The sequence below is a fragment of the Anolis sagrei genome, chromosome 5 (assembly GCF_037176765.1).
Source record: "Anolis sagrei isolate rAnoSag1 chromosome 5, rAnoSag1.mat, whole genome shotgun sequence".
Taxonomy (NCBI): domain Eukaryota; kingdom Metazoa; phylum Chordata; class Lepidosauria; order Squamata; family Dactyloidae; genus Anolis; species Anolis sagrei.
In genome coordinates, this window is record NC_090025.1 from 164,120,490 (window position 1) to 164,191,115 (window position 70,626).

Below are 70,626 nucleotides of genomic sequence, written 5' to 3' on the forward strand. Positions count from 1 at the left end.
GCAAATATTTCAGTACCTTAAAACATTAACCTACTAGCTTGGGGACCTGGTGGTGTCAGAGTTATTTGAGAAAGTCATTGTTTGGGGATGTTAGGTAATATCAGTTTGGTAATTTTTAGCTCTGTTTCTTAGAAAAATGCCACTCTTTCCTATTGGTTTTTTTTTTAAATTAGAAAATGCATAAGGATGTGGGTGAACTGCAATTCCCAAAATCGTGGGCCAATCACCCCAAAGCCCACCAGTATTCAAAGTTGGCCATGTCAGATCTGTGTGCCAAGTGTGGTCCAGATCTGCCATCGGCTGCGTTCAGTGCTCTCTTGATGCAGGTGAACTTCAACTTCCATATGCCAAGGACAATCACCCCTAAACCCTGCCTGTATGCACAGTTGGCCATGTTGGGTCTGTGTGCCAAGTTTGGGAGAGGCAGTAGTTGGGGGGGGGGGGTCATGCAAATTCTGCACCAATGGAGAGAGAAAGGAACATTATAACGTGCAATGTCATACGAGAGAATAATTCTGGTGTCTCCTCAGCACTGTGGGTTATAGCTGTTTGTGGAGGAGGGAGCATATCTGTGCAAGTGGACACCTCTGCCACACACACACATACACATTTTCACTTTTATTATGTGAATCGACAAGCTAGTTATCATGCGTCGAAAACACATATAGTGGACCCTTGGTATCAACTGGGACTTAGCTCCAGGACCTCCCGATGCATACCAAAATCCACAGATGCTCAAGTCCCATGAGTGCAATGTTGTCCCTTATATAAAATGACAAAATCAAGCCTTACTTTTTGGACGCACACATACACAGTAGAGAAGTGGTTCTCAACCTGAGGTCCCCAGATGTTTTTGGACTTAAACTCCCAGAAATCCTAACAAGCTGGTAAACTGGCTGGGATTCCTGGGAGTTGTAGGCCAAAACACCTGGGGACCTACAGGTTGAGGACTACTGCAGTAGAGTCTCACATATCCGACCTTTGCTTATCTGACATTTCATCTTATTCAATGCTCTTTTCCTCCAGCATTTTCCCTTCAATTAAAGGAGCACTACCCAACTCTCTCTCCATTCGCAATAAGTGAAAAAGGCAAGATTGGGGGGGGGGGGGGGGGGAGGAAAGAGGAAAAGAGGCAGGACCAGAAGTGGAAGCGTACTTTTTCCTTCCCTCTGTGATTTCCACGCTCCTCTTCCACATCTGGGCACTTCCTGCTGGGCTGCTCTAGCCCCGAGGTGTTGCCTTGCCTCAATACTTTGAGTCCCTGCTGTTAGTATTCTAGGTATCTAGTGCTGTGTCAGATGGGTAACAGTAGGCAACTCCATATTATCCAACATTTTCATTTATCTGACGTTCTGCCGGCCTGTTTATGTCAGATAAGCAAGACTCTACTGTGTACAGGCATGTAGCCAGGGGGGGGGCTCGGGGGGCTTCAGCCCCCCCCGAAATTCTCATGGTGGTTCGCGAAAAGGCCTTACTGGTGCATTATTTAAACTGTTATGTTTATTAATATCATGATTTGATCACCATTCTCAATATATCCCATATGTATGGGGGTATTGGGGTAATGATACAAAAGGTTTGCTAGGCTAGACCCTCTTTCACTCAGACTCAGCCCCCCCCGAAACTCAGCCCCCCCCCCGAAACCCCCCCTGAAATTTTTTTAGCCCCCCCCCGAAATGAAATCCTGGCTACAGGCCTGACTGTGTATATACACATACTCAAGTTAAATCTGTGAATGCAGAATGTTTGAATATGGAGGGCCAACAGTATTAGCATTATAGTACATACAGTACACGTATAATGCAGTAACAACTCACTCCCTAAGCATAGCACAAATGATGGTTGGAATGCTTGCTTCAGGGTTTTAGGGTGTATATGAACTTGTCTTTTCACCACAATTTATTTTGAGATGTGTTTGTTACTCATTTTGTTCCTCTTCACTTCATAACAAATATAGACTTCCTTCTCCCAGGCCGTGGGGCTTGCATTTCTGTCAATCTTTAATTTTAATGAGAAAAGCTGAGTGTGCACAAATACAGTTCATATACATCCTTTAGTGCATTTGTTTACAGGAAGAAAAGGCATGGATGACAACATATTGAGAGGCTATGGTGAAATACCCAGCCCTTACTACTCCTGAAAGGAATCAGAGACAAAAAAAAAGGTTGTAAACCACTTGTTCTCAATCTACCTACTGTCGCAACCCCTTAATACAGTTCCTCATGTTGTGGTGACCCCCAACCATAACAATATTTTTGTTGCTACTTCACAACTGCAATTTTGCTACTGTTATGAATCGTAATGTAAATATCTGATATGCAGTATTCACTGGACCAAATTTGGCACAAACACCCGATATGCCCAAATTTGAATACTGGTGGGGTTGGGGGGCGGGGTTGATTTTGTCATTTGGGAGTTGTAGTTGCTGGAATTTATAGTTAACCTACAATTAAAGAGCAATCTGAACTCCACCAATAATGGAATTGAACGAAACTTGGCACACAGAACTCCCATGACCAAGAGAAAATACTGGAAGGGTTTGGTGGGCATTGACCTTGAGTTTTGGGTTGTAGTTTACTTACATCCAGAGAGCACTGTGGACTCAAACAATGTATGATCTGGACTAAACTTGGCATGAATACTTTAATATTTGAACACTGGTGGAGTGTGAGGAAAATAGAGTTTGACACTTGGGAGGTGTAATTGCTGGGATTTATAGTTCACTTACAATCAAAGAGCATTCTGAACCCCACCAATGATAGAATTGGGCCAAACTTCCCATAAGAATCACCATGCTTCACTGGTGCAAGCCTCCCTCCAGCCTCACACGCTCTCCCTCACCTACACATGCACCACGCTGCCATGTGCCGAGCATGCCTGCTCCCCCCTCTTCGCTTGGAGTCTCAGAAACAGCCCTTCCTTGGCTGAGAAGCCTGCCAATCACAGTTTTTGGTGGGAGGATTCGCTGTCTGTTTCCAAAAAGGAAGAAAAAGACAGATTGAGAGATCTTCAGCCTTCTCTGGCAGAGGGGTTCTTAAAACCATCAGAAAAATGTTTTCTGGTGGTCTTTGTTGACCCCTCCCAGGAGTCCCGACCCCCTGATTGAGAAATGCTGCTTTAGTGCATTTGTTTACAGGAAGAAAAGGCATGAATGACAACATATTGAGAGACTATGGTGAAATACTCAGCTCTCACTTCTCCTTAAAGGAACCAGAGACAAAATAAAAAGATAGTAAACATTCACCAAGTAAAATAAAATAAAAAATAAAATGGAAGGAAAAAGAAACCTTGCAAAACTTTTCGAAACAACCATAAGCTTTATTTTTATTTTTTTGCACTATAGCCCCCTTTTCTGGACGATATCCGAAGGATTTTTCTACTGAAACTGACTATCATGGCTAGCTCTTTGAAAATATAAAAAACAATAAAAGAGTTAAAAAAGCTGATTACGGAGGACCGGCAGGACAATGCTCAATATAAAAGGAACAATACAAGGCTTCTTACTATTTTGGCTCTCAAATGAGATGCAAGAGATCTGCAAGGCAAAAGTGGAGCACAATGATAAAATCCAGGAGAACTGCACGAGTTACCAAATCTAGATGCACCCTGAAACCATTTCTAAAAGGGATACAATTTTAAAAAGACAAAGAGAGTGAAAAATATCCCCTATTGTCATTTCCTCCCCTTTTGTCAGATTCTGTGAGTGCATAAACTTGCTACATGAGTTATGTAATGTCAACTGGTTTTCATCAGGCAAAAGGCTGCGGTTTAATTAACGTACCCTAAATTTCATCTGGAACAATCCTGACATCTGAGGCACTGCTAAGTAATTTTACAGTCTGTGGGTAATGGTCTTTTACACAGACACACAAACACACACAGTTATTCTATGCATCCTACCAGACCCCATTTCCCAAGGGTTTCAATTTTTAATTAAAAGCATTATTAAAGTCTGAAATTATGGGCAGAGACTGATGATTGTACATAACTGTCAGTGTGTACAAAAAAAGCCAATGGGATTTTGGCCTGCATAAATTAGAGTCTAGTGTCTAGATCCAGGAAAGTCATGCTACCCCTCTATTCCGCCTTGGTCAGACCACACCTGGAATACTGTGTCCATTTCTGGGCAGCACAATTGAAGGGAGATGTTGACAAGCTGGAATGTGTCCAGAGGATGACTAAAATGATCAAGGGTCTGGAGAACAACCCCAATGAGGAGCGGCTTAAAGAGCTGGGCATATTTAGCCTGCAGAAGAAAAGGCTGAGACGAGACATGGTTGCCATGTATAAATATGTGAGGGGAAGTCATAGGGAAGAGGGAGCAAGCTTGTTTTCTGCTGTCCTGGAGACTAGGATGCGGAAAAAGGACTTCAAACTATGGGAAAGGAGATTCCACCTGAACATTAGGAAGAACTTCCTGACTGTGAGAGCTGTTCAGCAGTGGAACTCTCTGCCCTGGAGTGTAGTGGAGGCTCCTTCTTTCGAGGTTTTTAAACAGAGGCTGGATGGCCATCTGTTGGGGGTGCTTTGAATGCAGTTTTCCTGCTTCTTGGTAGGGAGTTGGACTAGATGGCCCATGAGGTCTCTTCCAACTCTATGATTCTATGAAAGATCTGGTGGTGGCAGTCAGATGGAGAGCGATTTAGTTTGAAACTGACTCTTCTTTCAAAGCAAAAATCTTGATGTTTTGAAAAAGACCACTCCTGGGTTTAAAACACAACAGAGGGTGTTACTACACTGTAGAGTTAAGCAGTTTTACACCACCTTAAACTGCCATGGCTCAATGCCATTGAATCATAGGGGCTGCAGTTTGGGACCCTTCCAGACAGACCCTATAGCCCAAGAATCTGATCCCAGGTTTTCTGTTTATCCCAGATTATCTGGCAGTGTGGACTCATAACATCCAGTTTAAAGCAAAACAAAAAACAAAAAAAACCTGGGATCAGGTCCTGGTATATAGGGCCTGTCTGGAAGGGCCCTCGGTGGGGCACCAGCACTCTTTAGCAGAGAACTGTGAAAGATCTTGTAAAACAACAACTCCCATGATTCCATATCACCAATCCATGGCAGTTAAAGTAGTCTCAAAGTGCATTAATTCTATAGTGAGGGTGTACCCTGAGGCTCTAAAGGTGCATCTACATTGTAGAATAAATGCAGTTTGACACCATTTAACTGCCATGGCTCAATGCTGTGGAATCATCAGATTTCTAGTTTAGTGAGACACCATCGCCCTTTGGCAAAATAGGCTAAAATCACCACTATTTTGGAGCATGCGAGGAATCAATTAATGTGTGTGTGTCAACTGTAAAATAAGATGCATGGAGCCGATTGGTCGGGCAATGCCCGGGGAGATGGCTGAGCCTGGGACTTTTGGATACTGTTACATTTTTGTTCAGGCTTGAGCTATGCAAGTGCAGAGACAGTTTGAGGAGAGACAGAGACAGACTGATTTGATTCTGAGCTGCTGAAAGAAAGTCTCTCACATGAACAAAAGAAAGACCACTTTAAATCTCTCATAAAAGGACCTAGTGTGGATTGATGCAACTGATCATCTTTTACATAACTAAGAAGAGTAAATTACTTGTTCTTTATTTTTCACCTGTGTGGCATATTTTCTTTCTCTGGCAAGGCAGTGTATGGGCTGATCATACGTGAACTACATGTGGTTTATTTACATTATGCCACACGCTATTATTCCATAGCACTGAACTAAAGTGGTGTCAAACTGCATTAAGTCTACAGTGTAGATGCACCCTGAAATACAGTGCAACTTCTTCCCACATCATTGACAATGAGGAGCATTTCCAGCAAGAATCCATCTGTCTGTCTGTCTGTCTGTCTGTCTATCTATCTATATATCCATCTATCTATCCATCCATCCATCCATCCATCCATCCATCCAGCTATCTATAATAATAATAATAATAATCTTTATTTGTACCCCACTACCATCTCCCCAAGGGACTTGGTGTGGCTTACATGAGACCAAGCCCAGAATACATCAATAAACAAAACATCAATAAACAAAACATCAGTAAAACAATCAATGAAATACAAATCATATAAATCACATGAACAAAACTATCCATCTATTTATCTATTTCACCAAGGTCTGGTCAGGTCATAGGTAGTACTTTTCTTCAGTGTGAGATAGCTAAGATGTACTTGTATTCGAAGATCTTCTTGCTCATTTCTCTGTGTAAAGATCCGAACTTCTCTCCCAAAGTCCTGTCTCCATGACACTTTTGCATTGCAAATCCATGCAGCTCCATAGCCACAGCTAGTTAGACAAATCTGTGGAATGAATTAATAGCAATTGAGATGCTGGCATTCGTGCCACCTGTCAGGCTCCCCTGGGCAAAAGGTGCTTTGGGACTGTTCAGAAGTGACAAAGTATATTGTTTCAACGCGTCTTGCCTGTAGTTGTGGTGGTAATTAATTTTGTCTCCGCTTCCACCTGAGCCAAACAGGGAGGGTTTTTTGGATACTGATAACCGTGCCTGCTCTTTAATGTCTTCCAATTCCTCGAGAGCCTTTCTGTAACAGCTTAATAACGGTAAAAGCTGCATAAAGGAAATCCAAGTGGATTCTTAGAACTTTGTCAATACACAGAGCGCGTGTCGTCTCGCTTTTTGAACATGGTTGCTTAGGAAGCTAGGGCAACCCGCTGCATGGAAGTCTGAAATTAGTTCCGATTATCTTAAGGCCAGCCGAAACATCTCAATTTGACTGCCATCACCAAATCTTTTTTGCATGCTTCCTTTGCTGATAGGAGTTGGACTAGTTGTCCCTTCCAGTTTTTGCAGTCCATGTTGCCACATCTTTTGTCAGTTACACAACTAAAGGTGCATCTACACTGTAGAACTAATGCAGTTTGACACCACTATGGAATCTTGGGTATTGTAATTTGGTGAGACACCAGCACACTTTGGAAAATAAGGCTATAACTCTTGTAAAATCACAACTCCCTCAATTCCATAGCATTGAGCAATGGAAGTTCAAGTGGTGCTAAATTGTATTAATGTTACAGTGTATGGTAAAGGTAAAGATTTCCCCGGACATTAAGCTAGTTGTGTCCGACTGGGGGATGGTAATCTCCATTTCTAAGCTGAAGAGCCTGCATTGTCCATAGACACCTCCAAGGTCATGTGGCCAGCATGACTGCATGGAGCGCTGTTACTTTCTCACAGAAGCAGTACCTAGTGATATACTCACATTTGCGTGTTTTCGAACTGCTAGGTTTGCAGAAGCTGGGGGTAACAGCGAGAGCTCACCCCGCTCCCCAGATTCAAATGGCCAACCTTTCAGTCAGCAAGTTCAGCAGCTCAGCGGTTTCACCTGCTGCACCACCAGGGAGCCCTTGTAGTTACATTATAGATACACCTTAAAAGAAGTCCAAATGGATTGTGTCAAAAGGCAAATTGCTATCGCATGCCTTTTCCAAACTTGCAAGAAGAATATGAAGGCAATTTGCTTGTTATGTTGTTGTTGCCAGCCTGAAACCTTAGGTTTTAATTCATGTATGCAAACCTTTTGGGCATCCCAATCAAGCCAGGACCATCCTGATTAGTCTCAGCTGCATGTAAAGTATTTCAGTTTCTTCAACTTTCTCCTTTTGTCCTCTGTTTACTTTATTTGCCGCAAATTAATTTCAAAGTGTAGATGTTTGCATTCAGTTAACTCAGCAAAGAAAAAAGGAGTGTTGCATCTACACTGTAGAATAAATGTACAAATGTAGTTTGATACTTTAGCTGCTGTGCTCTCAATGCTATGAGATTGTGGCAAGTGTAGTTTTTCAAGGGTTTCCATGCTCAAGTGGAGAATCAATCCCTGGTCTCCAGAGTTATCTGGGGATGCTAGGAATTGGAGTTTTAAGAAGAGGGAAATTTCCAAGATCTATCTACAGTGCATTTGCAATAATCTCAACTCACCTTTGGCTCTCCAGAGGTTTCTGTCCTTGATGGTAGCATAAACAAAACTGAGAAAAGAAATACCAAAGTTTGTCCAAGCTTAGGAAGAGAATATGCAAAGAAAGGTTGCCTTGAGTTTCAGAACTGTAAACAGATCCCACTTGATAGGAAGGACTGAAAGATGTGATTTTATACCAATCTTGAAAATTGTGCTGGATTGAGAAAGACACTTGCAGCGGATTTAAAGCATTGTGTTTACTGATAACTTCACAGTGGAGTTTACTACTACACTATTACTGTATGTAGGTAACATGGGACTGGTGATAAGGAATATCTGTATGTGAAATATAACTTTCTTACCTGCAGGTATCTGCCCATTAATTATTGTTTAATTAATATGTGTTGAGCTGTACAAAACAGGAAGCCCCATCATATGTATGTTTATTCAAAGGGAAAATGCTTTGATTTCAATGACGCAACCCCAATTTATGGAGCTGTGGTGGCGCAGCAGGTTAAACCGCTAAGCTGCAGAACTTACCGATTGGAAGGTCAGCGGTTCAAATCGGTGGAGTGGAGTGAGCTCCTGCTGCTAGGCTGAGCTTCTGCCAACCTAGCAGTTCAAAAACATGAAAATGTGAGATCAATAGGTACTGCTTCTGTGGGAAGGTAACAGCGTTCCATGCAGTCTACTGGCCACATGACCTCGGAGATGTCTATGAACAATGCCGGCTCTTTGGCTTAGAAATGGAGATGAGCACCACCCCTGAGAGCCAAACCCGACTAGACTTAATGTCAAGGGGAAACCTTTACCTTTAACCCCCGGGAGCCCCCAGTGGCGTAGTGGGTTAAACCCCTGTGCCAGCAGGACTGAAGCCCGACAGGTCGCAGGTTCGAATCCGGGGAGAGGCGGATGAGCTCCCTCTACCAACTCCAGCTCCTCATGCAGGGACATGAAAGAAGCCTCCCATAAAGATGATAAAAACATCTAATCATCCGGGCGTCCCCTGGGCAATGTCCTTGCAGACGGCTAATTCTCTCACACCAGAAACGACTTGCAGTTTCTCAAGTTGCTCCTGACACGACAAAACAACAACAAAAACCTTTAACCCCAACTTGGGGTGCATCTACATTGTAGAATGAATGTAGTTTGACACTTCTTTAACTAGCATGGCTCAATGCTGCTATGGAAAAATGGCAGTTGTAGTTTTACAAGGTTTTTAGTCTTCTCTGTCCAAGTGTGCTGGTGCCTCACCAAATGACAACTCCCATGATCCCATCCCACGCAACTCCCCATGTTACGCCAGCTCCACTGGCTGCCAGTTTGCTACTGGGCACAATTCAAAGTGCTGGCTTTGGCCTATAAAGCCCTAAATGGCCCTTATGAACCACCATGGAGATTAAGATCTTCTGGGGAGGCCCTGCTCTTGGTCTCGCCACCATCACAGGTGCATTTGGTGGGGATGAGAGACAGGGCCTTCTCAGTAATTGCCCCTCAGCTATGGAACTCCCTTCTTAATAAGATCAGGTCAGCCCCCTCCCTTTTCTCCTTTGGAAGGATGATAAAAACGTGGCTGTGGGACTGAGCCTTTGGAAGTGTGCAATGAGGCAGTGATAGTATGCCAACAAAATTTGATATGGTTGTTGAGACAGTTTTAACGAGAGGATTTTAATGTCAAGATAAGTGATTTTAATGCTTTTGTATGTGCATGGTCTAGTACTGGGGTCCTCAAACTTTTTAAACAGAGGGCCAGGTCACAGTCCCTCAAACTGTTGGAGGGCCGGATTGTAATTTGAAAAAAAACACGAATGAATTCCTATGCACACTGCACATATATTATTTGTAGTGCAAAAAAACTTAAAAACAATACAATAATTAAATGAAGAACAATTTAAACAAATATAAACTTATTAGTATTTCAATGGGAAGTGTGGACCTGCTTTTTTGGCTGATAAGATATGATTGTTGTTGTTGTTGTGTGCTTTCAAGTCGTTTCAGACTTAGGTTGACCCTGAACGAGGGCCGGGTAAATGACCTTGGAGGGCCGTATCCGGCCCCCGGGCCTTAGTTTGAGGACCCCTGCTCTAGTATGTTTCGGCATTGAATGTTTGCCATTTAATATGTTGTGTTCCGCCCTGAGTCCCCTTCGGGGTGAGAAGTGTGGAATACAAACGCTTTAAATAAATAAATAAATATTTAACTAAGACAAGGTAGTTAAAATAGTATCAAACTGCATTAATTCTACAGTAGATGCACCCTAGGTTGTGGTTATATGAGGCTGGGAATAAACACCATTGGGCTCTGAGCATTTGAGTAAACACACACGGGCCTCCCTCTGTTGTACAGCTCAATACGTATCAGTGAAACCATCATCATCCATAGATACCTCCAGGTAAGAAGAGTTAATGTTTTACATACAGATGTTCCTTATCGACAGTGTAGATGAAGCCTTAGGCATCTCTATGTTTACACATTTGTTTGGGAGTTAAAGGGGGGGGGGGGGATGGATATGGCTTTTCCAGCATGTTAAAAGAAAAGTCAGAAAAATCCCTAAACTGATCCTCTATGAGGGGCCACTAGAATGAAGAAGAAATCAAAGCCACAACAAAATAAAATAATATATGTATACACATATACCTCCAGGTAAGGAGAGCTATGTTTTACATACAGATGTACCTTATTGACAGCTAGATTCTCCCTTAGGCATATGTGTATTGCTGGCACATTTGTTTGTTTGTTTGTTTGGGGCTGGGGTTGCTTTTCCAGAGATAGAGAGACAGAGAGAGACAGAGAGAGAAAAGAAAAACAAAGAAGGGCTACTAGAATTGAGAAAAATTGAAGCCGTAAGAAAAATAAAATAAAAGAGATAATGAAGGAAACAAGAGAATAAAAGAATAAAATAAAACATAAAATAAAATAATTGGGGAAGAGTGTGTGTGTTGCTTTTCCAGCATGTTAAAAAAGAGAAAGTAAACAAAACAAAACTAATCAATGACAATGGGCCATTTTTTGTTGAGGAGATAGGGCGGTATATAAATAAAAGTTGTTGTTATTATTATTATTATTATTATTATTATTATTATTGATGAGGGCCACTAAGAATGAAGAAGCAAGTGAAGCCACAAGAAAAGTAAGATAAGTAAAAAAAATTACGTAAAATAAAATAAGAAATTGGGGAAAAGTGTGAATAGAATAGAATAACTTTATTTTCACTGTACATTGTATAACAAAATTGAATATTGAATGCTTTCCCCAGCACACATTACGAAAACAACACATCACATCTGTCCCTCTTTGCTTTTCTATCATGTTAAAGAGAAAGAATAAACTGATCATTAACAAAAAACTAATAACTGAAGAAGAAATCAATGCCACCAAAAGAATAAAAATAAAAAGCAAATAAAATTAAATAAACAACAAAATTTAAAATAATATAATGTATAATATAATAAAAATGACCTAAAATAAAAATAATATAATGTATAATATAATAAAATGACCTAAAATAAAAGAAAATAACTGGGGAAGAGTGTAGATGTTAGTTTTACGCGGGGATGTAATATTTAAATTAGATACTAATCCCTTCTCGTATCACCTTTTTTCTTTCTTTTTTCCTTTTTTCTCTCTTTTTTCTCTCTCTTTTCTCCTCCCCTTTTTCACTTTTCCTCACTTTTCAATTGCACTTATAATTTTATAATACGGAAATTGAACCCTCAACCCAACTCTTCAATAAAAATCATATAAAGAAATAATAAAATGAAATAAATAAATATAAAACAAAGCAATACAATACATTAAAATACAATAAAACAGATATATAATAAATATAAATCATAAAATAAAACAATGCAACTTAATGCAATAAAAATTCAACAAAATAACAAGATATATAATAAATATAAATAATAAAATAATGCAATGCAATAAAATACTAGAAAAATTCAACAAAATAACAAGATTTATAATGAATATAAATAATAAAATAAAATAATAAAGATAAAATAAAATACACAACAATAATAAAACCACAAGAAAAAATAATAATAAAATGAAATAAATAAAAAATAAAACAAAGCAATAAAATACATTAAAATACAATAAAACAAGATATTTAATAAATACAAATAATAAAATAAAACAATGCAACACAATACAATAAAAATACAATAAAATAACAAGATATATAATAAATATAAATAACAAAATAAAATAATGCAATGCAATACAATAAAAATTCAATAAAATAACAAGATATATAATAGATATAAATAATAAAATAAAATAATAAAGATAAAATAAAATACACAACAATAATAAAGCCACAAGAAAAATAATAATAAAATGAAATAAATAAAAAGGCAATAAAATACATTAAAATACAATAAAACAAGATATATAATAAATATAAATAATAAAATAATGCAATGCAATACAATAGAAATTCAGTAAAATAGCAAGATATATAATAAATATAAATAATAAAATAAAATAATGCAAAGCAATACAATAAAATAACAAGATATATAATAAATAAAATAAAGTAATGCAATGCAATACAATAAAAATACAATAACAAGATATATAATATATATAAATAATAAAATAAAGTAATGCAATACAATAAAAATTCAATAAAATAAGATATATAATAAATAACAAAATAAAATAATACAATGCAATACAATAAAATAACAAGATATATAATAAATATAAATAATAAAATACAATAATGCAATGCAGTACAGTAAAAATACAATAAAATAACAAGATATATAATAAATATAAATAATAAAATAAAATAAATATAAATAATATAATATAATAAATAATAACATAAAATGATAAAATAAAACACACCACCCTAATAAAAACTCAATTAGTACAATGGACTACAATCCAATCTGCACACACAGGCTCCCACGCCACAAAAACAAGACGCGGCCCCTTTAAGCCTGCCCGGGGAGGGAGGAGGACCTTGGCCTTTGTGGGATGACATCACTGGGTTTGGCTTCCCGAGGCTCAATGGAAACTCAATGAGGGAGAGAGTCTCGTCAGTCCACACACCGGAGGGAGGCTGAAGGGGAAGGAGGCAGAGCCAGAGAGAGAGAGAGAGAGAGGGAAAGAGCAGGCGCGAGCGCGCGAGAGCGAGCGAAGGAAGGAAGGAAGGAGGAAGCGGCGGCGGCGCTGGCTTGACGGCGACCGGGGCCGCCTTTCCCAATCCTCCGTCATCCTCCCCTCCGGGGCGCGCTGCCCCCTTGACAGCCCCAGGAGCAGAAGCGGCAGGCGGGCTGCTTCCAGGCGGGGTGAATATTGGGGGGATCCGGGCTTGTTTGGGGGTGCAAACCCGGGGGGAAAGGAGGCCCCTCCGTCCCTTTGTGCTGCTCCTTTTTTTTCCCCTCAGAGAGGAGGAGGGGGGAGAGGGAGGAGGGAAGGCTCTCTCTGCCTTCCACACAACAAGGCTGGGGTCGTGACGGGAGGGGGGGGGGGAAGCATAATTGTGTGACACAGGAAGAAGGGAGGGGGAAGCTTTTTGGATAATTTCTGAGGACAACAAAAGGCTTAGCAAGGGCTGCCCCTTTTCACCATTTTATACCCTTCAGAGCTTCCTCCCCCCATTGTCTGTATATAGCAAAAGCAATTAGTACAATTATCTCTAATATTATTATTGTTTTGTATCAATTTGAGTCAGGGAGGGTGTTGAGAACGCCATCATATCCAATTATATTGCCTATTTATCCTGTTAGAGGGGGGAAAGGAAGCAGATCACCATTGTGTTTGCCTTCTTTTGGCTTCAATTTCCAATAGTAAGTAACAGTTATTTCTGTCTCTTTTATTCCCCCCAGCTTTAATTATCATTAGTAATCCCCCTATTATTTATTTTCATTTATTTTATTATTAATATGAATTATTACCCCCTTTTTGTTGTTGGTTGTGACCAAGCTTTGATCTATTCCTCCAAAGTGACCAAAATAGGGAGGAAATTGGATGTTTACCCCCTATTATTTATATTTATTTATTTTATTATTAATTATTATTAGTTATCTTTCCCCTTTTTGTTATTGGTTGTAACTAAGCTTTGATCTATTCCTCCAAAGTGACCAAAATAGGAGCAAAATTGGATGTTTACCCCCTATTATTTTTATTTATTTATTTTCTTATTAATTATTATTAGTTGTCAACCCCTTTTTGTTGTTGGTTGTGACCAAGCTTTGATCTATTCCTCCAAAGTGACCAAAATAGGAGGAAAATTGTATATTTAACCCCTATTATTTCTATTTATTTATTTTACTATTAATTATCATTAGTTATCACCCCCTTTTTGTTGTTGGTTGTGACTAAGCTTTGATCTATTCCTCCAAAGTGACAAAAATAGGGGGGAAATTAGATGTTTACCCCCCTATTATTTATATTTATTTATTTAATTATTAATTATTATTAGTTATTTTACCCCCCCTCCTTTTTTGTTGTTGTCTCTCTATTCCCCCAAAGTGACAAAAATAGGGATGTTTATTGTCAGATCACACTCGCCTTTTCGTGCCTTTTGAGAAAAGCTTGGATATTTATTTATTTATTTATACAGCCTTTAATTATTATCAGTTTAATTATCACTGCCTCCCCCACCTTTTATTTTAGTTGTTGGTTGTGATATATTCCCCCAAAATGACAAAAATAGGGGGAAATTGGGATGTTTATTGTCAAATCCCATTCTCCTTTTTGTGCCTTTTGAGCTTGGATATTTATTTATTTATACAGCCTTTAATTATCATCTGTTTAATTATTATTGCCCCCCCCCCTTTTTAGTTGCTTTAATCAATTCCTCCAAAGTGACAAAAATAGGGGGAAATTATTGTCAAATCACATTCTCCTTTTTGTGCCTTTTGAGAAAAGCTTGGATATTTGTTTTTTTATTTATACAGCCTTTAATTATTATCAGTTTAATTATCACTGCCCCCCCCCCCACCTTTTTTTGTTGTTGGTTGTGGTAAAGCTTTGATATATTCCTCCAAAGTGACAAAAATAGGGGGAAATTGGGATGTTTATTGTTAAACCCACTCTCCTTTTTGTGCATTTTGAGAAAAGGTGTCTGTTTGTTTATTTTTCAGCCTTTTAAATAAATATCCAACCTTTCAAAGGCACAAAAAAGGAGAATGGGATTGACAATAAACATCTCATTTCCCCTATTTTTGTCACTTTTGGAGGAATAGATTGAAGCTTGGATATTGGGGAAAGGGGATAATGTCTCTTCCAACCCCCCTTCTTCTTTTGTATCAGCTGAGAGACCTTTAATAAGGGCCTTTAAGGTTTTCTAATTCTATTTCTAATTAACCATACATAATTATTTTTTTTAATTTTAATTGTTTTTTTTTCCTCTCCCCTCCTCTCCTATGTTTCAACCATTGCTCGAAGGTGATATAATTTGAAGTTATGCTTGTGGTTGAGTGATGAGGAGAGATAGTATCAGTGTCTTTTTATCTCTCTCTTTTTTCATTGGTTATGTAGTAATGTTTGATCTGCTTTCATCTCCTTTTCTTTCTTTTTTCTACCTTCCCCTAAAATAGGGGGAAAGTAAGTGTTGAAGAGGAAAAAGAAAAAAAAGCAAGCAAACAATTAAATGTGTTTCTTGGCCCATTGTTTTTTTAAAAGGGAGAACATGTGTTGTTGAAGGCTTTCATGGCTAGAATCACTGGCTTGTTGTGTGTTTTCCGGGCTATATGGCCATGTTCCAGAAGCATTCTCTCCTGACGTTTCACCTGCATCTATGGCAGGCATTCTCAGAGGTTGTGAGGTCTGTTGGAAACTAGGAAAAAGGGGTTTATATATCTGGAATGACCATGCTGGGAGAAAAAAATCGTGCCTGTTTGAGGTAGGTGTTAATATTTCAATTGGCCACCTTAATTAGCATTTAATGGCCTAGCAGTTTCACGGTCTGGCTTCTTACTGCCTGGGGAATCCTTTGTTGGAAGGTGATTAGCTGGCCCTGATTGTTTCTTGTCTGGAATTCCCCTGTTTTTGAGTGTTGTTCTTTATTTACTGTTATGATTTTCGGGTGTTTTTAATACTGGTAGCCAGATTTTGTTCATTTTCATGGTTTCTTCCTTTCTGTTGAAATTGTCCACATGCTTGTGGATTTCAGTGGCTTCTATGTGTAGTCTGACATGGTAGTTGTTATTTAATAATGTTATTACTTCTCCTGTCTGTTAAAATTTCAAGAAATATGAAATATCCCCTCCCTTCTTGCACGTCCTTCCTTTTAGTTCTTTAAACCGAAAAAGCATTTTTTCCTGACCCATTTTTAAAAAGGGGGAAATATTCTTTATTTCTTATGTCTTCCTCCAGCGTTTAAAGCTAGTCTGAAATATCCCTCTTCCTTCTCATATCTCTCCCTCCCTTTAAAAAGCATCCATTATGTATCTGGGCAACCTTTACACAATCTGGCTCAAGGTGTGTTTCCCTTTCCTTGTAAATCAAGTAAGGTTAGTAGGAAAGAACTCATCTTCTCATTTGGCGTAATTGTTTGGGAGGGAGTAAGGTGAAGGCGGCGGGGGGGGGGGGTTGTTTACATGCTGAAGAAGCCCTGTTTGTTGTTTGGGGGATTTGCATTGTGTGTTCGTACATACATATGTATACACATTTATAGCCTCTTAAGTGTATGTATTTCCTATAATGTATAATGGAGTGTGTGCGTTTGTGCGTACAGCATCGTGTAACCTAGGTTGTAGCTTTCTAGAGTTGTGTGTGTGAGACAGAGAGCACTAGAGAGAAAGGGATATTAATACATAATAAGCATCCACTCACGCAGAGTATATGCATTAGGGCAATGTGTGGGAATCCTTCCTGATAGTAGAAGAGGGAATTCTTGGTCGGTTTCTTGCCTCCCTAGGGCTTTTGCTCTAGTTTGGAAGAAGGTACACATTCATTTATATAGTTGGGTTGTGGAGAAGAAAGCCTGAGGCTGGAAACCAACTATTTGTTGTTATTTATGGTGGTAGGTGAACAGGGGGAAATCTAATCTTCCACTCCTTCTCATCTCAAGTTATTTGGAAGTCAAAGTAGCTGGATGTTTGTAGTCCTTGGCTTGAACAACCATAGTGTGGTTGCATTTTGTGAACCCTTTACCCACAGCTTTGTCTTATGCCTTACTAGATAGGAAGTCCCTTGAATGTTGATGTATTTAGGATTCTGCGTCTCTCTAGTGTGTATGGGAGGCAACAGACTATTCGTTCTTTGTTCCTAACCCTTTCCACTCTTGCCTATTGTTGTTCTCTGAGTTGTTTTGATGATCTGGATAATATCTCCCAGGCTTCTGTGAGGAAAGATGGGATATAAACCAGCACATTAATGCTAGTAATCTGCTTTTTGCAAAGTATTTGATGAGCAGTCAGCTGGAAGCATTCTTATAAAACTGTGTGGGATAATCAAGAAATAGTCTCTCACAGGAAGCTGTTACAGGAAGTTGAAAGGTCACAGCGCACTGGGGGGAAAAACCCACAGTGAGCAGCTGGGTCCCTGGGGACCTAAAGGAGGATCTCTTCCATGAAATGGGTTACTAGCTGAATCAAACATTGAGCCCTGCATTTTACTGCACTAATAGCTCATGCTTTTCAGCAATGCTGACAGAGCAAACTAAAACTCCTAACTCCCAATGAATGGGGCACTGCCATAGTAACTTTGGAAGGATATTGACTTTTTCCAGTTTTATGACAGTTATTCAGTGAATAGTAGGTGAGGAGAATACATGGTCCTCCAAATGTTGATGGACTACAGCTCCCATCAGTACTACTGATGGAGCCAATAGTGGGGGATGATGGGGGTTGCAGTCCATCAATACCTAGCAGGCCAGATATGTCATGCTCCTTGTTTATAGGGATACAAGACTTTAACCTTCCAGCAGGATAGAGCATGAGCCACAATATGGAAGGTTCTGAACTTAGATTTATAAAGGTTAGTTGGGAAGAGAATCTTGTCCTCTCGCTTGCCGGCCATGTTTCTTCCTGTTTGTTTTTTAGGGCTGCTCTTCTGTTGTAAATTCTGCTTGATTGAATTTAAAAAGGAGGGGAGGCTGCATATTTTTTACCAATAAATAAATTTGCTAGTACTGAGTACATGTTACACCAGGAGGCTCCACCTCCTGGTGTGTTTTGGGAAGCTGGAACTGTGTTTTTTTAGGGTTTATGGTAATCTATTATAAAGCACACGCGGAATACTTAAATGTGTGTCTGTAGCTCATCCATTCCTCTCACTGTAATCTCATGATTAGTGGAAAACATGGATTTGAATGTGACTAGAACTCCACTTATGGGGCTTATTCTAACATCTTATGTCCAACAGCTTCCCTTCTGCTGTTCCCTGTTGAGGCAAAGGATGCCTTCATCTACTTAATCCTTGCCCGTTCTTCCCAGCAGCCCACCCCATGAGAGCAAAGCCTGCATGGAGTGCATTCATAAACATGCATTACATAAATTAACCATAGAGCAGCATCCTCTAAAAGAAACCACAGTCTCCTCCCCTTCTTTAGTCAGATCTATGTCATTTGATCATGGAAATAGCACAAGATGGTGGCTGTCCAAGGGGATCTTGTTGGTGAAACTCTAGAATTCCTATTTGTTCTCTGCAAATACGCTATTTCTCCTGCACACACCAAAAATAGTAAAATTCAAGCTTAGTTGAATCTCATGTTGATGAATGGATTATGCAAAAAAAGACAGCGGGCCTACTGACAAATTATAGAGGCATGCAGACATGTGACTTCAGCCCAAGAAGCATGAATGCTTTGAATATGGGAGAAATTTACCGTTCTTTATAGTAATTTTCTCTTGCAACTACACTTCCAATATAGTAATAAGTTAAAGTACTTTGGCCATATCATGAAGAGACAGGAAAGCTTAGAGAAGACAATTATGCTGGGGAAAATAAAAGGAAAAGGGCAAGACCAAGGGCAAGATGGATGGATGGCATCCTTGAAGTGACTGGCTTGACTCTGAAGGAGCTGGGGGAGGTGACGGCCGGCAGGGAGCTCTGGTGTGGGCTGATCCATGAGGTCACGAAGAGTCGGAAATGACTGAACGAATGAACAACAACAACAATCTGTTCAGTGGAATAGCAATACTGAGGCTTAGAGGTCTACAGTGGGTCTTTGGCATCCACTGGGATTTAGTTCCTTCCTGTGGACACCAAAATTCGTGGATGATGAAGTCCTCTATTATATACTGTGTCATAATAAAATGGCGTCCCTTATACCAAATGGCAAAAGCAAGATGGGATTTTTGAAAACGATTTTTAATCTTTGGGTGGTGGAATCTGTGGATATGGCTGGCTGACTGTATTCCCATTTCTCTCCATCTCTCTTTGTCCTGTATGAACTTTAGAAATTGTATTGTGGAATATCCACAAGTTGATAGTAAAGTATATCATATATAAATAAGTTTTAGAGTTGGTTAGTTTCCACCTTTAGCTTTTCTTACAGTTTCTGTAGTGTTGCAATCTTAAGCATGCTAAATTGTAATTCTGCATCTTTGCTTTCCTATAAAATGTGAAGGCCTCAATGTTGCTCATAAGAATAATTCCAATTTGTGTTATATTTTAATTAGATTAAAATATTTAATTAATATATAATATATTAATATATAATATAATATATTTAAAATATTTAATTAGATTAAATATTTGTGTTATATTTAAATTAGACCTAGTAAAAGCGTATAAGAAACATAACTTTTTCAAATCAAATCTCTTCCTCTGGTAAGATGCTTGAAAAAGCAGGGGGAGGAGGAAGAAGAGACCAGAAAACTGATTTGATGTTGCCTGCGTGACATCCTGAGATAGAATCAGCAATTTTAGCAAGACTTGCTTTCTGGATAAGTTTGTTTAGAATAGCAGCCCAAGATGGCTTTGGATTTAAGGTCAACTTAGGTGACTGGTTTGACTCTTCTGTTTTCCTGATTCTCCCAACCCCCACCCATGAGATGCATATTTTTCTAACCACATCATTGAAGGAAAGTTGCACTTACTAAACTGAAATTTAGAGATCTTTTTGGGAGAAAAACTAAGTCAGATTTTTCTGTGTCAAGATGTAAGCCCTAGGGGTAAGGCAGCAAATTCAGGGAGTACCTAGGAACCGTATATGGTATCTGCTGCCAAAAGCCATGTTTTCTAACCTAATCCTGTATGTCCTCTGTTTTGTTTCCAGAGCAACTGAAACATGGAGCTTCGAGTGGGGAACAAATACCGGCTGGGACGAAAAATTGGTAGTGGATCCTTTGGAGATATTTATTTGGGTGAGTTACTGTTCTGTGTAGACATACATTTTTTAATCTTTACATTGGCTCAGACTAATTGATAGAATGATATATTTGATGGGTCCGTTTTTAAAAGTAGTCTGCTGCTTTTTCAACCTGAGAGAACTGGGGTCATTCTAGTCTTTAAAAAATATCTTTCAGACTCTGAGAAGTTTCTAAAACAGGGATATATAATGTTAGTCCTGTCCTCTGAAATATTTTTTTTTCCTGCTGGTACAATTTTTAATTTTATAAAAATAAGAATGGCAAGGGTTTGTAGTATTCACATATAACATCAAGCCCTCCTCTTCGTAATGCTGTGTCTTGTCCTTGCACCAAGTGTATGAAGGATGGCAATATTAATACCTTTCCCCCAGAGTTTACACCTCAAGGTTGTCAAAGCTATCTAAAATGAAATAATCTAGCACTCAGTGCCATACGTAGACAAAATTTGCAAAGCTGTTATGTCTGAGACAGCTCCTTCAAAATTTGAGGCGATACAGAGAAAAGGACAGGCCCTGATAGTATTCGATCTATATTGTTAAATGGAGACACCAAGAATAGGGCCTCAAGTATGTGCACTCCCTAATTTGAAGACTTTCTCTTACCTTGTGGCAATTTATGAAACATGCTTCTCTTAGGGAAATCTTACATTTATTTTTCAATCAGGTTGCTAGTTTAGTAGGTGGTAAAAATACTTTGGATGTCATCTAGATTTCAGCAAAGCATTTTGTAAGGTCCTCCGTGATATTTTGATTAGCAATGATGACATGTGGTATAGATGGGATCACTATCAGATGGATCCATAATTGGTTGAAAACCAATTATTTGTCGTCACTGATTGCACTTCGGACTGGAAGGAGGTCTTAAGTGGAGTGCCTCTGCATACCATCTCAGAGCCATTACTCTTCAACATTTTTATCAGTGACTTAGGTGACAGTACGGAGGGAATCCTTATCAAGTTTGCAGGTGACACAAAACTAGGAGATGAAGCCAACACATTGGAATGCAGAAACAGAATTAAAAAGAACCTAGATAAACTAGATCAATGTAGTATTTACATTTACTTCATAAAACCCCAAAATATACAGGCATAGGATGGCCCTCAGCAGTATTACATGCAAAAAGAACTTTGGAATTATTGGTGATCATAAGTTGAACACTTTGTAGTGTGGTGTTACAGTGAAAAAGGGAAATGTTATTTTAGGTTGCATTCATAGAAGCATAGTTTTCAAGTCTAGGGAAGCAATAGTTCCCATGTATTCTGTGCTGCAGTATTTTGCTCAGTTCTAGGTACTTCATTTTAAGAAGGAGATAAGACAACTAGGAGCAGGTTCAGGGAAGGGCAACAAGGGAGATAAGAGGTATGAAGAATAAAATGTATGAGGAAATGTTGAAAGTGCTGGGCATGTTGGGTTTGGTGAAGAGAAGTTGAAGGGTGACATGATTGCACACCCCAAATACTTCAAGGGCAGTTACAGAGAAGGGGGCAGACATGTTCTATTCTGCCCAAATTGATAGAACCAGAAATAATGGTTTGAAATTGCAGGAGGGTAGATTTCGATTGAACATTAGAAGGAACTTCTTTACAGTAAAAGTTCATCAATGGAATCCACTGGAGAGGTGATGGGGTCTCCTTCTCTGGATGTCTTCAGGAAAAAAGCTGTGGAAAGGCTTTACCCAGAGACCCTGTGTTGAGCAAGCTGTTGGACTCAGAAATCCATGAGGACCCTTTCTAACTCTATGAATCTATCAGTCTGATTCTGCAACAAAAACACACATACATTTCTGAGAACAAAGTGAAGTCTTATATTTGAAACTTCTTGGTTTTCTTAGGTTGTGAATGAACAGGAATGGATCCCAGGATATTAGAGGGTAGCATCATGGGCATTTCTGGCTTTAGGTGATTGGGAGGAGTTATTGCTTGTAGCCCTTTGCATCTAGCTATGCTAGTGGAATAGGAAGAGGAGGCAAGCTCTTCAGTAGTAGCTTGGCTGCGTGCAGGTTATGTATTATCCTATGTAGGCCTGAAAATATGAAAAGAACATAGGAAAGGAATTGGAAATAGAAGACCTGCTCACATCCTTGACCCCTTTGATTCAGAAAAAGAAAACTGATCTATAAGGCAGAACACTCCTTGAGATTTTTTTTTTTCATGTCATGAGCGACTTGAGAAGCTGCAAATTGGTTCTGGTATGAGAAAATTGGCTATCTGCAAGGATGTTGTCCAGGGGATGCCCAGATATTTGATGTTTTACCATGCTTGTAGGAAGCTTCTCTCATGTCCCCGCATAGGGAGCTGGGGCTTACAGAGGGAGCTCAACCCAGTCTCCCCAGATTCGAACCGCTGACCTGTTGGTCAGCAATCCTGCTGGCGCAAAGGTTTAACCCATTGCGCCACCAGGGGCTCCACTCCTAGAGATGAAAATTGCGGACAGTTGGGCCTTGTCTTGGAATAATTGCTTTGATACCATGGGAACAGTTGGCTACAATTTGATGTTTACCAGATGCATTAGACTGCATTCACCAGAATTGCCAAGCCATGGATAGAGCATGCTGAGAGTTGAAGTCTGACACATTTGGGAGGTGCCAAGTTGGGGGAAACTAGCTTGAATCCTGCTTGTCAATGATTAAAATTCTTGGTTTTTAAAATCATGTCACATGTGTTTTGATTTTCATAATACACAAAGCTCTTCTCATAATTGGTCCAAATATTCTCTGTTCACCATGTCTTTTGTTTTGTCCATTTCATATATGTTCCTAGAAGCAATTATGTATTCTAGGTGTGGCTTCCCTACCCAGTGTTTCATTGAAAGGTTATCCTCTGAGTGATCTGAAATATGATTCCTCTGCATACAGAGTGTCTCTTGCATGTAGTTCCCATTCCTAACATCCAGCAGTGTATCAGATTATCTGGTTTGCTTTTCTGGCACTGTTAACAAGATTTGCCAGCTTCAATATTTCCCAGATTCTTTCTTTTAAGCAGGGTGTTTTCAGTTTTCCACTTGAACATCTAATTATCTACATACTTTATTCATATAAAATTTATATGTCACTTAACCACCCAAAATGTATGACATTCCTAAATGTTTGTAAATGCACAAAATACAGTTTTTAAAAAGTTCAGGTGGCAAAAACCTAACATGCATTGTCAGCTCCTATAAACCCCAATCACCCCATTGACACAGAATTTCACTTTAGTGATTCAAAATAAAAGTGTATCCTCCCTTAAAACTATTAAAAACCTACATAGCTATCAGAAACAGTTAAAACAACAATGTGATAAACCTCAGAATATTGCAGTTGGGTGTTGATGTAGCATTTTTGTAAGACTGTATCTTTTTATGTTAAGACCTGTAAATTCATAGATATGTACATCTGCTAAATTGTTCTTGTTATTTATGTATAGCCCATCTTTCTCCTGACATGGGAAGATTATGTCTCATCTTTCTTTGGTTCTTTCTTTCAAAAAGGCTGGTTTCTATTTGACAAAAGCATAGTGCAAATTGATTGCTTCTTCTCATAAGATTACTTTCTGATTTTCTAATGTATCCCTTTCTTTTCCATTGCCTTTTATTACACTTACTTAGCTAATAAATTCGTTTACCTCCTTCCTTTCAAAGTCTCTGTTGTTTTCAAGAGTTATGCCAGTCGTCCCTTGCTTTGCACCAGGCTTCTAGAGAGACTAACTTTCTTTTTATTGAGTTTCAAAAAATGACAATGACATAGATTTAAAAGTAGGCTTTTCCAGAATAAGGTACTTAATTATTATTTAGTTTTAATAACAGCAATCCATTTTAAAAATAGCTTCTTTTACTTACATTTTGTGTGTCTAATGATGGATGTATATAACTTTTAAGAACATTTTTGGATTGTGAAAAGGGGTATTAGATTTTAAATAAATTAAAGGAATTGAGATTTCCCTGCTCCAAATCACATATTTGGCAACTACTACAATTACTAATAGAACTTCCCTTATGTGTCAAAAGCCACTATTTCAGCAAATCTGTTCTGCCCTATAGTATCTGCACTTCGCTGTCTGTTGACTTCCTCTACCTTGCTTGCATTTTCGTAATCTGATTTTTAACCCAACCCTGCCTTGCTTTGTTAAGCCCTGAGGGCAAGATCTTCTATTCCTAACATGTTCAATTGTATGTTCATAGTTATTTAAGATTTTTTAAAATATTCAATCAGCTATTGTTATGTAATAGAACTTAACTGCCAACTTTTCAAAGACTTCAGCTTGGCTATAGATTTATGTTTATTTGTATGTATTGTTACAGGAAATTGAGCTAACCAAGGGGGTGGTGGATAGAACACCTGTAATAAATATTAATTTGAGTCTTTTATTTGGGGCTTACATAATTCATACAGGATATAAGGACAGTTGGTGGCCATTGACACCAGTGGCCTGTGCCCACTAACATACTGAATGAAGAATAAAAGGGTCAGTGCAGCATGTCATGGAGAAAGTAAGGTGCCAGCACACCCTATGCCATTAATTTCAGTTAAGAAGAGATAAGTCTGAGCAAAGGTTGTTTCCTTTGGCCTGTATCTTTGCAATTTTGCATGACGAGTAAAACCTGTGACGTATTGATCTGGAGTATCAAGTTTTATTTTCATTTTGTTTAAGCACTGAGCACTTTAAAAGTGGTCTTTGTTTCAATTTCAAACATTTTATTGAGAGTCTGGGGAGAGCTCAGATTAGAAGGAGACTAGACGCTCAATCTCTCAGTCAATTTGGTAAGCTTCAAAAACCAATATCAGAGCTGGTATGTTTGATCCATTGTCATTCCAGGTTCATTTAGATCTCATTCTGGGTTGACTGAAGAATTACTCATGTGAGTCAGTTCCCATTGTTCTTGCTATCTTTGCATCCAAGTTTTTTTTTGTTTTCCCCCTTTTTTGCTTCTTTTAGCCAATAGTGCATTTTATTAAATTAAAGGACACTTGCTACTGAGCAACTAACTTAGAAGTTGAAGAAATCACTTGTTCCTGCACATACCAATTCAGAATTTTGATAGTCTAGATTTATTCAATCTGGCATTTTTAGATCTCTAGCTGGTTTGTGTGAACTGGAGTGTCATAATCTGAGAGAGGCAGTGCCATTGCTTTGGAAGTCAGATATTAGCAAAAGTGCTGGAGATCAAGCTAATGAGAGACAGGGGAACTGGACTAGACATCCTATAAGCCTCTCTTGCGTTCTATGATTCTGAAATTCAATGGCTTTTGTAAACACATGTCTGGAATGTGGAGACTTTGCTTTCTGTGGTGAAGATTGTTTGGTTTGGGAGACTCAGCTAGGCTACATTGGAGAACTGATAGAGTTGATTGAGGGAAGTATGTTTTGGACATAGAAATTACTGCAATTTGGGAGGTGTAATATTAAAATTAGAGAGGTCATATACAGATGGAGCTCCTTCAGGTCAGAATTGGGGTCTTGACAGAGGGGGGCTATACTGTTCCTTTGTCAAATTGCATTAGAGAAGCTAGGAAGCCAGCTTGGCACAGCAAGGCATGCTGGGAAAATGGTGGCCTGTGCTTGGACAGTTCTTGATGGCATGCCCCTCCCTCACAGGAGGTCAGGGGATGTGTTCCCTTTGTTTCCTGGCCTGTTAACTGCCTGCCTGCTTGCCTTCCCCCATCTGTTCTATTCTCAGACTTTTCCTTAGCTACCCAGTGACAAAAAGTGACTGGCAAGAACAGGGAAAGAGAGATGTAGTTGATCCGTGCTGTTGGAGGCTAGCAGATATTTGTGTGTATGTGTTAACAGGTCTACCCATCTAAATGTCTCAGAGGGCCCCTTGCAGAGTGCCATCTTCATTTAGGCTGGTGACATCCATGTCTCCCTCCCCCAATTACTCCTGTATAATTTGAAGCAAATGGGTTTTGAAGCCTACAGCCCACACATCTGAATGAGACAGGGGGTGGATGCTGCATAGAATTTTTGATCACTTCCAGATCTCTTGGATCAGTGAAGCATAAGGTCTCCTCTGTAGCATTTGTGCCTTTATGAATTGTTGCAAATAATGCGACATCTTCTTTACAGGATGTTGCTTAATCTTATACATGGTAACCAAAAACCATTTGCCTTTGAATCTACATGATATGACCCAATATAAATTCCTGGACCAGTCTGAGAGATGCTTCTTGCCTTATTTGAGGCAATTCACACTGGGATCATGGGGTGGACCAGGGAGTCAAAAAGAGTGGCAAGGAAAGGAACAATCATGTGGGCACAATTTACAATCTGAAAGCTAGCAGTAAGTCTTCAGGAGCAGTTTTCTTGAGGAAGAACCTAAAGGGTAGTTTAATAACCTTACAAATGGGTGGCTACTGGAATTAGTGGCAGCATCTGGCTAAAAACTCAGAGGTGCATTGAAGACAACAAAGAATTTAGAATCTAGTCATGACGATCTTAGTGGCATTTGTTAGATGGAGTTTCTGTTCTATATTATTCCTTACCCTTTGGTAACTTCCTTTGTTTTGTTTTCGTGCATCCATGAATAACCAACGTTTGTGTGGCGCAGATCCCCTACTACATCACAAGCATAAGCTTGTGATGTAGTAGGACAGGAACAAAAACTATCATGAGCCAAGTTGTGGTAGAACCACAATTTTATACTAGTCAGGCTTGCTTGTACCAAGTACACTGTTCCTAAGTAGACGAGAAACTTTTATAACATGAGCCCCCGGTGGCACAGTGGGTTAAAGCACTGAGCTGCTGAACTTGCTGACTGAAAGGTCGCAGGTTTGAATCTGGGGAGCGGGGTGAGCTCCCGCTGTTAGCCCCAGCTTCTGCCAACCTAGCAGTTTGAAAGCTTGCAAATGTGAGTAGATAAATAGATAGCGCTCCTGTGGGAAGGTAACGATGCTCCATGCAGTCATGCTGGTCACATGATCTTGGAGGTGTCTATGGACAACGCCGGCTCTTCGGCTTAGAAATTGAGAGAAGCACCACCCCCCAGAGTCGGACATGATTGGACATAATGTCAGGAGAAGACCTTTACCTTCTGTATAGATATTCTAATAGGTTCCCTGGTGGCTCTTATCTCTGACCATACGTACTTGATTTGTGATACTTACCTAAAAGGTCAATAGCAATTGGCCTACCCATGTATTCAAACAATCTATTTCTTATTATTTGGTTCCCTGTTAACCAAACTGTTTTTCATCTTGTCGATTATACAAATGAAAGACATGTATTTAAAGCATTCAGAGTAAACAGTGGTATGTAAAATAAGCAATTTCCTGTAACTTATATTGAATGGATCATAACCCTTACAACATACCTCCAAGGGATCATAAGCATTATACTCCATGAACAGGAGATTCCTATTTTCATTTACAGGACTGGGCTGGAGATGTTGGAAGAGAGCTTGTAAAGAGTAGACAAGCCGCTTACTCTAATGAAGCCAAGGTCGTCTTGGAGCAAGACTAGATTTTTGTAAAATGACTGATTGGCAGTTGGCCCTCTTCATAAGAATGTTAAGCCTTTAACCAAAAGAATACATTTAGCCATCTTGATATATTTCCCTGCAGAGTTCTTTTAGATTTCATACAATCTTATCGCTTGTGGTATTCAGCGCACAAAAATACCTTACTTGTGGCCACTGATGTTATTAATGGCTGCCATTTTTCCTGAGTCTGCAGACGACAAACCTGAACCAGTGACTCAGATGTCAGCTTCTGTATCCCCACAGCCTCTCCTCTCGCAGCTAATCTCATTGGGGTTGTAGCTCTAAAGCCTACTGACAACACTCCTTAAATGTCAGCATTAACTTTGGTTTGCTGATCATTTTAGCAGATGGAGTGAGAATAAAGCCCATGGGAGGGGTGGGGGTAGGGAGAGCACCAGGAGCAGCTATTGCGAGTGAAATACAGTGAGGAGAGAGAGGGGAGACTGAAGAGAAAGAGAAGTGGCAGGTTGTATAACACTGATCCTAAGGGGGAAGTAACTTCCTAATGAGCAGTGCTGAGTTGATGGGTGAATCTAATAAGAGAAATATATTTTACATAAGTGCTATTCTCTGCCTTATTCCAGAAAAAAAAGTGAGGATTATATTCTGAAATTTACACTTGACCCTCAAGTCCATGACTAAAAAATGTGCAACAGCTATGTTATAACAAAGTTCAGTTTCAAGTCAGTGACGTTTGTGTGTGTATGTTACATATTTGTTTGGTTTCTTCTAAAGCAGTGGTTTTGAACCTGTGGGTCATCAGGTGGTTTGGCCTACAACTCCCAGAAATCCCAGCCAGGATTCTGGGAGACCAAATGTCAAATCCCCTGGAAACCCACTGGGTGACCTTGGCTAAGTCATATTCTCTCAGCCTGAGATGAAGACATAGACAACCTCTATTCTCGACAAATGTTGCCAAGAGAACCCCTTGGTAGGTTTGCCATATTTTGGAAATTATTTGTCGGCACAAAAAGATGTGCTGTTCCTGGAAGGAAAAAGTTTCTTGCACAGCTAGAGCAAGAGTCAAGATGTTGGGTGTTACATGTTCATACATTTGCAATTTATTTTATATAGAATACTACTCTTTGAAAACATACATCAAGGCCATCTTGGTAAGCCAGCTCAGGATTTCATCACTACCATAGGATTGTCTCAAAACCTTTCTGGCTTCAAACATATGACAGAGCAGCCCCTGGATCTGGTCCTTTATACAGAACATCTGATTTATCCTTGGTGGTCACAGTTGTGGTTAGCTCACATTTCGGGGGGGGGGGGTGCTTTCTTCTGCAGGGACAGGAGACCAGAATGGTTTATTCCTGGTGCTTTATGCAGTCGCAAGGGATCATTAATGCTCTGTTTCTTCAGCAGGTAGGGTCAGGTCTAATGGTTTGAAGTTATAGGAAGGTGGATTTTGATTGAATATTAGAAGGAGCTTCTTGACAGTATAATCAGCTTGGCAATTGAACCAATTGCCAAGAAAGTCTGAAAGTCTTCAAATAAGAAGCTAGACCACTGGTTCTTAAACTGTGAGTTCCAACCCCAATTGGGAGCCCCTTATCTCAATATTGGAGTCACAAAATTTTCATCACAGTAAAAGGTTTCTGAATGCCAGCCATTTACACAAATCTGTTAGCAACAACATGCAGTTTTTACAACAGACACTGCAGAAAATGCTTCAGCTGTATTTTACAAAAAAGAAAATCAGCCTGTTTAGCAAGCCTTGCAAAGACTGGTTTATTATTAATACACATTTGGTTTTATATACCTACACACCTGGGGTCATGTAAAAATTTATTGGTAGAAAGGAGTTGCAAGTGCAAAAAGTTTAAGAAGCCCTGGCTAGACTAGTAATTTCTGGGAATACTTTTAACTCAGTGGTTCTCAACCTGTGGGTCCCCAGATCTTTTGGCCCGCAACTCCCAGAAATCCTAACAGCTGGTAAACTGGCTGGAATTTCTGGGAGTTGTAGGCCAAAACACCTGGGGACTCATAGGTTGAGTACCACTGCTTTAGCTCGAAATCCTGCATTGAGCAAGAAGTTGGACTCAGTGGTCCATCATGCCCCTTCTAATTGGATGATTTCAACTAATACGGTCTAGGGTACTGTTAAAACTAGAGAGGGTGGTGATTTTGCTTATTTTGACCCACTCAAGCTATCCATAATTATGTTTTTAGAACGGGAATGGATTTGGTTACCATCAGGTCTAATGGAGTGGAATGGGGGTTGCCAAGTAATGGGGGTTGCCAATTCAGATTCCTTTCGTTGATATTTTACTGTACTATTTTAATCTGTAATGTTGATGTACTTTGTTTTTGTATATTATTGTAATTTGCATATATGCTGTAAACCGGCCTAAGTCCCTTGTAGAGGTGAGGCCAGTTTAGAAAACTTCCAAATACAAAATATATAAATAATTGTGTAGAGGTATTCTGCATGGGTATTAAAAGTACAAGAGTCTTGTCCTATATTTCATCTGGCAATCCTAGTGGGACATGAGTGTAAGATAAGTCTGCTAAGTTTGCTTGATCCCTCAACACCTTTTGAAAACAGCATCCACTCTGTCTTCCTGGACACACTTGGTAAATTAGTGGCATGGCACTTTCTTTTATAAGGCTGGTCAAAGAATGGTATTAGAGCAGTGGTTCTCAACCTGTGAGCTTAGGTGTTTTGACCTACAACTTCCAGAAATCCCAGCTAGTTTACCAGCTGTTAGGATTTCTGGGAGTTGAAGGCCTAAACATCTGGGGACCCACAGGTTGAGAACCACTGCATTAGAGGATGTTGATGACATCCAGCTGTATCTCTCCTTGCCATCTGGATCATGTCAAGACAAGTGGGTGATGGGTTAGTGTCTCAGGTGGAGCTCAATCCTGACAAGATGTGTCATATGGATATGTAATTTCTGGATCTAGGAAATAAGAACTTTGCATGTTCTGGGTGAGATTGCAATCACGAACACAGGAATCTCCCTGGCCACATGTTTTCTTTTGGATTTAGGTGGTTTGTTAGTATTTGAGGATCTTGAACAGAAGTAATTTAATCATAGGTATCAGTGTCCAGACAACCTGCTAATTACAGTGGTTGTCTGTTTTTGGATGCAGTTGACAACTACATGGAGACAGCAGATCATAGCACAACATACAGTAGATACAACAATGGGCATGCCTAAAAGTAACTACACTACATCAGTTTTCAGCTATTTGCAATAGTTGCTTTTAATCACTGGGTCCAACTCATGGTCATAGTGCTACCATAAATTCAAAAAGATTCTGAACCCAGATATTTGAAGGTGTTCCTTAAGTGCTTTATTGTTTTTCATATTCTCAGAAAGTAAGTACAAATGTAAATTTTGGCCCTGGCCCAAACTGAGACACGCTGCATTGCCTAAGTAAAGCTTTGTCATTAGATGAATTAAGGGTAGTTCCTGTTTAACTCCGAGAAGGGGGTGGGGCTGAGGCAGCGGCTTCATGAAGGAGGGGAACACAGGCCGTGGGACAAACCAGATTTTTTCATGAATGTGGACTGGCTTGGCTTTGGTTTCACTTAAAGTCATGAGCAATTAGTTGAAGGAATATTGGGCAGGTTGATTGTTTTATATTCATATTGTGCACCTGAGCCATCCCTTTTGGTGGAGTTAGATTTAACAGGAAATATTTATCTATATGAATGGCATACTGGATCAGTCACTTGAGGACATGGATTTGCCTTCTTTTACAGGAACACACAGCCAGTTTACCAACTGTTAGGATTTCTGGGAGTTGAAGGCCAAAACATCTGGGAGCCCACAGGTTGAGACCTACTGCACTAGAGTAACCTGGGTGAAGATAACTTCCACTAGATAAGCAGCATACATCTTTACTTGGATCCAGCCAACTGATTAATATAAATACTTATCATACCTAAATATAAAATGCAAACTGGAAGTGAAGAGATCTGTAAATATGCATTGTCATTTATATTGCACACATTCGTGCGCACACATATCTACGTACATACACACACACACTCAGGTATTTAGAAAACTGGGGACAAAAGACTAGGAAATGGATCACAGTTTTGAGGTGCCTTCATGCCAAAATCTGAAAGGTGACCCTGGACTGACTTCTAAATCTAAAGCAAGAGATAAGACAGTAACTGGTAACTGGTATCCCATGGATGGTGTATATACTGACTTTTTAGGATTCACTCATCTCACAGTACAGCTGCCCCATTTAGCAGCATTTTTTATTTGCTCCACTGTGGTATTTTTAGGGGCTTGTAATCGGTAGAAGGGAAATGATGAATTCATGTCCTCCAGTCTGTTTTTGGATGCTTAAATCTGAATTAAAACTCTTTATAATCACTGAGAATAACATGCCATGCAGCTGAAGTAGAAATTAATTTATAAAACCTGGCCATGAAGATACTTTTATTACTTGCCTTTCTGTTGCCTAAGAATATTTAAAGACAAGTCTCCATATCTGTTATAGAGGATTGGTCATACTGTGCATTTTCTGTGATGACTCCAAACAAACATGACATCAGTACTGGGCACAAATTATGCATTATAAGCTTTTAAAGATAATGATACAATGATAAGAGAGTTGGTTGGCAGTGTCCATCAACAGCTGGTGGACCTCCAATTTCCTGTGACTATTGTAGGGCAGTGGAGGAGAACCAGTGCCTATTCAAATATAGAAACTTTGGAAGTACAGAATTTCCTGTGGCCTTGGGATGGTGGGAAGCTTTATCCTCAGTTTATCCCTTCCTTCTGTTTATTAAATGCTGAATAAATTAAGGAAAATATACATAATGAATATGATTTCTACATTCTACTTTATTTGTGTAGAAGTTCCTTAGTCACACGTTTTTTGGTAAGAGTAAACTTTAACATTCTACACCGGGGCAATTAAATTCTGTATGCTTTTAACAAACAGAACAAATTGGAGTGGATCAAGATTTAGCTTTAGAGCTAGTTGAAGTTGTAATCCTTAATCCTCCAGCTACCTGAAAATGTTATACAGACGGTTGGGAGCTCTAATGAAAGGTATTAAATTGTGCGCCAGTTGCACCCATACCTTGGGAAGTCAGACTTGGCCATGGTGGTCCACGCTCTTGTTACATCAAGGATAGAATACTTCAAAGCTCTACGTGGGGTTGCCTTTGAAGACTGTTCGGAAGCTTCAAGTGGTCCAACGGGCGGCAGCCAGATTTCTAACTGGGTCAGCATACAGGGAGCACACTACTCCCATATCACACCAGCTCCACTGGCTGCCAGTCTGCTACCGAACACAATTCAAAGTGCTGGCTTTAGCCTATAAAGCCCTAAATGGTTCTGGCCCAGCTTACCTGTCCAACTGTATCTCCCTCTATGATCCACCTCGAAGATTACCATCTTTTAGGGAGGCCCTACTCTCGATTCCACTTCCCTCGCAAATGCGACTGGTGGGGACGAGAGACAGGGCCTTCTCAGTGGTGGCCCCTCGGCTATGGAACTCTCTCTCTAGTGAAATTTGAGCAACCCCCTCCCTCCTGACCTTCAGGAAGAAAATAAAAGTGTGGTTATGTGACCAAACTTTCAGGCAGCAAAGTTCTTAGTGCAATAAGAGAATAAGGAATAGTGAACGAACCAATGGATTTGATTTTGGATGGTGTGATTTTAATAATTGTTTTTAAATCGTGTGGTTTACGGGTGAGTTTTAATATAATGTTCTTGTATTATTGATGTTTTAATTTTTATATTTTATGTCTAAATGTTATTTTATGTTTCATGTTTTAATGTGGTTAGGTTTTTAATTTATAGTTATATGTTATTGTCTAGCTGTTATGTTTTGCTTTTCACATGTATGTACGGCATTGAATTTATTATGTTGGAAATTGCTTTGAGTTCCCTCAGGGGGAGAAAAGCAGAATACAACTGTAGTAAATAAATAAATAAATGAGTCCCGCCTCTCCATCAAGTAGAGAGGCATTTGTATTCTTATCCAACACATTGCATGCCTGTTTCTTATTAATTAGTTCTGACTTTAATTTTTAGAAATGTATTCTCTTCAGCATTCACAGAAATTTCATAACTTGTGTAACCACATCTGTCTCCAGAGAAACTGTATTGAACCATTTCACAGTGAATAAAGGATAGAAGGGGAAAAGTAGATGGGACTCAATTGGGTATTTCTACTTGGCAGGTAGGGCAAGTGAGAATAAAGAAAACGACAAAGATCAAAACTAATTTCTTGCCCCTTTCACTATCCTCCACTCTGATTCTGTGCTACAGCAAGGGGTAGATATTGAGGTTCATGGAAATGCTAGGAACACATTGCCATGGACTGCAGCTGTAGCATAGTAATTAAGGCACACTCTAAGGAAATAGGAAATGGAACAAAATTGCTCAGGTAGGTGGCTTTTTAAGAAAATCAGCTTCTTTAAGAGTAGTTTTGAGAAAGTATAGGTACATATCAGGTACTAAACCAGCAAATCTAGGTTTTCAAATACTAATCAGTATATAGGCCTCTTCTTTGCATTCCCCTGAAAAATAACCAGCTTTCTGGGGAAGACTCCCTTCTCATTCATATATTCCTTTTCCCCAGCCACCATGATCTTGTTTCCAGAATCAGTGGCCTAATATTTTGTGATGCTGCAGAGAGCCCACCACATCACAGTGTGGCAAGAGGGGAAGCATCCCGGTTGCCAAAGCAACTGGACCAATACTGGCGTAGTTGCCATGGTAATAGGCTTATCAGCCTTACACAAATTTAGAGTGAGATCAGGACTCTGATGTCACAGAAGCGAATCTGGTGCATGTTGTCTTGTTTATGTGATCCCTGACTGGCTGGGGTCGCTCAAAAAAAGGCCACCCCACCCATCTAAAGTGATACGGTAGCAGAATAAATACACTAGTAAATTATTGCTAGCAGCAGTGAAGAAACGTCCTAGACTAGTGGTGACTACATTGAAGAGTCTGCTTTCTCCAGTTTTCAAGAATGAACATTCACTCTGATCTTAACAATCACCTAATAGTGGCATATAGACAATATGGTACCAAGAAAACTGATTTCGGCAATCAGTTTTAATTAGGCATTCAGACGACTGGAAGAGGCAAGAAGAGATACTGGAAGAGGTACATGGGATACTGAAACTTTTAATGGCACTTCAAAGGTGTGAAGTCCCCTGTACCTTATTTGCCCTTATATGTTTTAGAGTTTGAGCCTATGGTGCAATGAAGGTTTTTAGCATGGATTTAAACTCTCATTGGTTTCTGCTCTGTGGAGTGATGGTGACTTCAGAAATAAATTATCCCTCAGTGGCCCAACTGGCAGTCATGAGATGAGGAAAGAGATTCTTTTGCAACTTATTGGCACATCTTCCTGTTGTTAGTTTTGCTTGATAGATTTCTACAGGAATATACTTTTTAACATGGATGTGGCAAATAGCACACTATTTGTCTTCACCAAAAAGGTTTTTGTTTGAAAAAAGATTATGTATTGCATTAAAGTAAAATGTTTTTTATGTTGCAATTCTATAACCTGCTTCATTGGAAAACTGAAGAGTGGAACCTGAACAGGTGGAGCAGACAGCATTGCATGGCTTGCAAAAAGAAAAAAATAAAGAGGAGGAGGTGGTGGTTAGGGCTTGCTAGCTTTGGAGTGATTTCACTGCAGAGTTAACAATATGCACACGGTTTTGTTTGAAGCAGTGTTGTTCTCAAAAAGACGTGAGGTGCGTGGACAGGAGTTACTCCACCAGAACACAATTGGTAGAATTCTGGATCATAGTATTTTCAAACCTAATGTGCTCTTGCTGTGAGGTCATGAAAATGGCAGTGAAATAAATACAACATTCCATACATTTTCAGGAGGACTCGGGTCAACAGTGATTTTGGGGGTTTTTTTATAGAAAATGCCCCAATGTTATCCTCCTACAGGCCTGTGCCTATTCTGATCTGTGACTCTCATGTGGAAATTAATTTGAACCCTTCATTTATATTTACAGTTGTCATAATTGAAGGCTATTTTACACATTATAACATGGCTTCCTATGAAGCATACACTCAGCGGGGCATTATGTCTTCCTGACAGGTGTCTCTGCATGAGAGCTGTGTTTCTTTCAGACTTAAAAATATAATGTAAACATCTTTATCTTGTGAAGTTGTTCCCTTTTGGTACTTATAGTAATTTGAAGCTGAAGAGCACTGGACAGTCCAGTGTCAACTACGATTCTTTGTGCTAATTTGGGACTCTCACTTGGTTATTCTTGGTTCAAGTCTGTACCTTATCTGCAAGATCCAACTCAGCAAATTGTCTCAACTTTTCCTGGTGAATATTGCAAGCAGATTGGTGAGCCACCCACACATACTTGTGACCTCTGATGCATCCTTTTGGAATGGCTTCTTGCCATGGGTAGTATTCCACTTTTAAAATCCCCTGCTGCAGTGATTTATTTATTACAGATGACACACAAATGGTGGTGAACACATACTGAAATGTTCCCTGTACCGTCTTATGTTCTTGAGTCTCAGTATATGGGCTTTAAGTGTCAAGCTTGTTCTTGGCCTCTACAAGGAAAGTGTATTGGTTGCATGTATGCATCTTTCCTCAGATCTGAGAGATTGGTTACCATCAATAAATAGGCAACATGTGGTTTTGAGCTTAAAAGTTAGGATGACAATTTCCAAACCTTTTACTGAATGCATGGCCTGATATTTCCCTCAACGGAAGTATTCTACTCCCTCTTGGCTTTATTTATATCAAAAATATTTGCCTTGAATTCACAAGGTGGGGTTTTGAAACGCTAATACCTTTAACTGTCTATGAAAGAAAGAGAGTTCCAGTTTCATGAATATCTAGAAAGAGCAGGTATTCAGTATTAATTCTAGATGATTGTTAGAAGAGTAGAATGTGTTTCTTTGTACATGTCTGTCTTCACTTATATTTTTCTGAATGGCTTAGGACCAGTCATCTACTTACTGCTCCACCTAGCTTATTTCACAGGGCAGGAGGATAAAAATGGGACATGAGGAGAACTGCCCTGAATGCTGTAAAGGAAAGGTGTCATTTTAAAAATGTACTAAATACATATTTTATTTTTTCTTACTCTGTGTTCTGTACAGGTGCCAATATTGCTACAGGGGAAGAGGTAGCCATTAAGTTGGAATGTGTGAAAACCAAGCACCCGCAGCTCCACATCGAAAGCAAATTTTACAAGATGATGCAGGGAGGAGGTGAGTTCATAGGATAAGAAGAATTGCTACCAATTTAAATAAAAGTTAGAGCTTAGTTCTCAGTACCCGGTTGTTAGTGCCTCCCAAGATAGTTACAATGTCTGTGGTTCTACTTGTTTATGACAAACAGAGTGAGCGGTATAAGTTAAGAGATGCATGGAATTGCCTGGTGTGGAGAAAGTGGGCAGGGTGATAGTAAATCACTGAAGTTGAATGATAAGATTCAGGAAATACCTTTTTAAAAACTTCATGGTTAAGTGTGAAATTCAGTATCACAACATTTGGAAGATCCAACAGGTAGCTTTTTAATGGAGTACATTGGTAGAAGATAAGATGTTAGATAACTTTTAAATGGGATACATCGGTAGAAGATAAAATCAGTGGTGTGTTGTTATATGCCTTTAAGACATCTCCAAATTATGGTGAACTTATCTCAGGCCTTTCTTGGCAAGATTTCTGCACAGGAAGTTTGTCATTGCTGGAAGAATGGCTTGTGCAGAGTCACATGGTGGGTTTCCATGTCTAAGAGGGGATTTGAAAGCTGATCTGCAGTCCTAGTCTAGCACCTAAATCACTACACCACACTGACTCATCAGAGGCTCATAGACTCCATATTACATTTAGTATCAGAAGCAGTATGCTTTTCTATACAAGTTACTAAGGACATGAGGGGAAAGATGTTAACTGTAGTCATTATCTGCTTCTGGGTTTTCCATAAACATTAGGTTGACCACTGAAGCGGGACTTTGGACTAGATGAGCCTTATCTTTGATCCAGCAGGATTCTTTTTTCTGTTCTTATGATATATATCTTTCTTTGTCAACTTACCTTCTTTCTTTTTAGTGGGTATCCCTTCTATTAAATGGTGTGGAGCTGAAGGTGACTATAATGTCATGGTGATGGAACTTCTAGGACCCAGCCTGGAAGATCTCTTCAACTTCTGCTCTCGCAAATTCAGCCTCAAAACAGTTCTGCTTTTGGCAGATCAGATGGTGAGTTCTTGTTTGGTTCTTAATCTCTGCTCCTTAGATCAGGCCTGTACAACCTGTGGCCCTCCAGGTGTTTGGGACTCTTACTTCCAGAAGGCCTAGCCAGATTGTCCAATGATCAGGAATTCTGGGAATTTAGTCCAAAACATCTGGAGGGCCGCAGGTTATGCAGGCCTGCCTTAGATTCATGTGAGCATTTGTTTGTGGTTCACCATTTCCGCAGGGACAGTATGAGAGGTAATGTCCAAAGTAAGCCCTTAAGTAAGAATGCAGAACATTTGCAGAAATAGTACACCATCTTCTACATGTCCAGTTATTGCTGAATAAAAGATAGGTGTGCTGACCTCTGTCCATTTCAATTGGTGCATGTCCAGCTTGGGGAAAAGGGCATTTTATTTGCTGTATAACTAGTAGTTCTATGACTGCATCCTCATTTTTTGTTTTCTTGTGGAATGAATACATGAGGTTCCCCAATCTCCTTTTGAGTCTAAATCTCAGTACACAGTGAAGCTTTATCATGTGTGTGCTTCTTATTGTTGAGGTAGTTTCTGTGCTTTCACAACATCTTCCTGTTCTTCTGTTTTGTCCTGGTTTCTCCCAACCAATTTCAGATCAGCCGTATTGAGTATATTCATTCCAAGAACTTTATCCACCGAGATGTAAAGCCAGACAACTTTCTTATGGGTCTTGGCAAGAAGGGAAACCTAGTATACATCATAGACTTCGGCCTGGCAAAGAAGTACCGTGATGCCCGCACCCATCAACATATCCCTTACCGGGAAAACAAAAACCTGACAGGCACAGCCCGCTATGCCTCTATAAACACCCATCTTGGGATCGGTAAGTTTGGTTTTTATTCCTATGTGTCAGAGAATGGAACATTATAGAAAAAGATCTATTTACTGCCATGCCTCCACATTGGTGATTTTGACTTTTGCAGATTTTATTATTCATGGATTTGATTTAAAATGTTCTTTCTAGGTCTACTAGTGTAACTCTGGTCAATGTTCCCCAATCATGCTGGAGGACCTCCAAATTTCTAGAGCGAACACTTCTCTGGAATCTCTAGATCCTCTAATTCAATCCTGTGTTCAGTTCCCAGCCATGATAACCATATTGTTGAGTCGAAAGACCTAAACATTTCTCTCAAGTAAATGAGAAATGTCTTTATTTGCAGTTTTTCATTTCCATGGTGGTCTTGTGCTCTTCACCCCAGTCAATGTTGATGGCTGACTGTACTATATATCATTCCACAGAAAGGGGGGAATGGCAGCATCACCTCAGATAGCCAGCCACTCCTAGCCATCTCCTTTCCCACCCAAGCATTCAAAAAGGCTAGAAGTGACTCTCAGAGACTTTTAGCTGCATAAATAATCCAGGCACTCATTTGTCTATGTGTTTTGATTGCTTTAAACTAGTTGGAACTAGTTCAGAGGTTTTACAAACCATCTGACCAGAGTAGTCGCAATATTTAATATCCAGGCAGATTACTTTTGTGCTATGCTTGTTACTTTTAAAAAAATGAAAATAAGGAAACTAGGAAGTTATTCCAGAAAGAGGCAACTGAAATGACCAGGGTGTTGGGCATCTTTCCCCAACAGGAAGAAATAAGAGTTTTTTGTCTTTTAGTTCTGCAGGGTGGCTTGTAAGGTCACAGATTGCCTGGAAAGAGCCAGACATAAAATGTCTTTTAGTGTACTGAATGTCAGATCCTTCGGTGACTTAAGTTGGTGAAAAACCACCTAAGCTGTGGACCTAGCACAATTAATTATGCAGAGCATGAACAAGGGCTTCTTGAAACACTTGTGCACACAATATACAATTCACTGTGTTGGATGCAGTGCTTAGATGATTGCCTTTTTCAAAAGATTGGATAAATGTGTAGGATCTTTCAGTGGTAGCAATCTTAAAACTGAACCAGCATTTTAAGAGGTAGTAATTGCAGTTGTTGCGACTTTATGTACACAAGTTACTCAACAGTGAAGATGCAAAAGTTTTCATTTCAGTTCTAGTTTTTTATTTATTTATCGTGTCATCAGCAACCATTGTATTACAATTCTAACAGAGCAAAACAAACACAGAGATTAAAAAGAAAAGGGGGGAAAAAAGGAAAAAAAACACACAGATTTTGCAAATTTGGTATTTGGTTAAATGTCCTTTGACCAGTATCTGGCCACTTGGAGTGCCTCTGGGGTTGCCGCAAGAAGGTCCTCCATTGTGCATGTGGCAGGGCTCAGTGTGCATTGCAGCAGGTGGTCAGTGGTTTGTTCTTCTCCGCACTCGCATGCAGAGGATTCCACTCTGTAGCCCCATTTCTTAAGATTGGCTCTGCATCTCGTGGTGCCAGAGCGCAGTCTGTTCAGCACCTTGCAAGTCGCCCAGTCTTCTGGGCCTGTTCAGCGCCTTCCAAGTCGCCCAGTTCTAGGATATAGCACCACAAAATCAAAAATTGTAAACATGTGTCATATGTTTAATCTTGGTTCTGTGTACTTTCATATGTATTTTGTAGAAATATGTTTCAATATGTGTATTTTATGGAATGTTTTTAGATAATTGTGTGTTTTTAATCTTGTAACCCGCCACAAGGAGAGGGGGGTAAGATTTATTATTGTTGTTGTTAGTATATGGAAAAGTCAAAGGGTATATGTGAATACTTTTACTGGGCACTGTTGAACGCTGGACAAGATGCTGATTGGAGCCACCAAGGCAGCTTCTGTGTTGTTCTGGAAGTTGTGAACAGTTTGTGCCACTGAAAGGGATAGGAATCCACTACAAAGTCTGAAACTTCTGAACAGTGTACTGATGCCCTATTCATGGTTACATGTCAACATTTTAATCAACTTGACACTTAGTACTAGGTTATTGGTACTGACCACAAGTATAACTCAATAAATTGCCATTAGGACATCCAGTTGTTGGCTTGCAGAACCATAGAAACTGAGCTAATCCTTTATTCCTCTAGGTACAGATACAATCTGTTTCCCTCCTGGGAATTTGAACATGCAAATAATTTTTACAGCCACAGGGAAATGCTTGGTCTGTAGAATATCAGCACTATTTTGCAACTGATTAAAGCAGTGATGCTTCTGTCTGGAGGGTTGGAGGTTCTTTTCAGCCTATGTTTGTGACTATTATCTGGTTGCATCATATTGTATTTATTTACATTGACTTTAGACAGCAGAGTGGGGGATGTTTCTTCCTTCAAATAACTATGTTCTTGCTATTGTCTTTGCTGAGTGACCATGTTACCAGCAATGTAAAACTGATTGTAGGTAGATTCTCATTTATGAGGGGAGTTTTGCATAAGAGTACAAGGGATTTAAATCTTTCCCTTTGGTACTCCTTGTCACCAAACTGTAGGAGGATTTGAAAAGGGTTTGTATAAAATAGTAATAGTGCTCTAAGAGTAAGTATTTTGGGTTATTTTATAGAATTACTTCAGCTGACCCAGGCCTGTACAACCTGGGGCCCTCCAGCTGTTTTGGCCTCTTAACTCCCAGAATTCCTTGCCATTTGGTAAGTTGGGCTTCTGGAAGTTGGAAGCTAAAACAGCTGGAGGGCCACAGGTTGTTCAGGCCTGAACTGAGCCATTCCCAGTCCACAGGCTAATGACTAGCTGTGTTGGGTGCACTTGATCCATACAAGCTTTCAGCCAGGATTCTTGGATGTGGTTAATGCCTCTGGAAATTGAATGTGTGCCCAATGTTCTCCTAAGGCTTTGATTAGTAGGAAGATGGGTAATGTGCGATAATCCCTTTTAAGAGAGAAACAATGGCAAATAAATGTAATAGCAATCATCCTCATCCAGGGACTCTGAAACAGTGTTGAAGTTGTTGGTTTGAGGTGCCGATAGGGCTAGTGTTATTATCCTTATCCCTGCACTCCATTTTGTGACCGCAGCTCCCCCACCAGTTTCTTAAAACCCCTAATCCCATTTTTTTAAAAGGTGAGCACAATTTGCAGAAACATTTAACCTCCAAAATCTTGTAGAAGGCCCTCCAAATGCAAAATTCCCCTACCTCCACAAGGTGCCCACAACAGTGTATCCCCAAATATGTTTTATTCTGCAGTGTCTCTCAAAATGGTCACTGGAAATGATGCAATTTAACTTCCTGTTGCCATTTTCAAAGGTATTACAGAAAGCAAATTGAAATATTTGGTTTGCTGTTGGGAGAGGGGATAGCCCATGGAGATTTAGGAGGAAATTTAACCCCTGGCCCCCATGCAGTTACCCATACTAGCTCATAATCTCAAAATAAGGATCTTCATAGTTAGTAAATGAAATTTGTCAATTTGTCTTGAAGAAATTATTTCAAACTGTCTTCCATACCCTGTAGATCAGGCATGGGTAAACTTCGGCTCTCAGGTGTTTTGGACTTCAATTCCCACAATTCCTAACAGCCTACCAGCTGTCCAAAACACCTAAAGGGCCAAAGTTTGCCCATGCCTGCTGTAGATCCATCCTCCAGTATTATCTGGTAGAAGTTTACCATATTTTACTTTTAAAAACTGTGGTTACAACTAAAGTTCTTAGTTTAAAAAGAAAATAGAACAGCCATTGGACTTCCGAACCGTGTTCTGGAATAATATGCCGTGCTGGAGATTTACTTAACTGGCGTGCCATGATCTATTTTAGGTAGGCTTACCAATTCCATTTACCCTAGGCTAAATGCAGCATGCCAGTCATATATTGCTGCCTGTCTTTGGACAGACAGGCAGACTGCATTAACATCAATCTTGAATTACTGAAACCTTTTAAGAATAATGGTTTGAGGAACTTGTTATGGGGCAGGCCCAAATGGATTGTCCAAAGTCTTGTAAAGAGTCGAGACAGGAACTATAATTGGAACCTGCAAAGCTTTTATTTGGACGGTTGACAAAACATTACAATTATTCAGAGCCTGGTTCTAAAAAAGAAAAACACAGGTCCTGCAGTTAGCAAGGTTGGAATAAAATGTAAGTGTTTGTGTCTGGGTTTGGCTGCCTAGTACATTTTTTATTCAGTCATCTTTTCATGTGATTTTAGGGAGGAGGAAAAGAACTGCGTTCTGTTCTGTTGAATTTGCTTGGCTTTGAATGTAAGGAATGTTCATTTGAATGCACAGTGAAAGAATGATCCCATCCAGAAAACAGGCAGGGTGGATATTTAATGACATCTGAAGAAAATAAACTAGAAAAGAAAATGATACGTAGATGGCAAGATTTGGGTGGACCCTTAAGCCTGATCCTGCAAAATTGTTGTTGTTGTGTTTTTTTAAACACAAACAAACTGGGAGGAGCCATTTGAAAATTCAGCCTCTTGATTCACACATTCCTGTCAATTTCTGCATGCTCAGAAGATGACTTCCAGCCTGTCCTGCACCCTTTGGAGCTCATGATAACTGAAATAGACACCCAAAGGTGCCCAGCAAAGTGTCTGTAACAGACCCTGTCTGGAGGAGTGGTGTATAAATATACTAGTGATTTTTTTTCACATGCTTGTAATTTATTTTCTGTGTTATATCCCCGCCACACACACATCTGCCGGGGAATACCAAGCAGAGTCCTAGACCTTTCCTATTGAGCAGGCTGTCTAGCAGTTACAGATGATGTCATGTCAAAATAATGACACATTATTAACATGAATAATTCCATGTTGGCTGGGGGATTCTGGGAGATGAAAAAGATGTTTTTCAAACTGATTCCTAGAAGAATTTCTCTTGATTTTCATTGCTCAGAACGGGGTGTAGGACAAGTTGTGTATGTTCAAGTCATTTCTGACATATAGTGGTCCTAATATGAACATGTCAAAGGGTTTTCTTGGCAAGATTTGTTCAGAAGAGATTTGCTGTTGCTTTCCTTAGAGGCTGAGAGAGTATGACTTGCGCAAGATCACCCAGTAGGTTTCTTGGTCAAGTGATTTGAACTTTGGCCACCAGAGTCATAGTTGAACATAGTACCACTTTTCTACTTCTTGGACATTGCTGGATCTTACATAAAACTAGCCTGCATTACAAGTAGCTTAACTCTTGTCAAGTCCAAAGAGTTCGGTGGTGGGATTGATCTTGAATCGCCAGTTCTTTTGTCTGTGGCCTCATCCAGAAGCAATTAAGAAAAATATGTTCTCCCTGGTGCTTCAGACACCTTGTTGCTTACTGCTCCTGCTAAAGCATTTATTTTATATTCTTCCTTTCAGCCCAAAGAAACGTTCAGCCATGTTAGTGTTCTTATTCTATAGAAGGCTATCTAGAAGCAGTGACTGGTCCATATGTGTCTTCATTGAAGGGCACCACTTAATGCATGGATGTGTGCATGCAGGGCTAGTGTTGAGTAACTCAGGGGAAAGGGTTAAAAGTTATGATATGTATCGTCAGCCCTTCACATTTGTGGATTTGATTATTCATGGTTTTGATTAACATGTTAGGAAGCTCTAGGTCCTCCAGTATGACTCTTATGATCAACTTCCTCCAGGTCATAGAGTCATGCTGAAGGACTTAGGGATTCCTAAGGAGAATGCAGTTCTAGGAATCTGTATGTCCTCCAGTATCATCTGGCAGAAGTTATGCTGGAGAAATTAGATATTTCTAGAGACGTCTTTTCTCAGTTAAAAACAATAGTTTATTTGTACGTTCTCATTTTTTTGGGAATCCTATGCTTCCAACCTTGTTGAATGTGGAGGACTGATTGTAATCCTTTGACTGGCAGACAAATGCTTGGACATGGTAAAGGTTATTGCCAAACCACTGGTGGGATGTCTTTCATTTGCTACAATAAAAGAGAGTAGAGGGAAGGCAAGAGTGTGCCAGGTGAAACAACATCTTCTCTCTGTGGTAGGCCCAAGTCTTTTCATTAATCTCATTGGCAAACTTTACTAAGGGGTGAGGTAGAATTTGTGAGCCTTTTCCCATCTGCTGCTCTCCTCTCAATTTCTGTCACAGTCTGGAATCAATACCAGCTAAGGACAGGCAAGCCCAGAGTGAGGATATGTGCAGAGCAACTGTTTCCACACCACAACCTGACTACAGCTGCTTAGCTATCAATCCCAGAGCTTGGAAAAAATACGTCGGTCAACATGCTGACTGAAGGATGCTGACACTTGCCCAAAATTAACATCTCGAGCTCTGGTAAAGTCATCCATCCCATCCAACCATTTGGGATTGATCTGTGCAGTAGAACATCTATGCGGTTGTGTGGCTTCACCTTAATTTTCCCATAGTTTGTTGATCAAATATAACTCAAGAAAACATGCTGAGCAGACTAGAGGACAGCATCCTCCCCCTCCCTTGAGACTTTGAAGGGCCACACATACCTGTAAAATAATTCACCCCCCAGATACCTCCCTGGAGTGTGTGGCCATTTGGATATGATGTCATATTGAGAAGGGGGGAGGTTTGTTAGGCTTGTTTTCTGCTGCTCTGGAGACTAGAACACAGAGCAATGGATTCAAATTGCAGGAAGATATTTCACCTAAACATTAGGAGGAACTTCCTGATGGTAAGAGCTGTTCGGCAGTGGAATATGCTGTTTGGGAGCATGATGGAGTCAGGAGTGCTTTGACTGTGTATTACTGCATGGCAGGAGGGATTGGACTGGATGACCCTTGGAGTTTTCCACTTACGATTCTATGATCTGGAAGTGGCTTGTAGTTTTTTAAAAGTCATCTTATGTTGCCCAAGGAGGAAAAAGTGATGGATATGTGTGTGTGAGACCCTTGGGACCAGCCTTGTCTTAAAGACTGCGGTATGAGGAGTTGGCAAATGTAAGGAAGACACTGGAATAAGCATGAGGCTTGAACTGGGGCACTGCAGAGGTTCATTCCTGTGTATGATACAAAATGGCTTCTATTGTTGAGAGAAGCAATGAAAAGTGGATGCTTCCTCTAGAAACCCCTAGAATATTGTTGTCCCAGAAAGGAAGCAATAGGTGGTTAAAATCTGCTGGTTGAACTGTTGAGTGATCAGTACTCAAATCAATGTATGTATTTTAATGTGTTCCAGGACTTTGCGTTTGCTACAGTCAGTGGCTTAATGGGTCGTGGATCTGTGCTTACAATGCAGATCTGCCTGACTTGGACATAACCTAAGAGAATGTAAGAACTAAAAGGGTACAGAGTTGAGGATGCACACTGCTTTTTCTCTGCCCCTGTCCAGTTGGGAAGGCGTTTTTATCCCATTTTAACTTTGACCTACTTAATTCACATTTACCAAATCAATATGCAAACATGCAGTTTTCCTTTAGTATCAGACTTCTCTGGATTTTTGGAGGGCAGTTCTCTTGAGGAAAAGGAGAGGGAAGCACACAGGAAAAACTCGTATCTATAACCCCCCCCCCTTTTTTTTTTTTTTACAAAACTTCAATGTGTTTAAGGAAAAAAATATATAAAAATGTGTATGTATTGCAAAAAAATGTGACTAAAAGTGACTATAAAATAGCTGCATTGATGCATTTCTCCTAGCTGTTTTTGTTTGTGAAAATGAAAAGCTGTATGGGAGGAGGTCATTGTTTATGGCTCTTTAGGTGGCAATATCTAAAATGCTTACTGTGAAGATTAGGTTTTGTATCAATTCTTCAAAAAGGTATGTGTCTGGGGGACTAAAATGTCCTATCTACCTGAATGCAGGTCAGTTCATCTATGCTTTTTAAAAAGCCGTTATGTGATTTCTTCCCCTCTCTTCTATGAGTTCTTGTATTTTAAGTGATGGGGGATTTTTTAACTGTTATTTATTTTTTCATCATAAGCACCCATAAATATTTGGAGAACAGGAAGAACATAAACAAAACAAAAATAATAATCCTTTGCCCTGCCTTTTAAACAAATCCCAAATGAATGTGCAAATAGATGAACTAGTTGGGGAGGGGGGATAGAAACTGCCCACCCCCCACCCCAAATCCATGGCCTAATTATCTGAAGAGTGTGTTTTTCTTTCTTGGCTCAGCTTGGAGAAAAGGGTCAGGATGAGATTAGGGAAGAGGCTGTGAAGGGGCAAATGGAAGCACAGAATATGTTCATTGCCCTCCTGTTGATATCACTGTGAGCAGCTTTCTTTATGTATGACATGAAACAAAAAAACTTAAAGCAGAGGCAGAAAACGTGTAGACCTTGACCTGTTGCCAGGTTGCAACTCCCATCAGCTCTAGTCAGTGTTGAGGGATGCTGAGTGTTGCAGGCTAACATCATGTAGATACAGGGAGACTAAGGTGTACCTCCCTCATAAAATGCAAGCAAGCCAGATTAATCACCAAGGTTTGTGAGCTGAGCACAGATCTGAACCACTCTTTAATCCTAATTCAGCAGTGACATTATATTATTATTGGAGATTATTGCCCTCATTTCTTGGTGTTTAAAAACCTGCCTAGGCCGAGATTTCTTTTGTGGCCACTGCCTGGAGAGAATAAAGTTGGACCAAAATAGATGATTTATGTTATTATCATAGTCAGATTTATGTTATAATATTAGATATAATATGTGCGTGCAAACTTGATTTATGTGCGTTTTAAAGTGATATACATTCACTTTTTTGAGATTTGGGCGGTCTGTTAATCTACTTGTATTTGCTATGCTTATTGTATAGGCATTGAAAGTTTGCCATCTGTTGTTGGAACCTGCCCTGAGTTCCCCTGGGGCAATAGGGCGGAATAAAAATAAAGTTGTTGTTTTTGTTGTTGTTATTACCTGCTCTAAACTTTCATACATTGGATTGCTCTGTGAGATTGTGCTTGGGACGTCTCTACACTAGGAAAATCACATGTGTTTTTTTATTTTTCAAATCACACCTATACACTATTCCCTTTTATGCTAACAGTACAGTGAATTTTATTCATCTAAGTCTTTGCTTCTAGAAGCTATGCCCTGGAGTTTGGGTGGTGGTTATTTCTCCATTCATTTAGATTATTTATTTTTTCATTCCAGTTTTTGTGATATGATTCCAATAGGCAAATGGCACAGATATGCGGGGGGGGGGGGGGGGGTATCTATACAGAGCAAGATGTTTTCTTAGCAAATTGGGTGGCAGCGGCCAAGCCCTAAAAATCAAGGCTACAGTCCATCTTAAGTCCATAGATATCAGTGAGCTTAAGGATGATATTGTTTACTTAGTGCACTCTTTCCTGTGTCAAAGTTAACTGCAAGAGTATTCTGTTATTGTTGTTTAAAACAACAAGATTGGGTTTTGTTTTTGTTTTTTTACTAAAAGACTGGCGCATTCTTCTGCTTTGAGAGGATTTTGGGTTTGAGGAAGAAGGCGTGGGCCACTGAAATTTGTTGAGAACAGTAACAAACATGAAAAAGCAGAAGGATAAACACCAGTGACCATGTTACATTGAATCAAAAAAGTAGTCTAGCCATGTGTGACTTTTAAACAAATGTAGCCTTCAATCCAGTTGTTGCTTCTTACTAGAGTAATCCTACTGAATCAGTTGGTACATGGTTAAGTCAACACATAACTAATTTCATTAATTGATTAGTCCTTGTCTGCTTGGGACAAAGCTAAATTTCAACTTCTCTTTTTAAAAAATGACATTATCCTTTTCCAACCATGCATTAATGAAAGAACTGATTAGAGGCCTGCCTCTTAACTGGAGGATTTGTTGGTGTTATTGTTAAATCAAATTTCAAGCCACCAAAATGGAGATAAAATTCCAAATCATGAAAAATCTGACTGTCAGTGCCACTGTTGCTGCAATCAGGCCTATGAAAATCACTCTCCCGAAGCTCCTGTTTGTTTTAACAAAAAAGTCTCATAAGTATTGACTGTTCTGTAAAATGGTGTGAGGGGGAAGCCAACCCAGACATTTGTGCTGTAAGTTGTGGTTTGACACCAGGATATAGATAGGTGTCACCCTTCACGCAAATAGGCAAGTGAACAGAGTGTAGTCTTCTTCCAGATTCTATGCAGAAACTAAAGGAAAGCGGATTTTTAAAGATAGGCAGAACTGATTGTGCCCTCTCATCAACCTAAGTTTTGCTAGTGTTAACAGGGCAAGCTACAGTGTTTGCTTGCATTGTTGCACATACTGTTTTAATCCTCTTTGCAGTTATAAGGCCGTATACTTTCTGAACACTTTGGATGATTTGTTTAAAAACACCAAATTCAGTGCTTTTTCTGCCCTCCTGTGGAATTGCGCAACATATAAAGCCTTGCCTAGAGCTGAAATTTCCACAGGACTTTCTCAGCAATTATGAGCACTAAACACAGATTGCAAATATAAATACATGCTTGGATTCTGGGTGGTGTTGCCCAAACTCTGTATTCTGGAGCTTTCCTGTGTGTGTCTTTTGATTTTTCTTCCCTCTCCCCCTTTATGATGTTGTTTGAGCTCTTGCTGGAACATCTTTGCTCATGTCTATGTGTGTGTGTCCCTCTCTTTCCAGAACAAAGTCGCCGTGATGATTTGGAGAGCTTGGGCTATGTGCTGATGTACTTCAACCTTGGCTCACTGCCTTGGCAAGGTCTGAAGGCTGCTACTAAGCGCCAGAAATATGAGCGCATCAGTGAGAAAAAGATGTCAACGCCCATCGAGGTGCTCTGCAAAGGCTACCCATGTAAGATTTTTGAGCACTTTTGTATGTGCCAGTATGTGTTTGAGGTCTTCTGCATGCATTCTTACTGGCCTTGCGGCTCCTAGAGAAAGCAATGTTTCTAAGTTCTGCACATTTCAGTTCCTCTTAAACACTTCATCTGCGTATATCATAAAATGACTCAGATTTATAGTCTTAACTGTCACAGATGCTGTGTGACCCTGCTGTGAACGTAGGAACCAGGAAAAACTGTTGTTTGCCCTTCAAATGCAAAACACTGGATCAACAATTGTATTTTTTTTTCAACAAACACTGCCTCTAGTGGCCATCTAAAGACTGTAGCTGTGAAAGCACTGCAAGCCGCCTAAGTCCTTTTGGGAGATGGCGTAAATAAAGTTGTTGTTGTTGTTGTTGTTGTTGTTGTTAAACTATTGCAAAAATTACTGAATGTTGACTTACCCTAGGCAACTGAGTAAAAGGCAAATGTTTAAACTAAAAATATCAAATTACATAAAGGCATCCCTCTTCTCTGACAAAATGCTTTTTCAGCCATTTAGAATTTTATCCAGAACTCATATAATCAATTCAGGACCTGCTCTTCCATCCTTTGTTGAAATAAAACTAAATTAAAATCAACCAAATTATTGAATTATTACAAAAACACAACATAGGTTTCTGCATTTTTATAATTTCCAGTGCTCTGTTGGATGAGCAGCAGTAAGATTCCCTTTAACAGACTAGCAAATGACTTGTCAACTAGCTGGATCAAGGCTGTCCTGAGATTTACCACTATTTAAATGTGGTTTAATAGAACCAGACACTCAAATCCTTTCTATCAAGATCAGCACCATGGGTCCTCTTTTTCATCATACACCTCCCTGACATTCCATCAAGCAGGGTCATGTTCTGTATGATTTATGCATCATGTTCTGCATAATTCAGCACCTCCTCCCAACTGTCCCCAAAAGCCACTCAGCTGTTGTCTACATCCCTGCCCTCCCACTTAGCAGATGTTGCCGCCTCCTCCAGTCCATTCCCCCCTTTAACACTTAAAAATTGCCCCGAGGTTTTCTGGGAAATGAAAGATGGCTGTGCTTCACTTCACAGCACACCCAGCCTAAAAGAAGAAGGGGGAAAATGGGTGGGTGCAGCAAGCTTGTGAGTGCCACAGTGGTGAAGACAGCTGCATATTTTTATACTTATGTCATAAGTAAATGCAATGCATTTTCAGTATCACTTGCATGTACTTAATAACATAAAACTCAGAGTAAGATAACTAGTCCTATTATGGTACCATTTTGAACCCCTTTTTTCTATGAAAATGAAGAGGAGCATTGCTATCATAGGGGTGGCATAACAGTCTGGGTGCAGTATTTTTTCTGTGTATTTGAGTAAACTTATTTCTGAATTGTGTGTTTGGAGTACTTTTTTATGGGCTGGAGCAACAAAAAAAAACACAACAACAAAGGAGGATATTTATATGAAAGTTACCATTTCAGATGAGGCTTCAATACCCAAGCCAACAACATAAGCCTTCTCCTGACCATGCAAATATATCGAGGGTACTACAACTTTATGATCCCATCCTACTTAGTCTCTGATGGTTGACAGGCCAGAACAAGTCTCAAAAGAAGAACACAATAGTGAGATGGACTTCTGTGGGTTTTTTTTCTTACTGTCCTCCTCATTACTTTTTGACCTTAGTTTGAAAATTAACTAAATGCAGAGTGATGGGCCAACTTTCGTGCTCAGAATGAGCATACATATACCATGCTGCTCTAGAGTCTTTATAATTTTATAAATTCTGAGGATTTATAAAAGGGAGCCTTACATAAGGCGATGGAAAGATTATCAGTGCCTTTTTTGGATGGTGTTGTTCTAAGATAAATCCTTTGCCTTCTCTTCTACCAGCTGAGTTCTCTACATACCTCAACTTCTGCCGCTCATTGCGATTTGACGACAAACCAGACTACTCTTATCTGAGGCAACTGTTTCGCAACCTCTTCCACCGCCAGGGTTTCTCCTATGACTATGTGTTTGACTGGAACATGCTTAAATTTGTAAGTAACTCTAACTTGCATTTTGGCTTATGGTGCAGTATGGAATAGATCTTGACCAGTCTTGAAAACTAAACAGATTCAGGCTTGGTTAATACTTGAAATGAAGACCATTCGAAAATACCAGGAGCTGTAAACTATTTTCAGGGGAAGGCAGTGACAAATCTGCTTGAATAAATCTGGCTAAGAAAACACTCATAGTGTCACTATAAGTCACAATTAATTTGAAGGTATAGCAACAGCAAATGTACATACTAATAAGCTTTAATCCTGGCTACTATGTGGAATGCTCTTCCATTAGAACTTAACATGCTTCAAACATGATTCGTTTTCATTTTATGTTAAAACATGTTTACATGAGTAAGCATTTCCTGTTTATTCCAATCTGGCAACTGTTTCTTGGGCTGCATCAAGAATGTGGCCCAAGTAGTTCATTCTTAGTACTGGAATGTGTATTCCTACATATCTGCAGTTGCTTTGTGCAATAAGAAATCTTTAATCTGGTGTAGAATTTCATATCCTCCAGTCTTAACTTGTGTATTTTCCTCATAAAAAGCTGTTCAGAACACTTTATGGCAGTATAAAGAAACTTGAGAAAAAACTGCATAAAATCACAGGCGCAGACTGAATACTGGATTTCCAGCACTACTGTGCTCTGCATGGTTGCCTCTTAGGCTGTGACAAAACTTTGAAATGTTACTTTCTCAGATCAACTCCCATGATCCATACCAATGGAAAATCTAGGAAAATTTTCAAACTGGACTGAATTTGGCAGCTTTGTGATAGAACAGTTCAGGAAGTACCATCGTAGCTTGGTCCAAAAGAAGAACCAAATTTTCTAAAATACTTTGTTGTTTTATTTGAACATGTTCCAAGAACTTGTCAATCATCCAAAAGAGTTTTTGTACTTTATGACCAGTGAAATGGAAGGTAATGGAGATCTAGTACTCATTACAGGTCTGCACAACCCGCGGCCATCCAGGTGTTTGAGGCTCCAACTCCCCAAAGCCCTAGCCAGCTTGTTCAGCGGTCAGGAATTCGGGGAGCTCAAGTCCAAAACACCCGTAAGGCCATAGGTTGTACAGGCCTCACTTTTAAGATCTTTTGGTCCAATCTTTTAGCCCAATACACACACCCTTTTCTATCAAATACTACTGTTGATGTTATAGTTACACCATCTTTATTTGTATCCCTTTGCCCCAAGATCGAAATCCAAGTCAGCTTGCAAATTAAACTCTTCTGCAGGATTCAGCATGTGTTATTCTAGGAAGTGTTTTTCCTCCATTTCTTACTATTGCAGTTTATAGGAATGTGGTGGTTGGTCCCTTTTTATTTGCTAAAGCCTAAATGACTTGGGGGGCATTTGATGTTCAGGGAGCGGCCCGGAATCCTGAAGACATGGATCGGGAGCGGCGAGAGCATGAGAGAGAGGAGCGGATGGGGCAGCTCCGGGGTTCTGCCACACGGGCACTGCCCCCTGGGCCTCCTGCCGGAGCCACAGCTAACCGCCTCCGCAATGTCGCTGAGCCCATGGCGTCTACACCCACCTCCCGAATCCAGCAGTCTGGTGAGTCAGATATTATTATTATTATTATTATTATTATTATTATTATTATTATTATATTTATATTTATACCTTGCTTTATCTCCCTGTAGGGGACTCAAGGTGGCTTAACATGAAACCATCATTTTAATGACTACTGTTTTAATTATTTATGTTATGTTTTTAACAGTTTGTATAATTAAGGCATTGAATGTTTTGCCTGAATATATGATGTATGCTGCTCTGAGTTCCCTGCAGGGTGAGGAGAAGCGGGATATAAATGAAGTAAATAGATAAATCAGCATAAACATTTAAAATACACAAATACACAAATATGCGAACATGAAAACTGGAATTGGGCTCAGAAACAGACTGGCAGCCAGTGGACCTGCTGCAAGAGGAGTGTTGTGTGCTCTCTGTAGCCAGCCCCAGTTAACTGAAGTTTCCAAGCCATGTAAAGCATGTTACAGTAATCCAGACCAAACGTAACTAAGGCATGTACCACCATGGCCAGATCTGGCTTCTCAAAGAATGGGAACAGTTAGCATACAAATTTTAATTGTGCAAAGGCCCTCCTGTCCACTGCCGATATCTGGGCCTCCAGGTTCAATGCTGATTCTAGGAGGGGCTCCAAACTGAGCCTGTCTTCAGGAAGAGTGTGACCCCCATCCAGCACAGGCTGAATTCCGATTCCCTAATTTGTCTTCCAACTGACCAGTAGTACCTCTGTCTTGTCTGGATTAAGTTTCAATTTGTTTGCCCTCATCAGTCCATTACTGATGACAGGCACTGGTTTAGAGTCAGGACAGCTTCCTTTGCATTAGGTGGAAAGGAGCAGTAGAGCAGGGTGTTATCTGCATATAGGTGACACCATACTTAAAAACTCGGGATGACCTCTCCCAGCGGTTTCATGTATATGTTAAACAACATGGGGGACAAAATGGAACCCAGAGGAATCCCACAAGTCAACGGCCAAGGGTTTCAACAGGAGTCCCCTAGCACCACTTTCTGGGTATGGTCCTCCAGGAAGGATCGGAGTCACTGTAAGACAGCACTTTCCAATCCCATCCTGGTAAGATTACCCAGAAGGATACCTTGGTTAATGGTATCGAAAGCTGATATGCCACCCTCCCAGTGGAGTATCAGGCCAAGGAAAAACCAAATATCTAGATGCATATTTCTTTCCCAACTAAAATAAAGCCTGAATATAAGTAACTACGTTTGTTGGTTGTTGTGCTGGCTATATTATTCGTTAGCTACATTTCTCCCTCACATTTCCTCCAGTAATCTCAAAGTGATGAATGTAACTCCACTCCTGACCACCTTAGCCACACAGCCTTATGAGAAAGGTCAGACTGAAAGTGCCACCAAGGTCAAGTCATGACCGTTATGGTTGAACCTGATTCCCCACTGTTAGATATAGATTGTAATCTCTTAAATTCCACTGGCATTCATTCTTCTCCTCTTTCACTTACTGTATTCCTTCGACTGTAAGGCGCCATCGATTGTAAGGTGCAGCCCATTTTGTGACATAATCATATAGAGAAGAGTATGTCTTAGAATTGAAGAAATTCAGTATATTGCTTATGTTATAAATACATATCCTCGCTTTTCAGGAAACACTTCCCCTCGAGCAATTTCACGAGTGGACAGGGAGCGGAAGGTCAGCATGAGGTTACACCGAGGAGCCCCTGCCAACATCTCCTCCTCTGACCTCACAGGACGGCAAGAGGTGTCACGAATTTCAGCATCACAGGTAGGTTCCTATTGAAATTTATTGACTTGGGACTGCTTGCATTATTTGGCATCCATTAGAGCAGGCATGGGCAAACTTTGGCCCTCTGGGTGTTTTGGACCTCAACTCCCACAATTCCTAACAGCCTATCGGCTGTTAGGAATTGTGGGAGTAGTAGAAGTCCAAAACACCTGGAGGGTCAAAGTTTGCCCATGCCTGCTCTAGTGGATGCCAAATTGGTTCTATGAGGGGCTCCTTTAACGTAATCTTTGCTGAAAATTATAGCAATTACATCATTGCATAAAATGGTAGAAATTACTAAATTCCACTTACAGTATGTATAATTACAAATCCTGCCAGACCAGCCTAACAACTAGGACAGCTGTGCTTCAGTACTTTTCAGAATATGAAACAGTTTTAGTCAGAATCCTTGTGTGAAATGTGTTCTCGTGAATGGCAGCCCCTTCCCCAAATATTTTCAACAGAAAGCACCATGGCTACCAGTTGGTGTTCCTGCCAAAATTTGTAATGGGATTTTAAAGATTGATAATATTACCTTGAAGTCATCAGATAGTCATCATAGTTGTTGTACTGTGGATTTTTGCACTTTTGTCTGCTCACATCAGCAGAAGGCAAACTTGCTAATCCCCTTCCAAGGTAGCCCTATTTCAGTAATCTGACTTAGAGTTTATTTGGATTATGTCCAAAATGTGTTTAGCTGTGCTTGGAACCACTACCTATATTATACTCAAGTATAATTAATTTAAATGTATAGTGTCTAGAACAGTGGTTCTCAACCTTTGGTTCCCCAGGTGTTTTGGCCTACAATTCACAGAAATCCCAGCCAGTTTACCAGCTGTAGGGTTTCTGGGAGTTGAAGGCCAAGACATCTAGGAATCCACAGGTTGAGAACCACTGTTCTAGAGCAAGGAAGGTAATAGTACTGTTCTATTCTGCTTTGGTCAGACCTCACCTGGAATACTGTGTCTAGCTTTGGGCACATAATTCAGGAAAGGTACTGACAAGATTGAACGTATCCATATGCAGATGACCAAAATGATCAAAGGTCTGGAAACCAAGCCCTATGGGGAGTGGCTAAGAACAAGTGCATAATAATAATAATAATAATAATAATAATAATAATAATAATAACCTTTATTTATACCCCGCTACCATCTCTCGCAGGACTCGGTGCGGCTTACAAGAGGCCGAGCACAAAATACATCAGAACAAAAAACACAACCACAACAATACAATACAACAATACATAACTCATAGCAAAGCAAAAACAATAACAAAATATCACGACGCAATTTAAAAACCTGGCAGGGCCAAATGTAAAGATTAATTTTTTTAAAATGCTGGGCATGATCAGGTGAAAAAGGATGGATATTTTGGGGGGTAAGTGGGTGTGCAGACAATTCTAAATCTCTCATAAAGTGCATTTGGGACATATTGCTTGGGATTCCTTAATCTGGGAAGGCACACTTAAATGCATGTTTTCCAGAGTGTCACATATCAGGAGGATGTCCCCATCTTTGCCTGATTAGGTTCACAATCTGAAAAACCTGGAAGTAGCTGTAGCTAAGAGTCCATTCTAACCATTTGTATTGCTCCAGTAATTCCAGCAGGAGACAGAACATAGTCCTCCATTTTTAATTGATGTATGGATGGGTGTACATTTGGCCTATAACATTTGGATTCGGGCACATACTGTCTTGAACTACAACTCTTGAGAATTTCCCAGCCTGCATGGCCAGTAGCCATTCTTCCTGAGGGATTCAGAGATGCAATACAGAAATAACCTTTCTGCACTCGGGGAAGTTCTTGGACTGTAGTTGTTTTCCCTCATGCAGTTTTTCCTTCCTATGGTTGTCTTCGACATCCTACTCACTTCTATGACTGTTCATTTTCAGACAAGTGTGCCATTTGATCACCTGGGGAAATGAAAAGTGGATTCCACCGGACCAGTGTTTGCTTAGGTGAGTGTCTGCCTTGTTGTTTTTATTTTATTTTATTTTAGAGCAGAATTACAAGTTTGCTGAGCTAAGTATATCAGCATTCTGCCTTTCTTCATTTACTGCAAGAATAGCTTCTTATAGTTGGGGAAATAGGATAGACAGTGATTAAAAACCTGTGATATATGGTTCAAACAGATTATTTCTTGGCTGGAAAAAGATTTTGTCATGTTTCAGACCAAACCCATGTTCCAGAACAATGTCCTACAGCATTGGATGTAACTACTTCAGACTAGTGTGCAATGATACAGCAAACTTTACAGTACTGTATAGGACTTTGAAAACATGAAGCCCTAGGCATATTAAGAGCTGTTCAGCTGTGGAACTCTATGCCCTGGAGTGTGGTGGAGGCCTCATTCTTTGGAGGCTTTTAAATAGAGGCCGGGTGGCCATCTGTCAGGGGTGCTTTGAATGTATTTTTCCTACTTCTTGACAGAATGGGGTTGGACTGGATGGCCCATGAGGTCTCTTCCAATTCTATGATTCTAAGATATCTGTTAGGGCAGCAGTTGTCAACCCTGTTTTTACCCAGCACCCCTTTAAATGTCTTTTGTTGCCATGGACCCCTTAACATTTAAAATCTTACAAGTGTGTTTAATGTTGATTTAAAGTTTCTCATTAAGGGTCTTCCAAACTCTCCTGTTACAATACTTTAATTAGAACAATTCCATACAAATTCTGCCCATTTCCTTCACAGTCACAGATACTTAATGCAGATGTCTTTGCTTTCATGTGTTTGCATATTTTGTTCTAAATCAAGTTACTATTCCCCTTTTCCCCCAAAGAGAAAAGAAAAATAGGTGGGGGAAAACCTCCATATAAAATCGGAGTACCTTCTGTTTTAATTATTATTTCCTTGACATGTGGAGTTAGTCTTCTCAGAAAAGAAAAGAACCCCCTCCCTTCCTCTTGGCCCATCTGACATATCCAGCATTTAGAAGACAAGCATCTTTAACTTGTTCTGGTTGCTTTCCAACATGTAAAATAGTGCCTGCCTTTCTTGCCAATATATTCTGAAGCTGACAGTGAGAAATAGGGAGCACTCTAAATACTGTTATGCGTTTTAATTCTAAAACTGTTTAATGTCATAATCTGTAGTCATTTTCTCTTGTGCAACCAACATTAAAGGTATAGAAGTTTTACAACTGCAATTGCACAAGTACTGTATATACTTATGTATAAATCTGAAAACTAGGTGCCCCCAGAGGCACAATGGCTTAAATCCTTGTGCCGGCAGAATTGTTGACCAAAAAATCGGTGGTTCAAATCAGGGGAGCGGGGTGAGCTCCTGTCTGTCAGCTCCAGCTTTTCATGCGGGGATATGAGAAAAACCTCTCACAGGATGGTAAAAACATTCGGGCGTTTCCTGGGCAATGTCCTTGCAAGCAGCAAATTCTCTCATACCAGAAGCAACTTGCAGTTTTTCAAGTCACTCCTGACACGAAAAAAAAATATCTGATAACTGGGTCAACTTATCCAAAGGGCAGTGGAATGACTGTACTTTAATTCTTGTCTTGATTTTAGTATTGTTAGCAGCAATTAGTTTCTTTTTAAGAGAGAAAAGGCCCACTGGTGGCACAGCGGGTTAAACTGCTGACCTGCTGAGCTTGCTGACCGAAAGATCAGTGGTTTGAATCCAGGGAGCAGGGTGAGCTCCTGATGGTTAGCCCATCTCCTGCCAACCTAGCAGTTTGAAAACATGCAAATGTGAGTAGATAAATAAGTACCACTTCCGTGGGAAGGTAACAACATTCCTTGCAATCATGCTGGCCACATGACCTAGGAGGTGTCTAAGAACAAAGCTGACTCATCAGCTTAGAAATGGAGATGTGCACCACCCCCAGAGTCAGACATAAGTAGACTTAATGTCAAGGGGAAACTTTTAGCTTTACTAGCAGCAATGAGTTTCTTTTTAAGAGAAAAGACAGAATATAAATTATTATTATTATTATTATTATTATTATTAACCATCCCTTCTCGGAGTAGAGAGGCAAAAGGCCTTTTTGAATGCCTGGGCAAGAAAATGGTGGCAGCCAGGGGCAGCCCCCACCCTAAGATGGTGCTGGAAGTTTCTTTCTTCTATGAAATGACCTACAACTTATCCATAATCATTTCAAACTCCATAATGTGCCTTCTGTTTATATATGAGATGGACTTCTAACACAAGTATATGCATTTTTCATACTTTAGCAATAAGACTTCCACTGTCCTGATATTGCAAAGGGAAAGTAATTAACCATATTCTTTCTTTCCTTTCTTTTCTAGTGTCTTCACTGTATTTTTCTTTTGAAAAACAAAATAACAAAAAAACCAATTAAAAAAAGAAAAAACCGACAAAAAAAACCCAACTTTTTTTCCCGCCAGCCACAAGGAGGGGACCTGCCCTGTGCTGGCGTCCATGTCTTTTCTGAGATCGCCGACTGCGTTCCCGAGCCCAATTGCCTTCAACAAGTCACCAACGCAGGAGCCTTGCAAGAAAAAATTTAAAAACCACCTCTGCTGCTATGATGCAGCTTCGTCTCATAGGCCTTGCCCCCATCTCACGCCAGCAGGCCATGGCCAGCCAACCCTGCTTTCCACTTCCCCTTCCCTTGTTTGTTTGTTTTCTCTGGATCTGTTTTGTATCATTCAAAACAAAAGACTAATTCCCTGATTCCGTGGGTTTGTTTGTTTTTTAGGTTCAGTTTGTCAAAGATGGAACGGTTTCCGGTATAATTTTTAAATTATTTGGGGCAGGGATGGGGGGGGAAAAGGGTTACCGAAGACTTTAAAATTCCAGCCCTGAATAGGTGGCTTGACATTCATTTCCGAATGGACGCTAACTGCAGGCGCTCGCTAATGAAGGAAAAAAATGGCGGAAGGAGCCTACTGTGTGTGTCTTCAGGCTTTCTTTCCCTAGAGGACACCGCTGCCCCACTGCATGCATTCATGGGCCAGTTGGCATGCCACTGGCATACCAATAAGGCAGACAATAGTGGCATCACGGCAGTTGTGTGCCCTATGGGTGAAGGATATGTGCTGCGCAAGGCAGGAGCAAATGTGAAGGACATGGAAATGTAAACCTGCTTCTCTGGCAGGAAGTGTGTGTGCAGGGGTTTCTCTCTTGAAAACAAACCCCTGTTTGTGTGTGTTTAGTTTTATATATTTCTTTTATTTTCTCTTTTTTTACTTCCCCGGGGAGACGGGGAAGATGTTGATGAAAAGGGAGGGGGGTATGTCAAATGGGAGCGGGGAGAGTAGTTTTCGTTGCAGAGGTTGTTCCTGGCATCACCCATTTTTTGAAGGACGACCCAGCCTCAGACGCACAACCTCCCTCAGTGAAAGGTTTCTCCCACCTTCCTTTCTTATCCCATGTATTGTTTTGAAATGTTAGGGTTTTTTTTTTTAAAGCTTGAGAAAATCATCTTGGGTTGTACATTGGAGCAGTCGTAACCACGCCCTCCAGCCTGTAACTTGGCACATTTTTTTAAAGATACGTTGGACAGTATGGAACCATTGGAAGCGGGTGGGGCTTGGCTTTTTGGTTCTTTTTATTCTTTCTATTTAACACACAGCTCTTTTTTTCTGTTTTGTTTTGTTTTTTCCCCCTAATTTATTTACCCTGCTGACTGTCTCCCCCTCTCTCTCCTTTTTTTTAATTAAAGTAAAATAAACTTTTTATTACTTTGTAATTTTAAAGAAAAACTGAAAAAAAAACCTTGAAGAACTTTGGGGGGGATTTTGTACTTTTTTCCTGTGTAAATATTGGACTTTTTTGAGCTTTATTGTGGTTGTTAATTTGAAGTAATAAAGTAGAAAATGACAAAGTGATTGAAGCATCTGTCCCTTTTTTTTCCCCTTCATCTTTCTCTCACCCCCATCACTACCAGTTCCTTGCCACCAATCTGGCAGGAAGTATAACATTACATATATCCTCCCCCTTGCTCTGTTTCCAAGTTCCAGGAAAAAGATTGACTGGGAAGAGAATGTACACCATTTGGACGAAGCCTAAAAATAACGCTAACCTGGCCTTCAGATCTATCATTGATACTGGTCTGATAGAGGAAGAAATTTGTGAACACGCAGTCTGTGTTTTGAACTTAAGGAAAATATAATGTATGGAAGCTTCAGGGGGCCTTAAGATCTTTTAAAATTGATATTCAAAGTTGGTAAAAATGCAAAGTGAATAAACATGAATTGAATGTATTGTCGAAGGCTTTCATGGCCGGAATCGCTGGGTTATAGTGAGTTTTTTGGGCTGTATGGCCATGTTCCAGAAGCATACAATTATTATTGTATTATACAGGAGACAAGATGGAACTTTCCCAATGTTTTCTTTTTATTAGATTTATGTTTCATTATTTTGTGTTCACAAAGGACTTTTATCACATGAGGCTGGCAAACCAGCATTGAAACTGAACTGTCACTTTTGGTAATGCCCCCTATCACATGACACTGTGCACATGCCAATGACTGCCTGCCTCCTCCAAGCAATTAATCCATCAATATATTGTCGAAGGCTTTCATGGCCGGAATCAATGGGTTGTTGTAGGTTTTTTGGGTTTTATGGCCATGTTCTCTCCTAACGTTTCGCCTGCATCTGTGGCTGGCGTCCTCGGAGGTTGTGAGGCCTGTTGGAAACTATGAAAAAGCTCTAAATGCTAGGCTGCAAGTTTCAGAAGCCCCAGCCAGCCAAACACAAAAAGCAGGAATGTTAGGTAGGCACTGCACCCAGGAGGGTCATCTCTGGTCTTCATTGCTGAGTTTGTTTTCTTGACTACAAACTACAGGGAGGGATCCATTGACCACAATGATGTCATTCAGAATTAACAATCAGTTCCCATTTCTTGCTCTCTCTCCTTGAAAAGGATACAGTTCTTCTCAGTATTGAATCCTCTCATCTCCAATCTCTTTGTCTGCTCCAGCTGATTATCTCCTTTCTTTTGCCACTCCTGGCTCCCCTTAGGCAACCTCCATGTTTTTAAGAGGAAGATCTGGCAAACTTGTGCAAACTGGCTGAACGACACTACTGAGTGCTCATTTGAAGATGGTACAGATCATTTGGCAGCATTTAGTATTGGATCACAACCTCCATCAAGCTTCTGAAGCTGATCACTAAACATTGGATTACTCAATTCCAACATCTCACTGATGCCATTGTTGATTTGAGTTGGTATTCTTCTCCCACACCATGTCCATAGTGACTTGCTTAGTGCTGCTATTTGGTGGTTAGAGGAGACTGAAGAGGACCTCTTCATTTTTGTCTTCCCTGCTATAATATTTTTGTGCCACAATGAAGAGCCTTCCATGTGAGGACTTGTATACTATGAACCAGCCAGGCTGCAGAGGAAAAACATGGTCTCCTGGATTCCAAAAGTATTGTTTACCTGCTCTGGGGAACTGCCAGTTCTTTTCCTGCTAAGGCATTTGCTGCAGCAAGAAATTTACTTTCAGGGATTTCTAGAGTCCGATTGTGCTAAACTGAGGAGATCTTCAGAGCAAGACACTGCATGGGTGTATGCTGCAGAGAACAACCGCGGCTGCAACATTTGATGGAAATGCTGATTGTATAATGGGTGCTCCCTAAAGATTATCATGCACCACAGCTTGTGATCAGAGATTCATCATATGGAAATACTTGCCCTATCAGGAATTGAACCAGGATCTTCAATATACAAAGTGTATGCTCTTCCAGACCTATGGTTCCTTCTCTAGCAATGATGAAACCTGTCATGAGATGTGAACTCCTTTAAATATTTAGTTTGATTATAACACGACTCTAGAAGCAGCAGACATGAGTGAACATTTTGCTTAGGTCTGAGCTCTATGATTAAAAGATATGATAAGAGTTATTCAGCTGGAGAAAGGTAATGTGCCAGACAATGTTGTGGCTATATCTTTTTAGAGGGCCCAGGTACATTTCAAGGCCAAATCTAGAAACTAGGCATGGTTAGGTTTGGTCGGAACCTTCATAATTCAGAATAAATTTGGAGAGATTTGCTTTTTGAAGTGATTTCAAAATTTTTAAGGAAACCAGAAGTCCCTTTGCCCTTCCAAAGCTTTTTCCGCCATTTCTGTTATGAAGCAGTAAGTGAGTCGGAAATGATTCAGTGTTTCCCCGCTTCTGGTCCCTGGCCACAGCACAAGCCTGGGAAGCTGTTTTAAACAAGAGTGGATGACTTTCCTCCCTCTCCTCTCCCCTTGCTCCTGCCTCGAGCCTGGGAAGCATTTTAAAGCAGAGTGGATGACTTTCCTCCTTCTCCTCTCCCCTTGCTTCTGCCTTGAGCCTGGGAAGCGTTTTAAAACAGAGTGGATGAATTTCCTTCCTCTCCTCTCCCCTCGCTTCTGCCTCGAGCCTGGGAAGCGATTTAAAGGAGACTGGATGAATTTCCTCCCTCTCCTCTCCCCTTGCTTCTGCGTCAAGTCTGGGAAGCATTTTAAATCAGAGTGGAAGGATTCACTGTCTGTTTCCACAAAGGAAGAAAAGGACATTGAGCCTTCTCTGCCAAAGAGGTTTTTTAAGACCACCAGAAATACATGTTTACTGATGATCTTTGGCAACCCCTCTGAAATCCCCTTGTGACCCCCCCCCCCCAAAATGGGTCCCAACCCCCAAGTTGAGAAACTAGTCTAACAAGTGAGAACAAGATTAGGTAACTAGAAATGATGTTTTGTCACCTTTGCACTGAGCAGGAATAAAGTTTTCCCAGCTGTGTTTTTCATAATCTCCAAACTACTAGTTTTAACCCAGAATAAAGATTTCAAGGTCTGCTTTGGGCAAGACAACCTTTTCCTAGTTCTATTTCAGAAAGAAGAGAGAAACCAGGACATTTTAAAGGCCACTGAGAAAGTGGGACAACAAAGGATTAACTCGGGCTATGCTTTTCAAACTAGGACAGTGGGAGAGACGGCTATGCATTGGTCTGCCCTCAGGCCAAGAAGGAAATTTCAATCTGGCTCTAGCCATATAGGATTTGGTGTCAGAAATGGAGCAAAACGGGAAAAATAAAGATGGAAAAAAACACCAAGCACCAATCCTGTTTCCTGAGACAGCTAGTATTTCCTTGCATAGACTGTTCTCCTGAGCCATGTCACTGCAAAGCAGTGAGGAACACACAATAAAAAAGTGATTTCACCCTGAGATATTTTCCCTTGCAATGTGTACCTTCAAGCTGCCTGCCGACTTATATTGTATTATAGGGTTTTCTTAGGCAAATATTACTTGGGAATAGTTTTACTAGTTCCTTCCTCTGAAATATAGCCTATAGAACCTGACTTTTTTTTCACCAAGTGCCAAAGCTATTTTTCCCACCCAAGTACTAATCAGAGTCAACACTGGGTTGTTGTGTGTTTTCCAGGCTGTATGGTCATGTTCAAGAAGCAGTCTGACCTCACAACCTCTCAGGATGCCTGCCATAGATGCAGGCGAATGTCAGGAGTGAATGCTTCTGGAATATGTCCATACAGCCCGGAAAACACACAACAACCCAGTGATTCTGACCACAAAAGTCTTTGACAATACAGTAAACACTGCATAGCTTCCAAGATCAAACAGGGTCTGATGTCTTCAGGTATGCAGAAAAGGGCCCAGAGCTCTGAAATGTATAGGACTCTTTCTATGGAAAAAGGCTAGTAAATAGGTTATTGGGGATCCCTTATGTACAGAGATCTTATATGGTAAGCAAACCTGAATTCAAATTTCAAGCCGTGCATCTGAATGTAAGATGCTTACCTCACCGATAAGAAGGGCATCGTCAGCTTCTCAAAAGAGTATTAGTGAAAAGGTGCTGAGGCTTTTCTCTTGTTGGCTTATAATTGCTTATGTTAATCAGCTTTGTGATACATGCTAATAAGGTTGCGAGGTATAGTATGGGAGAAGGCTCTTTAATAGCCGAACAGAGCTTGGGCATTTTACTTTTTTGTACTGTTCCCAAGGTCCCAGCATTAAAGGGGTAGACCGGAAGTTGTTCCTCCAAAACAAGCTTTTCTGTGTTATTTCTTGAAAAGGTTGGGTCTTATCATCAATGGCAAAGATTCAACTGTTATATTAAGTTCTGTATAAAAAATTGAAGGTGCCACCATTTCCCCACTTTTTTCATCAAAATGTCTTTGGAAAGTCCTGTGAAAGATGAGAGCACTTGCTTGTTCCAAAACTTTTTTAAAAATGAAACCTTGTCAACTACTGTGTTGTCAAAGGCTTTCATGGCCGGAATCACTGGGTTGCTGTGAGTTTTCCGAGCTGTATGGCCATGTTCCAGAAGCATTCTCTCCTGACATTTTGTCTGTCGCAACTCAGGATAGATTCACCTTGCTCAGAACACCACCACACACCAAGGTTTTGTAGTTTATTGAAGAAAAAGCAAAATCATAAACATAGAAATAAGGTTGCAAAAGTTCAATAGCCAAAACAGAGTCTTAAATGCAAAGGCAGAGTTTCCAAGGTCAAAAGGCAAATAACATAAAGTATAATCCACAAGCAAGAATCCATGGTCAAACAAGAATCCATGGCAGCATGATAATGTCCCCAAAAACCAAGATCAAAACCAAAGTCCTAAAGAGCCAAAAGCTTTCCCCAAAAGCCGAGGCAATTCCAGAGAAGTTAACAGGGTGTAAGCAAAGTTGCACTGACAAAGGATTTACTTAATCAGATCGTTAAATATTATTTCCTAGCATGAAAGCATTGTGTTGACCTCAAACCTCCAGTTTGTTAGCAAGCCGAGCACTTCAGTGTACCCTTTACTGCAAACAGTCCTCCCTAACTAAATACCCAGAACCTTCAAGGCCAAATAACTCATTATCCTCGGACTGGGCAGCCTGAGAATCGATAGCCACTGAGCTCACAAATGGAGCGGTTGACTCCTCCATCAGCAGCTGTGAAGTTTCACTCAAATCATGACCATCTTCTAAAACAACATTCCTTTCCTTGGGAAACTGAAACGCCGCCTCGTCTTCAGTATCAACACTGTCTGCATCAACAGGGACATGTTCAGAAATCTGTAACCCATCGTCCCCCTTGTCCTGAGGAAACTCAGGCTCAGAAAGTTCAGGCTTACACTGAGCCACAACATTGTCCACATTTATAGCAGGCATCCTTGGAGGTTGTGAGGTTTTTTGGAAACTAGGCAAGTGAGGTTTATATATCTGTGAAATGTCCAGGGTGGGAGAAAGAACTCTGGTCTATCTGGGACAAGTGTGAATCCTGCAATGTATTACCTTGATTAGCATTTAATAGCCTTGCAGCTTCAAGGCTTGGCTGCTTACCTCCTGGGGGAAACCTTTGTTGAGTAGTGATTAGCTGGCCCTAATTCTTTCTTGTCTGGAATTCCCCTGTTTTCTGAGTGTTGCTCTTTATTTACTGTCTTGATTTTAGAGTTTTTTCATACTGGTAGCCAGATTTTGTTAATTTTCATGGTTTCCTCCTCTTCCAAATCACTGTCCATCTTGTCAGAAATTGCTTTGGTGATTCTTAATTGCTGGAAAGACCATCTAGAGCAGTGGTTCTCAATCTTCTTAATGCTGCGACCTATTAGTACAGTTCCTCATGTCATGATAACACCCCACTATATAATATTTTTGTTGCTACTTCATAACTGTAATTTTGCTATTGTTATGAATTGTAATGTAAATATCTGATATGCAGGATGTATTTTCATTTGCTGGACCAAATTTGGCACAAATACCCAATAGACCCACGTTTGAATACTGGTGGGGTTGAAGCAGGGATTGGTTTTGTCATTTGGGAGTTGTAGTTGCTGGGATTTATAGTTAACCTACAATCAAAAAGAAGCAAACTTGGCACACAGAACTACCATGACCAACAGAAAATACTGGAAGGGTTTGGTGGTTTTTGGATTTTTGAAGTTCTAGTTCACCTACATCCAGGGAGTACTGTGGACTCAAACAGTGAGGGTTCTGGACCAAACTTGTCACGAATACTCAACATGCCCAAATGTGAACACCGGTGGAGTTTAGGGAAAATAGACCTTAACATTTGGGAGTTGGAGTTGCTGGGATGTATAGTTCACCTACAATCAAAGAGCATTCTGAACTCCATCAATGGTAGAATTGGACCAAACTTCCTACACAGAACCCCCATGACCAACAGAAAATACAGTTTTTTCTGATGGTCTTTGGCGACCCTTCCAACATCCCCCAGTGTCCCAACCCCTAGGTTCAGAAACACTGATCTAGAGATCAACTATTTGGGGTTTTAGCTCAAGATAACTGCAAGGAACTGCCAGCCTTATGGGCCCATATCTGATTGATTATAAAGCTACAGAGCAATGTGGAAGGCTATTTGTACAAAGTAGTGAAAGGCCACATGGGGGGAATCCATCTCTGCTTAGTGGTATTGTTTGTTTCTTCTCAAGGACAGCTCATATCGATGAATACCATCAGTGAAAAAGGGACAGAACCAGGAGTAGATTTTCCTTATTGATCATATAGCCTTTCAAAAGTAATCCCACAGCTGCCTCCCTTTGAATCCCTACATGTCAGTACAATGCCTCAAGTACAATGTACTGGATATTTTCCTCAAAATATACTAATTAAGAACAACAATACTCTTCACCTATTTTTTTAAATTGAAGCTCTTCAAGGCCATTACACTAAAACTTGTTACGCAATGTAATACACAACTAGGACAGCCAAACATCAATATAATGATTAACAATCACATTTCAATAACATTACAGTTTCTGCAAAGCAGATAAAAGAAATAACAGTATTACATGGTAAAGACCAACAGAAAAGATCTGACAGGTCAAGGAAAGAGTGAATTAGTATTATGTTTGCAACTATCAAGTATTTTTAAAATGATTGTCTTCACACTATCTATTATAGAGGAGGTGGAACAACGGGTTCAAGAAAGACATAATTTCATAATTTCAAGATAATTGCTTTTCCATATCTTCAGATTCTTTATTGATGGACTCTGCCATGAACAATTTTAAAAGGTGTTGTCGAAGGCTTTCATGGCCAGAATCAGTGGGTTGCTGTGAGTTTTCCAGGATGTATGGCCATGTTCCAGAAGCATTCTCCTGACATTTCACTCACATCTATGACAGGCATCCTCAGAGGTGGTGAGGTTTGTTGGAAACTAGGCAAGTGGGATTTACATATCTGTGAAATGTCCAGGGTGGGAGAAAAAACTCTTGTCTGCTTGAGACAACTGTGAATGTTGCAGTTGACCACCTTGATGACCATTGAATGGCCTTGCAGCTTCAAAGCCCGGCTGCTTCCTGCCTGGGTGAATCCTTTGTTGGAAGGTGTTAGCTGGCTCGGATTGTTTCATGTGAGGAATTTCCCCATTTTAAGTGTTCCTCTTTATTTACTGTCCAGCGTTTAGAGTTTTTAAAATATTGGTAACCAGATTTCATTCATTTTCATGGTTTCCTCCTTTCTGTTGAAATTCTCCATATGCTTGTGGATTTCAATGGCTTCTCTGTGTAGCCTGACATGGTGGTTGTTAGAGTGATCCAGCATTTCTGTGTTCTCAGATAATATGCTGTGTCCAGGTTGGTTCATCAGGTGCTCTGCTATGGCTCACTTCTCTGGTTGAATTAGTCTGCAGTGCCTTTCATGTTCCTTCATTTGCGTTTGGGCAATGCTGTGTTTGTTGGACCCTATGTAGACTTGTCCACAGCTGCATGGTATACAGTAGAGTCCTGCAGAGGTGAGAAGATCCCTCTTTGATCCTTTGCTGAACATAGCATTTGTTGGATTTTCTTAATGGGTCTGTAGATAGTTTGTAGGTTGTGTTTCTTCATCAGCTTCCCTATTGATGTATGGTAAGAATGCTTTTCCTCTGGGTGGATCTTTGTCTTTACTCTTGTGGTTTGTTCTTGGTCTTCTGGCTCTTCTGATGTCTGTGGTGGAGTATCCATTGGCCTGTAGAGAAGCCATTTAAATCCACAAGCATGTGGACATTTTGAATAAAAAGGAGGAAACCATGAAAATGATTAAGATCTTTAAAATCAGGACAATAAATAAAGAGGAATACTTTAAAAAAAAACAAACCAGGGTAATTCCAGACAGGAAACAATCATGGCCAGCTAACACCTCCCAACAAAGGATTCTCCCAGGCATTAAGCAGCCAGACCTTGAAGCTACAAGGCCATTCAATGCTAATCAAGGTAGTCAATTACAACATTCACATTTGCCTCAAACAGAGAAGAGTTCCTTCTCGCACCCTGGACATTCCACAGATACATAAACTTCACTTGCCTAATTTCCAACAGACCTCACAACCTCTGATGATGCCTGCCATAGATGTGGGCGAAACGTCAGGAGAGAATGCTTCTAGACCATAGCCATACAGCCTGGAAAACTCACAGCAACCCAACTTTAAACATTTTTTAAAGATTCAGAAAGCATTTTTTTCTTATGCAATTTTACATAAGGGACAACATTTTATTAGGCCACTGTATATAATAGGACATGAACATCTGGTTCAAGATCATTAAAAGTGGAAAGCACTCAGCTTGAAAGACAACACAACCTGTGTCCCTCAGACAAGGTTTTCCAAAATACCTTTCTAAGCTGTTCTCAGTCAGGTGTTGTTTAAGTATTGAGCGGTATTTATGGTATCCCATTTTTATTTTATTTTATTGCTGGATTCCTAGAAACATATAATAGTAAATGCAGCTCAATGGTTAAACAACAACTCAGAAGAGCTTAGAAAGGTATTTTAGAAAACCTTGTCTGAGGGACACAGGTTGTGTTGCCTTTAAGCTGAGTACTCTCCGCTTTTAATGATCTTGAAACAGATTTGACAGGATGTACACACCCACATGCTCACCTGATGGTTACATAAATCATTTCTGCTTCCCATTAGACCCGTAACGTAGAGTGTTCGCTATTGCAAGATGATACTGGGACAACTGACTCTCCGCAAAGCTTTGCATTCCAGCAAGGCTTAGCTGGCGGAGTGACTCAGTCCAGGCATCAGTTGTGAGAATTGCCCTACAGCAATGATGAAGGCCACTGATGATGGCAGTCTTGGTAATAGTCTCCGGAAATCCTCCTCTGCAGTCTCCTTTCCCGCTAGTAAGGTATTGCTGTAACACACACTTGGGGAATGTCTCACTCTCTTAATATTGCTAGGCTATCGCACCAGTTCCCACCATCTTGGCTGGAACCAGTTCACCACTAATTTACTAATTTGATTTTTAATTGGTTTCCTCCAAAGTTACATTCCCATTAATGGTATATGAATAACTTTCATTGAGTTGTCGAAGGCTTTCATGGCCAGAATCCACAGTGGTGCAATGGGTTAAGCCCTTGCGCCAGCAGGACTGCTGACCTACAGGTCAGCGGTTCGAATCTGGGGAGACTGGGTTGAGCTCCCTCTGTCAGCCTCAGCTCCCTATGCAGGGACATGAGAGAAGCCTCCCACAAGGATGGTAAAACATCAAAGCATCCGGACATGCCCTTGCAGATGGCCAATTCCCTCACACCAGAAGCAACTTGCAGTTCGTTGTAGGTTTTTTCGGGCTATATGGCCATGTTCTAGAAGCATTCTCTCCTGACGTTTTGCCTGCATCTATGGCAAGCATCTTCAGAGGTAGTGAGGTCTGTTGGAAGTAGGAAAATGGGTTTCTTTCTATATCTGTGGAAAGACCAGGGTGGGACAAAGCACTTGTCTGCTGGAGTTAGGTGTGAATGTTTCAACTGACCACTTTGATTAGCATTTGATGGTCTGGCAGTGCTTGGAGCAATCTTTTGTTGAGAGGTGATTAAATGTCCCTGATTGTTTACTCTCTGCTGTTTTGCTGTTTAAATTATAGAGTTTTTTAATACTGGTAGCCAGATTTTGTTCATTTTCATGGTTTCCTCCTTTCTGTTGAAATTGTCCACATGCTTGTGGATTTCAATGGCTTCTCTGTGTAGTCTGACATGGTGGTTATTAGAGTGGTCCAGCATTTCTGTGTACTCAAATAATATGCTGTGTCCAGGTTGGTTCATCAG

At 40.1% G+C, this 70,626-nt stretch overlaps 1 protein-coding gene across 2 annotated transcripts; it reads left to right on the plus strand.

Moving 5' to 3' along the window:
* Positions 1-12,898: 12,898 nt before the first annotated feature.
* CSNK1E (casein kinase 1 epsilon) lies at positions 12,899-60,489 on the plus strand. Of its 2 annotated transcripts, none has more exons than XM_060777042.2 (11): positions 12,899-13,211; positions 20,096-20,183; positions 36,730-36,840; positions 37,684-37,832; positions 38,441-38,669; positions 49,180-49,350; positions 51,238-51,386; positions 52,758-52,950; positions 54,543-54,682; positions 56,578-56,643; positions 58,945-60,489. In XM_060777042.2, the coding sequence occupies exons 2-10, from the start codon at positions 20,108-20,110 to the stop codon at positions 56,608-56,610; spliced, it is 1,251 nt and encodes a 416-aa protein (XP_060633025.1). In that variant the 5' UTR covers positions 12,899-13,211; positions 20,096-20,107; the 3' UTR covers positions 56,611-56,643; positions 58,945-60,489. The 2 variants fall into 2 exon arrangements, with proteins under 2 accessions (XP_060633025.1, XP_060633026.1); XM_060777043.2 differs by lacking the exon at positions 12,899-13,211 and adding an exon at positions 13,424-13,712.
* The last annotated feature ends 10,137 nt before the right edge of the window (positions 60,490-70,626 follow it).

Bases quoted from the DNA above. Each gene is read 5' to 3' on its own strand.
- CSNK1E (XM_060777042.2), top strand. From the start codon at position 20,108: ATGGAGCTTCGAGTGGGGAACAAATACCGGCTGGGACGAAAAATTGGT. The intron at 38,670-49,179 runs GTAAGTTTGGTT...CTCTCTTTCCAG, and splicing joins AAACACCCATCTTGGGATCG to AACAAAGTCGCCGTGATGAT. The intron at 54,683-56,577 runs GTAGGTTCCTAT...GTTCATTTTCAG, and splicing joins CACGAATTTCAGCATCACAG to ACAAGTGTGCCATTTGATCA.